At 42.2% G+C, this 72,089-nt stretch overlaps 1 protein-coding gene across 1 annotated transcript; it reads right to left on the bottom strand.

Annotated features, from left to right (window-relative positions):
- Positions 1-11,259: 11,259 nt before the first annotated feature.
- TC2N (tandem C2 domains, nuclear) lies at positions 11,260-58,521 on the bottom strand. The gene is made up of 12 exons (XM_074956125.1): positions 58,221-58,521; positions 37,634-37,760; positions 36,778-37,008; positions 31,812-31,979; positions 28,209-28,300; positions 26,899-26,974; positions 25,117-25,217; positions 23,740-23,856; positions 20,217-20,408; positions 18,072-18,186; positions 17,384-17,583; positions 11,260-14,298 (listed from the first exon to the last, which is right to left on the bottom strand). Exons 2-12 carry the CDS (start codon positions 37,698-37,700, stop codon positions 14,188-14,190), a joined length of 1,470 nt encoding a protein of 489 aa, XP_074812226.1. The 5' UTR covers positions 37,701-37,760; positions 58,221-58,521; the 3' UTR covers positions 11,260-14,187.
- Between the last annotated feature and the right edge of the window lie 13,568 nt (positions 58,522-72,089).

Raw genomic sequence — 72,089 nt, forward strand, 5'->3', positions numbered from 1 at the left:
CCTCAAAGGCAAAAGGTTAGCCATCACCTCAGCGAGGTGTCAACATAATCAAATGGATTATTATTGGGTTGAGCAGGAAGAAGGGTGTGAGCGAGAAATTTACATCTGGGCAGCCAGACTTGCTATCGCCTGAACCACAGTTGGAGATGATTCTTAAAGAAGAGAAATGCTATAACAAGGGAGAAAAGAGAACACAAGTCACCTCTGTCCCCTCATCTCTACTCACGGCATCCAAAATGTTTGAAAGACAAAAGAAGAATCACTGAACTGGGGGACTGTCCTGGCTGAAAGATCCAGCCAGACTGCTGTAAGCATATAGTGAGAGAAATATTTGCTTTGAGTTCACTTAGCTTGATAAATTAGGTATTAGTTTTACATTTTTTTCTTTGTAACCAATTCTTTTATGCCTCATTACTTGTAATCACTTAAAATCTATCTGTAGTTACTAAACTTGTTTTATCGAAGCAAATCTGTTTGGATTGAAGTGCTTGGGAACCTCCATTTGAGAAACAAGTTTTGTGAATACCATTTTCTACTAATGAAATGACGGACTTGCTATGAGCTTGTAGTGCATAGAAGGAAAGAGCTGGGCAGTACAAGATACACATTTCTGGGGACAAGTCTCAGACTGGGAATTTGCTGATGTCACTCTGTAATATGATTCAGGAATGGCTGGCTAGAAGCACTCCTATTCAGCTGAGAGTGATTTTGCATGCTAGAGGCTGTGTGAGAACAGAGCAGGAATGGTTGTTCTCACCGCCAACCAGTGTAAAAGGCACCTCAGATTGGAGAGTTGGAGGAGAGACAGCTGTTCAACAACCCAGATTGTACCCTGGGGAATGTCACACCCAGTAGCCCAAATACTGCAACATTTTGTTCATGAAGAAAAATGTAATTCACTCAAAAAAAGTAAACTAGACTAGTCTATTTGATTGAGCTCAGAGAAATGCAAGAGTTTAACAAACATTTAAAAATGCTTGAAGTTTTAATTATCTGAACTGTTTAAATAACAGGTTAGGACTTAAAAAAAACAGGTTTAAAATAGTACAAATGTCACAATATGTGTAGTATTTACTATAATTCCAAATGTATTTTATTGGTAGATTTTTCCATGGCATTTATCTGAGCACGTCTCAATGACTTTAGCCTCACAACATCCCTGTGAGCCCACAAAGATTCAGTGGTTTTCTCAAAGTCACAAAAAATAGAACGGAACCAAGAATAAAAGCCAGGTGTGTTCCAGTACCTTACCCACAAGTAGGGTGACCAGATATCCCGTTTTTATAGGGGCAGTCCCGTTTTTTGGGACTTTTTCTTTTATAGGCACCTATTGCCCCACACTCCCGTCCCGTTTTTTCACAATTGCTATCTGGTCACCCTACCAAGGCCATCCTTCAAATAACAAAGAACAAAGGGATCAGCCTGCAGCTCATTGACACCAGAGTTCTGTCTGTCAGAAGAAATCATCAAAGTATCCCACTAAACGGTTGACAAAGGTTACAATACACTGTCCCCCCCCCCAACAAAAAATTCAAGAAATCTTGTTCAGCAAGTTAAAAAAAAAGAATGAGGTTTATTAAGTGATCATAAAACCATATTTAAAATACTAGTGTTTTAAATATCCAGATCAGAAAGTTCATGGAGCTTCATGGGAAAGGGAAAAGAGAATAATAATCAGTGTCAATTTGAAACTTTTGCCATGCATCTCCTTCCTCATTTCTACTTATAGCTTTGAAGCTGAACTTTCATCCCATAATATCCATTTCTGAACTTCAAATGCAGCCTTGCTGGGTAAGGAATGGTGACTCTTGCATCCATTGCTGTAACCATGGTTATCACTTTGTAACTGAAGACTGTTGTTTCTATGATTTGAGAGCTCATTCATCTCTGTAGGTCCAGATTCTCAGCTAAATTGCCGTAGCCCCGTTGAAGTGAAGTCCAGTTTATATCAACTGATGATCTAGCTCAGAGTCAAATTTCTGACTTACATGTTCTGCCAGAAGCTGGTGTGTTGATGAAGGTGGCAAGGTTGGTACTCTGGCTTTGGCTCCTTTTGTGGACCACTTTGATCTGGTCATACAGCTGGCCATTTGCAAACCGTTTTCAAACTCTTCCCAGAGGATAGAAGAAAGTTATCACCCCAGTGACTTACTATTTGACAGGTTAGAGGTAGTAGTAATAATAACTGGACATATTTAACTACCCCAGCCTGTCAGATGACTAATGCAGAGGTGCAATCGTGGGGAAGGAGAAAGGGGGTGCTGAGGAAAAAGTAGCTGAGAATCAGAAGGTGCCATAGGTACTGTTCAGGCTGTTTTGAGCTCGATGAGAATGTCAGCATCTGCTATATCTCAGAAAGGTGTTTGGAGGTTTACTATTTGTGAATCATAAGCAAAACTAGTACATGGACAATACAGAATCTGTTACATTTCCTCTGTTATATGAGTTTTGGCTTTGAAAACCGAGTTAATACCATAAGTCCTTTAATTATAACCTGCTTTGAATCAATCATATAAAAAAAGGATATAGTTTGCTCAAGAAATCCCCCCCTAGAGAATAGATGCTGCAGGGCCCATAAATGCCTGGTGTGGATGGAGGCAGCAAAATCTAGTGGGTTAGAACACAGGGCTGGGCCTCAGAAGACCCATGTTTTATTCCCAGCTGCAGCCCGACTTAATGCGAGAGCTTGGGTAAGTCATTTAATGTCTCCTAGATTCGGTTTCTTCATCTGTACATTAAGGAGGAGAATATACTTATCCTTAATTTTGCATTTCCTCTGTAACAGTTCAACTATCCCATTTCACATACCGTACTTTCCTTTGTAGGAGCTTTGAGGCATTCCTCTGTTTACAAAGATGTATCAGCTTACTGTTGAAAACTGGCAGTATTTCATCATAATGTCAAGAACGTGTTGCACCGTCACCATCCATGATTCCCAGTATCTATATATGCTGCACTTAAAAACTTGATTTTCAAGTAGTTCCAGTTTCTTATTGCATTCTCACTTCAGTCCATCATCATCAGGTACTTTGAGAAGGGTCTTGTAGTAAAAGACATGTCCCATGCCTGCGTTTCTTTTCTCTCTCTTTTTTTTTTTTTTTTTTTTTTTTTTGCCAAATCCCAATGAGATGTGGTCAATAGGCTCTGAAAAACATCATTGCCTCAAGCTACACAGATTTGACAGGCAGAACTTCTGAGGTTCTGTCCTGATCCCAGGGCAAGTCTTGAAGCTGTGGTAAAAAGTTAACACTCCGGCTTGTATAACTTAGGTATAGTTCTGAATTTCCAAGTCAACTCATACTTGACTAGTCAAGGGATGGTTTCCACAGGCTAGGGAGGAAGGGAGCATAGCAGAAGATGAACTGTGAATTGGAGAGTGCCAAACAAAGACTATACTTCAGCAGAAGAGCTTGTACTTGAATTCTGTCTACGTAGCCATCTTTTAATATAGATACACACTAGACTGGAGAGGACTGGATTGCCCTGCACTTTTTGTCTTCAGTTCACTGGTTCACATGTGGCGTAGTTTGGTAGCAAAGAAAAGTTGTTACCATTGGCAAGCTGTGGTCCTTAAAAGGATTCTCCGATCAGATAAGAGTGCATGTGGGCATTGTGATGGTGCCATTCTTGTGAATGCTGCCACTGGCCATTATATTACCTAACAAACTTATCAAGCATTTCTTACAAGACAACATAAATTAACTCTCCACATCTAATAAGATTTGAGATGATCACGGAGGGGTTATTTTTATGAGAAAAGTTCAAATCCACTGTGAAATGCTTTAGGCACCTCCTCATCCATAATATAAGACTAGATAATGACAGTTATCCTCCTTGGTAAAATGCTTTGAGATAGATGGGCAAGTGTAATAAGAGTTACAGTATTATTCAATATTTCTGCCCACTGGCCATTATAAAATAGGTGGGACAATCAGCAAGACCTCTGGAAGGATGTATCCTAGTTTCTAACCACCACTGAACATTCACATTCAGTTAATTCAGTGCAGTCCAATGAAGAGTAGAGAGTGATGTCATCTGCCATTTTTTGTTTTATAGATGCCAAGAAAAGCACCAAACTGAAGCATCAGGAAGTACATGGGATTTAACAAAGCTGAAAAATTATTCAAAGTTCCTAAATAAACAGCTAAAATCACCAACACTAAATCATTGCAATAAAAAACTGTCAGTAGTTACCAGTATGTTGCACTGTTTTCAGAAACAAATCCTTGTTTTTGTTCCTGCACTATTTTCCCTCCAATCTGCACCTCTTTTTTGCAAGACAAGCAAGGCAAGAAAGCAACTGGGTTTGCCTTGTTCCCATGTCACTGATTCCACGTCTGATTTTGGAAATGTGAAGTATTCCTCTAGTGCTACAAACTAGCAGGACAAAGTCCATTCTTTTGCCATGGCTGGTGATAAACACTGGCTACAAATCAGGAAAAGTTGGATTCCTAGCATATTTATTTTAAAAGTAGTCCCCAAGTATTTCATGCTTTGGAGTTCTCACTGCACAGAAATCTGTGAGCAACATGCTACTCCTAGGTGGACTTCCTTATGTAGATGCCAGGAAACACCATTAGAACTTCTCCCTGATTTTCCCTTCTGGGTACAATAAGTAGTGTGATTGTTCCTTCCTCAGCACACCTGGCAGAGGTTCTACCTTCTGAGTTCGTAACTAGCCCAAGCAGCATATGGATTTGGGGACATTGATGTACATGGAACACAAAGAACTGCCTGGAGGCTCTGGGCCTCAGCACAATTCCTTTAATGCTCCCTTCTACTATGGCAACATGGGTCTTGGAAATCAAGCTACCATGCATTCCCATTATTAGTGGCAGGGAAAAAACATACCTGGTAGAGAGGGAGAGTTGCAGATACACAGGCTAAGTTATTGCAAGTCACTGCAGCTGTAACTTACAGGTGGGTTTGAGACTAACTCATTATGGACTCTAAAGTAGCATGCCATAGAAACCAGCTGCTCTTCAGCTCCCCAAACCTGTAAAGATATTGACCAAATGGTGGAAGTTAAGAGACGAGCAAGAGAAATGATCCAGGGACTGGAGCGTGATATATGAAGAAATGATTAAGAGAGAAATATGCATAGCTTGGTTACAAAATGATCAACAGAGAATGGGGGGCAGGAAGAAGAGGAACATGTACAAAAGAGTCTACAAATAATTTCAAGCAAGGAAAGTGATTACATAGCTCTAGCAGTAATGGACCTAATCCAAAGGCCACTGAAGTCAGTGGAAAGATCCCCATTGAATTCAATAGGCTTTAGAATCACCCTCTTAGGAAGACACTGGTGACAGTGAGATCTATTAGGACATGTAATATTCTCCCAATGAAAAAAAGATGGAAGCACTATGACTTGTGTGTTTTAAACAAAAAAAATAGACAAGGTACTTGTCCATGGACTGTAGGGATCTAAGTCTGCACTGAAATGGAGATTGACAGATTTAACATGCCCATTGTCTGTAAAATTATATATCTGATGTACATCTATAGAAATATGGTTGAAGACAGAAGCCCTTCTACAGACTTCTCTATGTAAAAAATTATGGGAGACATGTTATTTTAGGAGATACATTATATTATAGTGATGCTGTGATACCTAAAATAGCCTTCGGGACCAATCCCGCTTTCATTGAATGCAATGGAAGTTGTGTCAAGGATTTTGATGGGATATAGACTGGGATCTCACTGTAAGCTAGGTAAAAGAATGTAAGCCATCAAAAGCAATGTTTGTAGAACATGGTGCTGCTCTTAGCAATGGTTTTTTCCCATGCACCAAGCATTAGATCACGTACAGGGTTGTATTTACATTGTGATGTAATTTTACACAGAAGCTGGAAAAACAAGAAAGGTGATTCTCAGCATAAATCATACTGGACAGGCTTTCTGGCTGCAAAACAAACTCATATCTCAGAGCTAAAGCTATGTGTGTCAGACAAATGTCAAGTTAAGCAGCATGTGTATTTATTTTAATGTTTAGAAATTACCTCGTTACATATAAATGTCTTGCCAGCAAAGAAAGGAGCTGGTGTTATCAAATGGATTTTCCAGGACAGAACATTACAAGCTATTATATCCCTAAATATAAAACACAATCAATTACTTAAGGAGTTGAGGGTTTTTTAAAATATATTATGACTTATAAGCTCAGTACAACATTCACCCATCTTTAAAATAAGAATCTTGCATTGTTTTCTCAAAGGAACACCATCAAATTGAAATCTAGAGAGTTAAATGCATTTTTATGGGCCTGATCTAGATGCAACTCTACATCTAGATCAACTAAAAGTTTATTTTAAATTGATTTAGTTAAACGGGTGCTACTTTATGTATGTACATTCTTAAGAGTCTGTTTAAACCTGGTTTATAGCCAGTGTTAAACTGAAAAGTGTGCCCAGGCAGGTGTCTGTGCCTGTTCAATTAGGTCTGTTTTCAAACTGATTTAAGTTGTACTGGTGCAACCTCTGAGTTAAGACAAGGCCATGCACTTGTAACCCACTGGTCAATGCATGATACAGATCTCCCTCTATGCTGATCCTCATAGGGAATAAGCTCATGTCTGGGAACCAAGATACTGTGGGCCTCAGACCCTTTGGATGAACTTCCTTTGTCCAGAAGTAGTATGCGTGTGTAAACATGTCCCTGGGTGTGTAAACATGTCCCTATCTACCCAACCCACAGAAGATATGGGTCTGTTAGAGTGACAGCTACCAATCCCTGGCTCCTTATCTCTGTGAGTAAGGGCAATTTCCTGGACAAACCTTAGTGAAGTAAGTTAAACCATGTTGAATGAAATTTAAAGTATTTTGGGAGCTGGTTGTATTACAAATGCAAACGTTCACTTACTATTGTGGGATATATGGAACTACTTTTGGAGGAAGACAGGATTAATGCAATATTTGGGTTATTGTGAACTTCAAAACAAGACTATGTTGAACAACGTAGCAGACAACTGACCTTTTGGGACAATGTGTGAAGTGGAATTCTTAGGAAATTCTGGGTTTGGTGGGGGAGGGATTGTAAACCCCCACTTGAACAGCCTTTGAAGGGGGAGACCTTTTGTCTGCTGAATATCTGTTACATAAGGATAGTTGAAAGACTCAAACTGGATTCTCCAAGGACCAACAGACAAAGAAAGGACTTCTGAATAAGTAGCCTGAGTTTAAGCTGACTCAGGGCCTTCTTTCTGATACGGCAGATGAACAGGACCTCTGGTCCACAGAGGGTTCCAATCCTTAGGGAAGGTTTGGAAGGACTTTGGCCTTTGGAGGCCCTCATAAGACTGAGTTTTTCTTCTAAGCAAAAGGTGTGATTAACTTGAAATCACAGGAAAACCCTTGGGTGGGGTGTTGAAGAACTGCTCCTCCCAGAGCCCATGTTGGAGGGGGTTATCTCTGGTAAGCTTATTAGTATGCATGGAAGTTTTTACTGTTTTCAGTATGTTTCCTCTGTAGTGCTTTTACTTTAATAAAATAGGCTTGCACAGGAAATGATGTTTGGTACCTTATAACTGTAGCAACCACACTGTGTACCATCTCTGAGGAAAAAAGTGAAACAGGTCAGCTGAGGCAGACCCTCTTTAGCACAGTGAAGGCAGGGAACCGATCAGTCTGGAGATACTCCATTCAGGAGGGAGACACACAGGTCTCCACCCAAGAAAGGCAACAGCTGACACCTGAGAGCAGGTGTTCTTGCTTGGCTACAGAGAGGGACACTGTTGATAAGCTAAGCTGTGGAGGTCCCCAGGCCAAACCCTGGTGTGTCCTCGAAGATGCCCTGAAATTCTCTTCCCATTATTTGTGGCTTTACAACTACATTTTGAAAAGTTTTTCTCTACCCGTTGTTGCTGTGAGAGAATCAAACTAACATCTAGGAGAAATGGACTATTCAGGAGAAATGGTGAAAGTGATTATACACCACCTATTGCCAAATGCACAAAGTAAATTAACTGAAATAAAAGAGAAATATTTTCTCTAGCCTTTTCAGTGATTGCCAGCTTGGGTGTTACTTGTAACCAAAGTAGTTTTAAAATGCTCATACGCAAGAATGATTTCTTTAGGTTGCCCCTTTAAGGAAAGCTCTTTGCTACATTTTCCCTTCTCCATCTTTTTTGGATGGTCAGAAGTAGACATCAAGCGAACATGCGACTTCACTAACTGGTGTCAGAAGATTGCTCCTAAGGTGATGGCTATTTTTCCACTATTGCAGCTTTATGGGTGAAATCCTGGCCCTCATTGAAGTCTGTGGGTGATTTGCTATCAACTTCAATGGGGTCATTGTCTCACACAAGTCTTGATAGCATGGCAGCTACCAGCTCTTGAAGAAAAGAAGCAGAATTTCTTACCGTAGGTGCTGGAACTAGCGGTGTGAGGGGTGCTGCTGCACTCCCAGTCTTGAAGTGGTTTCCATTATATACAGGGTTTTCAGTTTGGTTCAATGGCTCTCCGTACCCCTATTATAAAAATTGTTCCAGCATTCCGAGCTCTCACACGACAGGTAGTCCCACTGCTCTCAGTAACTCACCTTAACTTCTTTACAATATACAAGACAAGCTGAGGAAGAGGATCTATTAAAAAAACAAAACAAAACAAAAAAACCCCACACATTAGGGATTAATTTCTTTTGCATATGATTTAGAGCATTCTCCTGCAAAGCAGTGCTTAATTTGTGCTGCAGCTTTCCAGGGCCGAGACTGGGCTTGGCAGTTCGTAACCCTGGTACCTCAGGGCTTGCTGCATCAGTTTTGAAAGTAAATTAAATTGCTTGAGCCCCAGCACCTCTTTCATTACAAATTGCTGCAAAGAGCCAAAGCTTTCAGGAGCTCAACATATACATATATGAGAAGTTACCTGGGGTGTCAACTGATCTCTTATTAACATTGCAATAACTTGTAAATGCTTTTGAGGCCCATGTGTGGATGAAGACAGAGGACAAACTCCTGCTTATGCTGAAATCAATAGTAGTTTTATTGCTGATTTCATTGGGAGGAAATTCAGGATCTAGGTCAGGCCCAGAGCCACCAAAATTTTGCTCAACTCCGCTAGTGTACATCAAGCCTTTCTACACAGATATTTCCTTGTGGTCCTGACTCCACACCCTCAGTCTCTGATGTCCCATCCCCATGCTGCCTCCCGAAGCAGACTTCCCATCTAGTCTACATTGCTGATGGAGTCCTTGATCAGCCACCTCCCAGTTGATTCACGGTTTATCATGGGTTAGCTGCTACTGCATCTGCTCCAAGGACCTTGAATGAATCCCCCCTGGCTGAGAACTGAGTTATTGGCATTTACAATACCACAATTTGTTGCCTTTTTTGTTTTAACAGGAAGCACTCAAAAAACGTTTCCACTTCAGGGCATTATGTCCCCTGGGTAAAATACTTCTTCCCTATCCAGTCAGCACCACACACTTCTCCCATTCCCAACAATAAAAATCTACTCCATACTTTCAAATGCATCAGTTCTTCCCTACCCCAATCCTCTGTCCCAGTACCTTCCAACCCACTGTATTCTTTCCCCTTCCCAGCACCTCATGGAAGCTCCTGTAGGTAACTCCCTTACCTGGTAGCTGTTCCTTGAGACCATCAGCAGTGTTGTCAGGTGGGTCATCCTGCAGTCTCTGGCTTGTGTTGGGCGAGCAGCTTTCTTACCTGGTTGCGTCTGGATCATCACTCAAGCGGGGGTGGGGGGTGGGGTGTGTGTGTGGGGGGGGAGATGAGAAGATTCTTGAGGTTACACTCCCAATTCAACTAATCTATTTTATACAAAAAAAGCAAGCACGGGAGAAAGAGAGAGAGAGAGAGAGAGAGAGAAAATATATTTCACCCCTTTCTCCTCCTCCTCCCCCATTTTCCTGCTGCAGAGGAATCCTATAGCTCTCGATTCCTTTCAAATCTCATCAGGTTGCATTGGTTATATATTCTAGGCTACCTTGGCAATGAAGAGAGATCCAGATCTAATTTTAAATGAGAGATCTTTCTTTTCAGAGCCCAAACAAGTAGTCCTTTAACATAGGACTCATGTGATGCCCCTCCAATTTGTCGGTGGAAAAAAATACTGAAGCTGGAAAATATTAATTGCTGTATGTGGTCAATGGTATTTTCTTTCTAGATGGTAGAAAACCTTGTCATCTAATTTCTCTCTCTCACACACACACTCCTACCCCCACCCACCTCCTTCTGAACATTATTGTTTCAAGAGACTTGCAGAGAGTCCTCTTTACCCTATAAAGTAGTATTATATTGTGCTACAAAAGGGAGTCCAATAATTGCTTTTACACCCTATCCTTTTGTGCTTGAAGGTTAGACTGGACAGTCCTACAACAGATCAAGAAAGCCGAAAAAGGCATGTGTAACATTGCTAAATTTTCCTACTTTCCATGTACGAAGAACAGAACAAAGCACCACTGAACGGAAATGTATAAAGAAGTTGACAGCATGGGGAAGCTTCATCTAGAAACAGGTTCATTCATAGAGGACTGATTGTCAATGTCAGGGCTTCTGAGTGCCTATAACTGCCATAGAGTTCAGTTAGGGCTGTGGGTGCTCAACTGCTCTTAAATATATATTTTTAAAAAAAAAATCAGACCCACAGTAACCTTTTGCACCCCCCCCCCCTTTTTTTAAAAGGTAGTCTTAGATCTTCATTCTGTAGTTAAGAAGCTCATCTATGCTAAGGGTCTGGAAGCAGTTGAGGACGTAGTCAAGAAATTGTGTTGGGAAGGGGTAGAGAGATGGTGTTTCCATGCATTTTAGTTAGTTTCTGAGTCTTACCAAATCAGTTCCACATAGATGATGCTGTAAAACCTCTACTCCATGATGGTTAAGTGACTTCACAGAAGTAATGTTCCTTAAGGTCAACAGTGGAGTTCACTGCTCTGTTCATCTTCCTAGCTGCTAAGAACGTTATGCAACTGTTACACAAAATAGTACGAAGAGCCTTAAGTACAGCTCTTGAAAGCTCTGGGTCATTTTGTGAGGGCCAAGGGGATCAGTACATTCTACATAGACACTTACACTACTGCTTTGATAGCTGAGCAGCTGCTCAAAAATGCAGAGACCACACACAACTGCAGTTGTAATATAAATACACCTTTTTTAATTAAAAAACAACCCCTCACAAATTACCAGGCTGAAAGGAGTTTTGTAGAGAAAAATGTAGGAATTGTACTGCAGTATGGAGGGCTAAGTAAGCATTAGAGAAACCAACAACAACAAAAAAAATCAGATGTAAACACACTTCTGTTTATTACTTATGTATATAGAATTAATGTTAACGTAAAGGTATATACTAAAATGTCAACATAGCAAGAAGGGAACATGACCAGTTATGTTTTAAACAAGGCTCAGTGTCTGAAGTAATTTTATTACAAAGTCTTCTCTAAAGAGGAGTGTTTAAATTGTGGCTTCCAAAATGTTGGAACATTCCTTGCCCTTCTCCTTCCCTCCCCCAGTAGTAGTGCTGACCAGGCCTGCGCAAAGCAACAGATACTCAGCACTGCTGCTTACAATACTTTTGTTATCATGAAAGGAGATACATCGGACATATTAAAAGAGAGAGATTTCAGAAAGAGCAGCGAAGGCTAGATTCTGTTCTCACTGAAGTCAGCATGTCAAATTGATCAGACATAAATCAGTACTATAACCTAGGATGAGTTTGGCCCCATGGGAATTTTGCAACTGACATCAGTGGGAGCAGGATTCAACCTTTGCCTCTAACTGAGGATCCAGGGCTAAAATATTAAAAGCTGGTTTTAGTTGTTTTCTGGAGCTGGTGAAAAAAGTGGAAATACACACACACACACACAAATCTTCGCATTCTCCCCACATTTGTTTTTTGTTCAAATGTCATTGAAAATTTGCTGAAATTTGAAAAGTTTCAGCCAACAATATAGCTGGTCAAAAAACTGGAAAGACATTCATGAAAATCCTCCCCTGCATCAAACTGTAAACAAATATTACAGGACTGTATCTACAAGGTGTGTGTTCTTCATTAAATTATTTTTTCTGGCCCTCAGCTGTTCCTTCTCACAGCCTCTCTCTCCTCTAAGAAGAGCATATTCCAAAAACATTCTCATTCAAATCCAAATATGCAAACCCATCGTGTGTGAGCGGATTTGAAGTTAACCAATAAGGTAAACTCATTTTGTCTATCTTTTTAGAGTACGCAGACAGTGTCTGTGCACTCTGTATAGGTAGCGAATAAGGAATTGGTAAGGGATGAGTGATCGTGTAAATACTTATTTACAGATTTATTTTTTAACAATCCAATAGTTGCAGGTGCGCAAAAAGGTTTGTGGGTTTTAGATGTCTGTATATTATACATGCAGCTTATTTATCAAATTAAAGCCCAGAGTGAAAATTCTTCTTCTTCTTCTTCATAAACAGCTATGTGAAGATATGGAATGAAAAGAAGCTAGATTTAACTATGGTGTGGCCCAGGTGGCACTACAAAAAAAAAAAAAAAATCATTGGTGCCATTTGTACCGAAGATGTACCTCAAATTGTTACTCTTCAGATTCTTAGAGCTGTATTAAAATTTACTCTCACTTTCGGCCTACCTCTTAAATAAAACTTGAGTCCTACGGTGTGCTGTGTTCTAATGAACATTTTATAAGCACTTCTGGATCAGTAAATATTTGCCTGTTCCACAGTACAGGTTAGTCTGGCTTTCAAAAAATGTAAGTAAACACTACAACATCATTGATTAGATAGGAAGTGGTTTATGTTATAAAACATACAAATGGAGACATTTATCCACAAATACTGGCCCCAATCCCAGGCCTTGCTCTGGCCACTTTTCACCATTTCACTTGAACAAAAGCAGCCCTAAAGCAAACAGATCCAGCCCCTGCAGTACCTCACCTGCATAGGGAGATCTTTGGGTGGCACAGAGTAGCCATAGTAACTCTTACAGCACTATTCCACTCCCTGTGTCAGAATAGCAGCGGCAGCTGGGAGAAAAGAGGGTCCATGCCCCACCACTATCCCTGGTTGTTGTAATGGCCCTTTGTGGCTGCTGCCAGCTGGCACAGGGTAGAGTAGTCTTTGAGCTCTGACTACTGCGTGGGGTGACCCCAGGATCCCCGTGTGTTCCCCACTCCTTAGCTGTGCTAAGTGCTCCAAGGACGCAGCTGAGGCTCTACGCCATGAAGTTTGCTCATTTGTAGAGATGTTCATTTCATTCTGTTCAAATGGAGTCAACACTCATGTGACCCCTTGATCTTAATGAAGGGGCCCCACTAATGTCAACGTGAGCCTGCCCAACTAAAGGTGTCACATGTAGACCCATAACAGAGAACAATGGGGAAAAATCAGAATCAAGTTTCTGCTTTCAGAGACTGGATACCAACATTGTTACAGACTGCAAGGAAAAAAAAATGTTTGTTGCCTCTTTTACTTAAAAAAGTAGAAAAATGTGGCCTAAAAGGGGTTTGTTCATTTTTTAAATTCTGCTGCTTTTGTGTTGTCTTTGAAATATCAGTAATATCAGGTCTTCGTTTCCCTGATTTTGTGAAAGTCTCAGGAGGATGGGAACATTCTCAACCCTTAATGGAAGTGTTGTGATGTTGCATCTTTTCTACAGTTTAATCAGGAGTTACTGACAAAAAATTTCACTTGCTTGATATCAAAGATATAATCCTGCCTGTTCTCCAGTCATCTATCGACACTTCCAGGGAAGATGAGAACTGGGTTTCTATTGTTACTAAAAAGTTCAGAGGAATCCTTTTGGGAAAAGCCCAAAGCAAAACCAAAAATACACACAAACCCCCTTTCCAGCCTTCTATAAAGAAGTTTAAAATGCACGAGGGCATGAGCTCAATTCCATACACTCCCTTTTAAAATATGCTTTAAATGTACATAAACACTATATTATAGAATCCGTCTTGGAAAAACTACAGCAACAACTGTTCACTTCTCAAGGTGGTGTTTTACTTCAGCGTACAGTTTCACTAATTCCCACTTGTTATCATACCAGTATTTTGCCAGCAGTACTCTGTGAAAGCTCTGATCCCTTTTCCTTTTGGCTTTTTCCAGTTAACAATATGTGATGCAAGTCCAGACTCCATTCAAGTAGGCAGTATTTTCCCTTTTCTTATCTGTATTAGTTCATTTTAAGAGTGCAGGAGTTTCTTGTAGTAAGTCCATATCAGTACTGAATTCATCTGACATCTTCAGGATGGATTTATGTTATGCCATTTAATGACAACCTTTTCAGGGTTTGTGATTGTATCTCTCCACTGATCTGCAGCTTCACTATTACTGCTATTAGAGCTTAGCCAGACCTGTGGTAAGAAAAAGAAAAGAAAAGAAAAGAAAAGAAACAAACACACCACAGCTGAGTTGTCATACAAATCACATTACTGGCAGCCTCAGCCAACCCCCTCAACATTGCTTCTGACGAGTTATTGTGCATGCATATAATGAAAGCTAGCATATATCAGCAGAGTATAATAAAAATCTGTCATAGTTAGTATGGTCTGGCCCTGGGAGCACAGGGTGTTAAAATACTGAGTTCAATTTCTGCCTCGGACAGTGACTAGGAGTTTGGTGGACTCATCATAGGCAACAACATACATATCTCCACTTTGCATCATACAGCCAGTTGAGCATCATTTGTCATCTCCGAGTTCCATGGGTGCTGCAAGTCAACACTCAGGGGGAGTCTCAGAACCCATTAGGACTGGGAATGGCTCTACAGAACTTGCACAATATATTTACATTCACAATTAAAAAACAGATACGGCCTAACTGTGCACTCCATTGAACTTAATGGATTTTTTGCCCAAATGACCAGGTGGATGAGGTAATCTCTTTTATGGGACCAACTTCTGGTGGTGAAAGACTAAGAGACAAGCTTTCAAGCTACACAGAGCTCTTCTTCAGGTCTTGGAAAGAAACTCAACGAGTCTCAACTAAAGGCAAGGTGGAAAAGATTGTTTAGCATAAGTGGTTAACACACAGTCTAAAAGACCATCCCAGGTGAAGTGGCCAAAACAACACGTGAAGGAATGTGCTCATACCATGTATAATCACGTGAGAAAAATCAGTTTCTCAGCAGTGTTCAAGTAATAGACAGCAGATACAAAATGAAGTGCAGAGCAAAGGAGGAAGTTTCTGTCTAATCATCTCTCTCCCACATCCCCCCCTTCCATTAACAAAAGTTATTGGGATAAACAGAACTCTATCAATATTTATGAAGGCTTTTCATTCTTTTCTCTGTGCTTCAGAGGACTATCTTTCTAATACAAATCCCAATGATTAAAATGTGATTTTTTGGTCAAAATACACTATGCATGCACAATGTTGGCTCTCAGGGTAGTCAGTGGGAATTTTGCCAGCCAGAGGACTGAAGGATTGGATCCCTTGTATACATAAGATCACTAAATAAACTCCTTTATGCATTAAAATGGTCATGCTTATGATCAAAGACATACCTACAAACAGCACAGTCTAAGCTTTAAGTTGTCTTCTAAGAATGTCATCCAATTAAATATCACAGTCTCTTAAACAATGAAATTCCTGGACGTGGCTATATTCTTCTTTTTCCAGCTCTGCAGCCAAGTGCTCGCAGTACATTTTTCCTATGGCCATGTTTTGAATCTGCCTGTTTCAGCCTAAACAAGCCTTTCCAAATCAGCTCTAAAGAGCAGAGGTAGTGCACTTCCCCCCCTCCCCTCAAAAACAAGATTTATTATTAAAAGCACAAATCAAGATGAAGTGACAAAGCTTGATAACTGCAGCATCATGCACATGTTATTATTTAACCCAAATTAAAATAGCTAGAAAGCACATGCCTATTTTTTTCCTTTTGTAATATAGTTTTACTAACAGGATCACAATGAGATCCAGTACACATGTGGAATGTTGCTCTGTCCAGCATGGGGAAGCTCACCTTATAGTCACTCATGCTAGAATATGACTTCCATAGCACTTACAGCTCTCCAGTAACTGTGCACGTTTAAAATGTCATTAGCCCAAGGTATACTGATACAATGGTAAGTTACATGTTTACTGTGATTAAGAGCATAGGACCTCAGTGGGATGTGAACATTATAAAGGTGGTGATGCTCTCAAAAAAACCCCAGACATTTTGGGGTTCTAAAATGTAGGTGCATGTGTTATTTTATGGTTCTCAGAGAGACAACTACCACTACCTAGCATTGAGAGCTCTGGAACAGATCAGACAGCACTGATAGTGGGTTATCAAGACTGACCTGTGGTCCACTAGAGAAAGAAAGGAGGACAGAAGAGACAGGAAGTTGGGAGGGGAGATTTTAAAAAGCCAAACTAAAAACTCTTAGTTACTAAAATAATTGTGGCCACACGGTACCTTCAGGAAGGTGCAATGGAAACCACCAACTTTACCATAAAGAAAATATTGCATTCCCCTCAAGCATTTTATTTAACAGAAAAACAAATATCATTACGAGGTTCAAGATAACAACAGAACTGTGATTAGGTCTTGTGTACTCAGAACTGTGCTAGTTTCAACGTCCATTGCAATAGATTCCTGAGCTTCCTGCTTCCCTTTCAGGGACTTGAAAGGGAAGCAAAAGGTAACATTTAATGTTTAATAGTAGGGGATGAGAGGGGAGGCAGTCATTTAAGCTCTTGACATTTCCTTCTCTGCATACTTGCGTAAGCACTGCAAGCTGATACACCCTCTTTTTCTAGAGGCTATTCAGAGCCGCAGTGCTCCTGTGAATGCCGGATTTGCTTTACTTTAGAAAGTCTAAGCTATTGTCTACTCTACCAACCTTACAGTGGCACAGCTACGGTGCTGTAAGGTCTCCCATGTAGATGCTCTATGCCAGTGGGAGAGAGCTCTCCCATGAGCATAATTAAACCACCCTTAACGAGCGACGGTAGCTATGTTGGTAGGAGAGCGTCTCCAGCCGACATAGCGCTAACCACACCAGCCCCTTTGTCAGTGAAACTTTTGTGGGTTAGGAGGGCCCCCACACCGACAAAAGAGGTAGTGTAGACAAAGCCTTAGTCGGTTAGGTATTCAGCAAGGAGGAGTTTATCTGTATGTATGTGAGTGAGAGAGAAAGAGGTATTTCACATGATGGGACTCTGGGGGAAGAAAAAATCGATGAGCCCAATCCTGTGAGATACAAAGTGTCTTCTGAGGGGCAATGAGCACCCTCAACTACAACTGCATGGGCACTGTAGGAGCACAGCACCACTCAGAAAATGTAGGACAGGGCCCAAAGCTGCTACTGGCTGTTTAATCTCTGAATGTCGACCATTTCGTTCAATACATAATTTAGCTAAGCAGTGATCCTGTCAAGTAAATTTTTAACCTCTAGATTTCATGCTAGTTACCAGGGGTGGGGAAGGGGGGGGCAGAGAATAAAAACCAACCTGTCCCAGGAAGTGTTTTCTTCTCACTGAGGTCCTGCTGTAGAGTTTGATGAGAAAATTAATTCCTTGTTCATTCGGGCTAACTGGAAAAGTCATCGTTTCTCCCCACTTCACTCGTCCATTGGTGGGTTTCAATAGACGAGTCTTTTTCTTATAAATCAACCCTTCTGTACTAAACATTGAAACCTTCACAATGAAATCTAGGATAAAGGAAAAATGTGAGACACACAAAGGGGTTAGTCCACTAAAACCTGACAAGATCCATGTGTGTAGTTTATAGTCTAATAATTACCTAAAAGCTGGGCCAAATGTGTTCATATTTACTTAACCACTGCAAGAACCATACAATAGCTTTCATTAAAATCACACATGCCTAATATATTCAACAACATTGAATTGATTAACACAGCATCCAAATGGCAAGGGCAGGCTAATGCTCTTGCATGTCCGAAATAATATTAGGACAAAAGAAAAACCCCAAACACACAAACACAGCATCAAACCAAACAACAAATTTAATCTAGTTTGACACCTATGGAAACGAATCTTGGCAATGGAAATCTACTGTGCTATGTAGTATTAGCTCGAGGTTTGTGTGGAATGCTATGAATTGCCAAGTCATTCAAGCAGTACTCTACCTGTTACAAATGCTTCTAAACAGGAGGTATGAGACAGCTGATGTACTTACTTAAAGAGAGCGGTGTGGATGAGCTTGGGAGGCTTTGGGCTTCAAGAATCTGTAACTGAATCCTGTTGTTTATTGCTTGAAAACAGGTTCCTATTTGAAGTTCTGCATTGCATACCTATAAAAAGAAGAATGTTGCTTTAATAGCTGGATTAAGTTGCATATAAACTCATAAGCAAATGCATGTGTTTTATGTGGATATTGAAATAGAATCCAGATTTATTCCACAAGCACCCAAAACGTTCTTTGGTGACCCTTTCCTCATGCATTTCTGTATACTGAGGTATAGACAGAAAAATATCACTTTATTCCATAAATACCCTGACACTTACCCAATGTGTTTATGGATGACCAGAGGCTTTGGGGTTTTACTATGTAGAATTTATTTCTTCCATGAACAAACAGTGTAAATGTAATAAGATCTCTGAGTTTAACGAACACTACACAAATGAAATGCTCAGGACAAACTTTAAGACTTGTTGGAGTATCTTAGGAAGCTCTATAAAAATAATGCCTGTGATTATACATTATTTGCAGTATCTCTCTCCCTATTTTGAATTATTAGGCTGGAACTTCATGAACACAATCTGGAAGCTGCCACAGAATTCCTCCTGAAATACAAACCTCAGGAGTTGGCTCTTTGTGGGGCTGCTTGTGTTTAAGAGTTCATCTGACTCCTACCACTAATTTTTTAATGCTCTCTGATGTCACTCACACACAGAGGATTATCGATTCATGTGAAGAATGAGGAGCATTTATGGTTATTCAATAATGATATCTACACAGGGCAAGTACCATTTACATTGGAACATTACAGATTTATTCAGATGCAGTTTGCTTCCAAATTCATTAATTCAAATTTGATTTATAGAAAACATTAGCATCTGGGCACATTTTCATGTCAAACATATTTAGGGGGGAAAATCCCACAATGAAAATTAAGATGATCCTGCTGTTATGACACAGAGTTCTGTAAGAACTGCCATACTGTGGGTTTCAGAGTAGCAGCCGTGTTAGTCTGTATCCGCAAAAAGAACAGGAGTACTTGTGGCACCTTAGAGACTAACAAATTTATTTGAGCATAAGCTTTCGTGGGCTACAGCCCACCTCATCAGATGCATAGAATGGAACATATAGTAAGAATACATATATTTTACACACACAGAACATGAAAAGGTTTGAATAGAGACTGGGAGTAGCTGGGTCATTACACATTGAATCTATTTCCCCATGTTAAGTATCCTCACACCTTCTTGTCAACTGTCTAACTGGGCCATCTTGACCATCACTACAAAAGTTTTTTTCTCCTGCTGATAATAGCTCATCTTAATTAGCCTCTTACTCCACTTTTTCATGTTGTGTATGTGTGTGTGTGTGTGTGTGTTCACATATATTCTTACTATACGTTCCATTCTATGCATCCAATGAAATGGGCTCTAGCCCACAAAAGCTTATAATAAATAAATGTGTTAGTCTCGAAGGTGCCACAAGTACTCCCATACTGTGGGTGTGACACTGCACTGGGCTTGGGAATAGCAAGTAAACAAACCCTTTATTGCATTTCTCAAAAGATAGCTTTACTGTAGTTTCTGATTTAGTTGGTCCTATAAATTAACCCAGGTTTTATTATTCTTTCCTGTAACACTTAACAACCACCTGCTGTTTATTGCAAAGTTAACTGCCTGAATTATTGTATTCAAGCTGCATGCTCTGGAGCAAACACATTTACATGGTAAAAATATCAATAAAGAGCAAGTAATGCTACTTAGTACTTTTAATCCATAAGAATTCAGGCCCTGTCTACTTTGTGTGAACAATAAAGATCCAAGGGATGAGAATTTGTCATTGGTCAAAAATTTCCCCAGTTGCCACAGTGTGTGTTGTTCTGTGTAACACCTGGTTGCAGCCCTTCACCTCAGAAGCAGCTGAGTTTCAGGAGCTTAGTTATAAAAAGTGTACAGTTGTAAAGTCTTTTGGAATGAAATACAAAGTGAAGGAAGATATTCATTATAACACTCATATTTCTAGAATTAGCCTTATACTTGTGATTTTACTTTTCTTCCCATTAATTTTCAGCTCTCTTTCTAGTGTATGTGATAACACTAGCTACCATGGTATATGGTGTGTAACTGGTGATCAGTCACTTACTGAAACTTTGGAAGCAGGCATTATATCCAGCCAATGATCTGATTCCTGTGAATTGAGCTCTCGTAGTGGCAGGGCACACTCTCCAATTGTTTTCTTCCGGGGAGTCTGAGTTTGGATTTTAAACACTAGTCTTACAGTCTGCAGAATTTGCAATTTGATAGTAAACACAAAGGTTTCCATGAATTCAATGTCCTAGAAGAAAGGACACATATGTAATAGAACAGTACAATCAAAACAATAAAGAGCCCTATACAGCATGAAACCCAGGAAAAAAAAAATTCTGAGTCCTACAAAAGGTGTAATTGGAGATATTCTTAGGCTGTGTCTTTATTACCTAAAGAGGTGTTCTTTTATAGCTAGATAACTAACATGGACTACCTATCTCGTGTAAAATCCTAATGGAGACAACGCTCTGGATTTTTAACTGCAGTGTAACTAGGCAAGGTCAACTGCACGTGAGAGACCAATCGTGTGATCACTGCAGTAAAAACTACATGCACCAAGTCTCACTGTAAAATTCTAGGAGAAAATTAAAACTCCTTGGTTATCTCATCATAAAAAACACACCTTTTTTGGCAGTGAAGACAGAGCCTTACAAAGTTCTCAGTGAGGACATTCTCTGCCTGGTGCCGATTGGCTGTTTGCGCTAATGCCTCCCACCCCATCTCTCTCATTCTTTTCACCTCAGCCTCACTCCACCTGCCCTCCACACTCCCCTCTCTGCCCCACCTGTCTTTACCATCTCTGATGACTTTCTGTATAGTTAATCCCCTCCTTACCAACCCCCCAAAAGGAATTCAACAACAAAAGCAAACAAAGACATTGTGGCACCAACATGGATGTTTACAAACCATTCCTCTGCTTGTATGTTACACCTCTGACTCCTTCCAGGTGTCTGACCTCTCTTTTACACTATGAATCCTTCAGGACAGGGACTACCTACTACTCTGCCTATCCAGTGCCCAGCACAGTGGGGTCCTATTCTCAGTTGGCCTCTAGATGGTACCACAACATATCATTATGCTCTCACAGAAGTCAGTAGGAGTTTGGGGATTGGCTTCCACAAAGTAGGCCCCTAACTTTAGGATTTCTAACCCCTTTGCACAAGCAAGGTGAGAGAAAGACAGGCCTAAATTCGTGTAGCTCTTAAAGAGAAAAGGAACCCTCCTGACAGGTTGAAGTGGACGCTCGGTCATTAATCAGCCAGTAGGACCCCCACACTTGAGAAATGCAGAGTAAAATTTAAGGCACCAAATGATACAGTCCCCAATTCATATTTGTACAAAGAAGCAGGGAGAAGGGAACTCAGAAAAAGGGTTAAATTGCACATTTCTCCAGAAGGGTTGGGATGATCTAGATGTATCGGGTAACATTTCAAACTATGCCACTTTCTCCCTTCATGCCCAATTTTAATAATCAAATGTCACCAAAGATAGTCATGGTGAGAGAGGCAAGCTTTTGAGCTTACACAGAGCTCTTCTTCAGGACTGGGGAAAGTTCTCAGAGTGTCACAGCTACATATAAGGTGGACCAGATTGTTTAACATAAGTAGTTAACACAGATTTCAAGGGACCATTCCAGGTGAAGTAGCCCATTTAAGGCACCAAATGATAGTCCCCAATTCAAGGCACCAAATGATAACACCTCCAATCATAAGGGAAAAAGGAAGGGGGTGGGAAAGAACCTGGCGTAGGGGGAGTTGCTAGTGGATTATAGGTTGTTGTAATAAGCCCTAAATCCAGTGTCTCTGTTCAGTTCATGATTTTTAGTGTCTAGCAGAGTTATGAATTTAAGTTCCATGGCTTGTCTTTTGAAAGTGGCATGCAGGTTTCCTTTGAGCTTGTCTCTCTCACCAACAGAAGTTGGTCCAATAAAATACTCCTGGGAGAATTCTGTGCCAAACAATTAAAAATTCTGCTCACAATATTTTAAAATTCTGCACATTTCATTTCTCAAACTAATGCAAAATAATCACGCCGGTTTCAATCATTTTGGTAATTTATTTAAACTACAATACAATGGATGGAGAATGGGAGGAAATCTCCAACCCCCCTTTGCCTACTAGTAATGTAGCTAGGTTTGACCCTTTACTTCTAAGCATTAGTCAACAAATATATGCAGCCACATGCTCAGTGTTACTTCACAGGCAACCGAAGAGCAAGTGAGGGCTAGGAAATGAAACTCAATTTATATTGGCTACTGACGATCTCCAGAAAGGTCAGCAGCAAACAGTTCATGGAGCACATTTTGATAGGAAATTTTTTCAGGACAAAAATTTAGACCAATTCTAATCACTAAAGCACCATAAGCATTTATAAGGCCACACTATCCTTTACAATAAGGCTCCTTTACACTACTCTGGCAATGTAAAGGAGCCTTAAAACTTTTACATCTGTTTTATACTCTGGGGGGAATTCACTAAGACAGGCTGCTACATTCTGCTCTGCCTGAGGGGATAGAGCCTGCCCCATGCCTACGTCCCCCACGCCTACCCCTCCCCTCAGAGTGTGCTGCAATAGCAAGCGAGAGGGACAGAATGTCTGTCTGTCTCTCTCACACACACACACACACCCCTGCCCGCCCCCGCTTCCCCCGCTTGTGGTTTACGTCTCTACTGGCTGCTCTGGGCGCCTGAACCGATGTGCCTGCACTGCCGGGGAAGGGTGCATGACTACTGTTGTGGCTGCCCTTTCCTTTCCTGTCAGGGGTCGTTTTTCTGCGTGGAAACAAAGAAATCTGCAGATAACATGAATTCTGCCTGTGTGCAGTGGCACAGAATTCTCCCAGGAGTAAATAAAAGCTATTACCTCACCCACCTTCTCTCTCTAATATCCTAGGACTGATACAACTATGACAACACTGCCTACAAAGATAATCATGTCTTGCCTCTTCACTTCCCCCCAATACTAGTTCATATTTTCCGAAGTGTACTGTTAATTGTCACACTTCGAGCCAAATTCTTGTTCTTTGTACAGAGGCAGAGTTAACAGGTTTGCAAGGGGACCTGTGCAGAGATAGGGGTGAACTGAAACCTCCACTTTGCTCCCCAAGCCAGAGCCAACATGAGGAGAACCACGAGAGCCGTGTACACACTCCAAGGTAGTGTCTTAGCTAGTGGATATATGTAACAACCGCACCCATTGGCCACGTGCCTACACTTCTCCTGACCTCTCTTCTGAACTGCTGCAGAGAAAGGCACTGCAGATCAGTGCTCTATGGTTTAGTCCCCTGTCACTCGAACTCCATCTCCACATTCGGAGCAGGAACAGGACCACAACAATTCTGCTGTTTTTCAGCATTTTCTACACCTGCAAAAAGCGGGTGGATGAAGAAGAGGAATGGCGAGAGAAACAAGATTTTCCCCTTTTTAACCTCTTAGAAGCCTATAATGATAATGTCCTGACACTAAACAATTCTTATGGAAAACATGGTGCAAAGAAAATGAATGAAGTAGAAACAGGATCAAAATAATTTACATTTGCTGGGAAAAAATATATATTGATGTTTTTCTGCCACCACTTACATTGGAACCTTCTTTGGCTGAAGATTTGAACTGCACTGGCTTAGGCAGCATCAGAATTCCTTTGACAGAAATATAAGGATTTTCTCCACAACTAGAAGGCCAGCTCAGATCTTTGCACTACAGCATTGAAAACAAAGTCACTTTAGACAGCAAAATCCCCTTGCTTTAGGCTAACATAGAAGCACACATTCTTGTTTACTGTATGGCATAAGGAAAAAGCTTCAGGATATATTTTTAAGGTAAATCAGAGCAAGTGTGATGTCCATGTTGCTTTAGAGTTTAATTTTTGAAGTATTTGACAATCAATTTCTGCAGCAAGGTAGAATAGCTATCCAGGAAACTTTAGTGAATTAATGATATGACATTACAATAGTAGTCAGTGAGGAAAATGCCCTTAAGGCAGCGTGTATTGTTCCATGCAAAGTTGCAGGGTCCGTGGCTATTCAAAATTCCACTACTGCAACATCATTCACAGTTCATGGAATTATATAAACACTTGCTGCACATGCAAATAGAAAAGCCACAAGAAGTTACATCCCAAAATATACCGGTGTTGTAGTTTTGCCACTGAAGTATTGGCAGAATTAAACATTGCTTCACTGCATCTTATTTCAAGAGCAAAGCAATCACACAGGGCCTGATTCTGCCACTCTTGCACACTACCTTACTCCACAAGCAGTCATACTATCCAGAAGGACAAACCATGGCTAAGGCTACGTTTTAGATACAGGTATTTTTAGTAAAAGTCATGGGACAGGTCATGGGCAGTAAACAAAAATTCATGGCCCATGATCTGTCCATGACTTGTTATATACCTCTGACTAAATCTTGGGGGGTGGGGGCAGGGATGCCGTGAGTGCTCGGGATGGGGGCAGCCCATAGCCCGGGACCCCCTGCTGTGGTGGGGTAGACAGGCTCTCTACCCGGCTCCTTGCAGCTCCTCAGAAGCGGCGACATGTCCCTCCCTCAGCTCCTAGCTCTGTACCCTGCCCCCACCCCAAGCGCTGGCTCTGCAGCTCCCATTGGCTGGGAACTGGAGTCACACCGGCCACTGCAGAAGTCACGGATGTCTGGGAAAGTCATGGAATCTGACTTCCATGACCTCTGTGACAAACTCACGGCCTTAACCATGGCAGAAAGAAGTCCATTAGTGATTAAAACAGTAAGAATCCAGGAGGAGATGACATCTTGAAAGAAGCAAGGAAAGGTGTATCACATTTAGGCCAAACTGAGGGTATATTTTGATACTTCAGTTCTGAGATACTTTTACAGAAGAAAAAGAGTCCAGTCTAGCTGGGAGAACTGATGCCACAGATTACTAAGTACAATAAAGTCTCCATTTGAGTCAGTTATACAAGCCCAGCAATATTCTCTTACATGCAAGATTGTGATCCAGATCTGTTCTGCAGAAGGAACATAACACAGTTTCACATTCATTCTTCCAAAGTCTCGTTCATCACCTGATAATGTAATGGTATCTGGGGAAAAAGCCAACAAGTCTTTTTAAAAGCCTTGCAGTATCTTCCAGCCCATTCTGAAAAGCTGGGATGCTGTTCAGTTTTGTGACCTGCACATTTTAAAACTCTCAAAATGAGTTTGAAATATCTCAGCTCAGATTTTAAGGCCAGGAGGGACCAATAGATCTTCAATTTGACTCCCTGTATATTACAGGGCATTAAATGTCACCCATTTGCCCTGTATTCAGCCTAATAATGTATATTTGATTAAAACATATCCTCCAGAAATGCAACTAGTATTGATTTGAAGCCATCAAGAGACAGAGGCTCCACCACTTATCTTGGTAGTCTGTTCCAGTGGTTAATCACCTTCACTGTTAATTCTGTGCCTTATTTCTAATTTGAATTGGTCTGGCTTCTGCTTTCAGCCATTTGTTCTTGTTATGCCTTTTTCTGCTCGACTAAAGAGACATTTACTAGCTGGTATTTTCTCCCCATGAATGTACTTTATACATAAAGGCTAAGATTTTGTCTCACATATTTTTAGTGAAAAAGTCATGGACAGGTCACGGGTAATAAAGACAAATTCATGGGAGCCCATGACCTGTTGGTGACTTTTACTGAAAATATCTGCAAAAAAATGGGGAGGGAGAAGGTTCCCGCACCCATCGCTACTGGGGCTCCCCACTGCCTGCGGTGGCCAGGGAGCTGCAGGGGGGGCACCCCAGCTGACAGCTCCAGCCCTACCACCCCAAGACTGCAGTCATGGAGGTCTCTGGAAGTAACGGATTCTGTGACTTCCGCAACCTCTGTGACAAAATTGCAGCCTTACTTATACACTGTAATTAAGTCACCTCTCAATCTTTTACATAAACTAAACAAATTGGGCTCTAAGTATCTTACTACAAAGGCATTTTCTCCAATCCTCAAATCATTTCTGTGGCTCTTTTCTGCACCCTCTCCAGGTTTTCACCATCCTTTTTAAAAATGTTTACACCAGAACTGTATAGAGTATTCCACTATCAGTTTCAACAATAATAGTGGTATTGGATTGCAAGTTTCTCCATTACAAGAGGAGGAGAAAGGACCAGAGCTATTACCATGATACTTCCCTTTCCCCCTGCCCTCAACAGAGTTGACTAATATCCTAATTAACCAGCGAGTTAACTCAGGGTGGGATTTTCCAGAGCACTAAAACTTGTGCTCCTATCGGTAGATCTATACTGTAGATCACAGGTTGCAACTACAGCTTGAGCTGACATACCCGAGTTAGCTTTAATCTAGCTAGCTCAGATCCTGGAGCAGTGAAGCTGTGGCAACACATGCTTCAGCAGGGGCTGTACAAGCACGCCTGGACCTCTGGGTAATTACTCACAGGGCTAGCCCATGCTGAAGCTTGTGCTGCCACAGCTTTGCCAATTTAGCTAGCTTTAATCACACACGGTGCAATTACAGCATCTCCATACCTTGGATCACTAAGGTGCTCTTAAAAATCCCATGTTCAATCTCTTTCAATAGGAAAGCTGCAGATGGAGGACTGAGTAAAGTAGGCATCTTACACTTCAAGTTACAAACTACCCACCAATTGTTTTGCTCCTCGATACCACTCCATAAAAATCACTGTCTGCAGTCATGCAGTAATATTTTAGATATCACTGTGTAAAGGAAACTATTCCATTGCTGATTACAAAACAATTATTACCCAGGCTCCTGTTACTGCCTTGCGAATCCTTCTTCGAGGAGGTACTACTGGGTACACTGGAGACTGAATCATATCTCTGCAAAGAAAATGCCTCTTTAGTGGTGAGTGTGACAAAGAGCCCAGCAAGTTCTGATCATAAAAGATGGGACACACTGATAATTGGGAGGATGTAAATTGAAGTTCTCTCATTCCTTACTAACTCCTTGAAGCTGGTAGTGCGGAATTCCTTGGAGGTGGGATTTAAACATAAAATGCATTCACAGTTGGCATTGATTTTTTTCCCCTACTGATGCATGAAGGTTTTTTCCCATTTGCATAAATGGGAATTAGTAAGATCTTTATTTCCTGCTGCACCAATGGAAAACTAACTCCTTACATCACCCCACTGTCCAGTTTTATACTTTGCAAGGGAAGTGCAAGACAGGGAACCCCAGCTGCTTATACTTAGAATCATAGAATATCAGGGTTGGAAGGGACCTCAGGAGGTGATCTAGTCCAACCCCCTGCTCAAAGCAGGACCAATCCCCAACTAAATCATCCCAGCCTGACCTTAAAAACCTCTAATGAAGGAGAATCCACCACCTCCCTAGGTAACGCATTCCAGTGCTTCACCACCCTCCTAGCAAAAAAGTTTTTCGTAATATCCAACCTAAATCTCCCCCACTGCAACTTGAGACCATTGCTTCTTGTTCTGTCATCTGCCACCACTGAGAACAGCCTAGATTTATCTCTTTGGAACCCCCTTTAAGGTAGTTGAAAGCCGCTATCAAATCCCCCCTCATTCTTCTCTTCTGCAGAAGAAATAATCCCAGTTCCCTCAGCCTCTCCTCAAATCATGTGCTCCAGCCCCCTAATCATTTTTGTTGCCCTCCGCTGGACTCTTTCCAATTTTTCCACATTCTTCTGGTAGTGTGGGGCCCAAAACTGGACACAGTACTCCAGATGAGGCCTCACCAATGCCAAATAGAGGGGAATGATCATATCCCTCGATCTGCTGGCAATGCTCCTACTTATACAGCACAAAATGCTGTTTGCCTTCTTGGCAACAAGGGCACGCCGTTGACTCATATCCAGCTTCTCGTCTGATAACCAACTGACTCAAGTTTCCCAACTATACTGTGGGGGAGAAGGGAGGGATTAGGAAAAAACCTAGTGAAATTATTTACTATTTTGAACTTTTTCCTCAAGCTCTTCCACTGCACATCAGAATGGCCCTTAAAATGTTTACTCTTGAACTGTGATGGTATCAGGCACAGGTACACAAAAGAAAATGAGTGCTGGGTATAGCCTAAGTTATTAAAAGAACTCACCTGGATGACACGATGGGGTGGATTTGTGAGATCAAACAGGGAATGGCTTAAACCAGGTGATCCAGGAAGTGTGCTACTCCTTAAATCACAAACTGAAACAGAAAGGGACAAACATATTCACTTTGAACAGCAGGAATAACATTAACATTTTTATTGGCAGGAAAAGAAAAGAGGAGAAAGTAGTTCTTAGTAAATGCCAGATTCAAAGCCAAATTAATCAGATGTTTGTCCATCCCTAAACTTGCTTCTTTCACCCAGTCTTGAGCCAAACAATTACGGGTTTGAAAACACTCGTAACAATTTAGGTGCATGTGGATGTTCTGCATAGTAGAGCGCGCACACTCCAGAGCCAATCCCAAATCACTGCAATTTTTAATATATTAACTACAGGGTTACACATTGTAACTGCAAAGGGCATGAAAAATAACTTTCATAGTGATATTAATTACAGCATAAAATACACTTTGCTACAAAACAAAGTCTAGGTTAGTGACAGCTCACACCTGGAGCAGGAAAAAAAAAAAAAACGTGTCTGTGGCTTTTGCTGAGCAAGTTAATATAACCCTTAAGAGATAGTTCATTAAAAGTGCCTAGGGGGTGGGAGGAATCATGAAAAATTGCAATGATGTTTCCATTTTGAAAAGTTAAGACCCAGCTCCCTTTCATTTTTAAAAATCATTTTCTGTACCCCTTTTTGGTAAAAATGCTGGAGTTTTGACTGAAAGAGTCAGTGATTTATGAATTTTGTTTTGGGGAGGAAAAAAGAGCCCATTGCTGGATGAGAAAGCTTTTCATTTGAAAAAACAATGCCCAGCTCTATTTATAACTTAAGAATAAATCACTAAGAAAGAGACATAAGGAAATGAGAATTTCCAGAAGTTTTTTCAGCTTTTATTTTACTATTAAATTCAAGAAGCCTTTAGGTGCTCTGCAAATCCAGTCAGGCTACATGCACAAGTGTGCATAGTTCACACTGTAAGCAATAAGGAAGTGCAAGAGCTAAGGTTTCAGCAGCAAAGTTGACTCTACTGCATTGCACACATCCTGCAAATTTTAAAAGATCAAACAGCAATATACAGAACTACATATATAACCAGAAAAAGGGAAATGATAGATGCCTTAGAAATACCTATGTGCCAAATACCAAAAACTGACTTCCCCTTCTGCCTCCTTATTTCTTCATGCACTTCTCTCTTCTCCTTAATGGCAGGAAGTAGCATTGCTTATGGAATGCCTTAGCAAAGAAATGGGTCTTATCTTTAGATCTGGTCAGGGTTGGGGTTCAGGCTGACCTCCTTAGTTAAGGTTTTCCACAACAAGGGTCTCATCACCACGAATGCTTTGTCTTCTACACCCAGGAGTCTTATCCTTGGCTGTGCTTGCTGCAGTGTCCCTGTAGGTCATAATTGTGTTGCTGGGTCACAGATGGGAAACTGATCTCAACTGTCCAGTTCCTAGTGCGTTTTGTAGATTAGAACTAGGACTATAAAGTCAGCCTGGAGGCCATACTGGCACAGAGAACCAGTGAGGTAATTTATCATCAACCTTTCTTGCTAAATGGGCAGACTGCTTCACAGTGCAGTTTTCATATTGCATCTACATTTAACTTCAGGTAGATCAAGTTGCAATAGTTTAACTGGGAGGTGACAAAAAAAAAAAGTGTATTATATCACAATAGCAAGGTCCTCATTTGAGAGGAAGAGCAGAGTCTCCTGGCTAGCTGGAGATGGTTGAAGACAGTACTCATCACCGTTGGCATCCTTTTTTGCCCAGAAGCCATGCAGAGAGGCTGTGCACCAGCCAAATACCCCAACATTGATAACAGAAAATACACCTCAACATGGGTGAGTTACTGTCACTGTTTTTCAGAAGCTTTTCAACTCCATCCCAACATCAGTGTTCAAGAGGCCTGCAAATACCTCTAACTCCACCATGTTGACTAATCTCCGATTTTAAACCTACTAGAAGGCCACTTGTCACGCTGCACTGGTTTCCTTACTGCTTGGTCTGTATTTTCCAATATTTCAAGAGATTTCCATTATTCACAGTTCAAAAGGAGGACGCAATGAAAATTTGGATGTTGTCGATTTCAGTTGCCTCCTCACTACCTCCAAATGGAAATAATCAGTTTTGCTTAGTATGAGCTGTCATGACAGAGTAATGCTCTTCCTGAGAGGGAGAAAGAGAAGCAAAAAGGAAAAAAATAGTTCTGACTTGGCTTGAAGGAGGGAGGGGAAAGCAATAACAGTAATCAGATACATTTTAGTGAAGATCTGTCAGTCTGGGATCACTTCCAAATTATCTTTCTTTGTTTCAAAGAGAGACACAGGACTTCTGGTCTGTTTATAAAATCTTATACAGAAATACTGTGTTACAGAAACAAGCAAGCCCTTGAAACACAGTTTTGATGTAATGGAAGCAAATGAGCTGAGGCAAGCCCATAACTTGATTCAATAAAAAGTGAAAATATAATTTACTGAAATATAATCCATATGCAAAACAGAGGGAAACTATTGGGAAACTGTTATCCAGCTGTTTACTCTTCTAGCCAAAGAAAAGGATTACAAATCAGTTGGACGTTTTGAAGATGGCATATTTACAGTATATTTCTAGTACAGATGGTTGACATCTTTCAGATGAATAGACTGACAAAAGAGTGGCTTTTTCCAAAACCAAAAACGTTCACAAACAATTGGTAACCACAATTTAAAATTTCGTGAAATTTCATTTTATAAAAAACCAAATTTTGATTAACCCATTTTTAAAGCTCTTTATTTTGAACCCTATGAAGTGAAAAATTTCAAAAATAATTTTTCCCTTCTACATTTTTTAAACAAGCTCTAGTTTTAAGTTCACAAGCATGCAACACAGTGGCACTTCTAGGTGCTGCAGCTCAGCAGGCTTAGGAGAGTACCAGCTAGATTTTGAAAGAGGTGGCAGAAACCTTGCAAGGGAAAAATGTATATAAAGTCATTAATAATGCAGTTCTCCTGTTACATCTACATATAACTTCAGGTAGATTGTGTTGAAATAGTTTAATTGGGAGGCAACAAAGTGTGATATCACAATAGCAAGGTCCTCATTTGAGAAGAGCAGAGTCTCCTGGTTAGCTGGAAATGGTTAAAGACAGTACTCATCACTGTTGGCATCTTTTATTGGGACAACTTCTGTTAGTGAAAAAAGATAAGTTTTCAGGCTTACATAGAGCTCTTCTTCAGCTCTGTGTAAGCTTGAAAGCTTGTCTCTTTCACCAACAGAAGTTGCTCCAATAATAAATAGTCTCAACTCTTTCACTTAAGTGTCTAGTGAACAATAGTACTTGCTCTCAGGTTTATTAATATTAAAGATCAAGTGTCAAATATTTTCTTAGTGTGTACCAAAGATTGTATATGAGGTGTTTTAGGCCATGAAGAGGCACGAAGCAAGCAGAGTAGTTGGGAACAAGAAGGAGGAACCAGTACTGGATGACCAGCTAGTTCTGTGACCAACAGATCACCGTTTGAGAATTGCTGTATTCAGACATACCCCATATTCCCAGTGTGCGCGTTCTCCTGCATTTAAACCTTCTGGTCAGAAAGGAGAGAGAACAGGATGAGTTCTTACCTGATCCATATAATCTCACATCTGATTTTTCTGGGAAGCGCCTAGTCAGATCCGGTGAAATATGCTGCTGCCTATAGAATGGATTATACACCACATCACCATGGGGTCCTTGCTGGTATATATTGGAAAGTTCTGTTTTCCTGTCACCAACAAAGGCTCTGGCAGATCCTGTGAAACACAACATAAACCACATGTAAGAGTCTTAGCAGTTAATGAACGTATTGCCATGGTTCATGAAGCAAGCAACATGTCTTTCAGGCAAAGGATACTTTGCTACCTGCTTAGGAAAAACTAACAGGTTATGTCAGATTTCAGCACTCTTAGGAATTACTGGCACAAATTTGAAACTGTACATTGAGAAGTCATGCACACACACCCCTTGGAGTTCCTTAATATAAACCTAACCTGATTTATACATAGATAGTTCCAAAGACTGAGAGCAAGTCAAATATTCAAAGGAAACTGGGCCATGTGTGCAGAGAACCTGTGCTTCCACATTGGTTCTATCCCAGTGGGATGTCCCACTTTGCTATAGTAGCCCCAGAACCTTCAGGAGGGTCTAGGAAGGAGAGAGAATATAGCCTGTGGCTTTGTATACTCTTTGCTTAATTTCCACAGGATACCTATCAGTACAGAGAAGTAAAACGGACTTGCCCAAGATCACTCGCTTGTTGGCTGAATCAGGAATAGACCATAGAACGCCTGTCTCCCAGCTGCAAGCTCAGTCCATTAGACCTACTTTTCTTTCCTCTCCTTCTAATGAGTTCAGGCAACATATTAAGGTCTTGGTAAACAGAACAGTAAAAAAAGGATTGACATCATTTCATTTTATTTATCAAAGCCCCCCATCCATTCCTCTAGGTGGTGGTGTCAGAATGAATAAAAAACAGAGAATAAACTAAAAGAATCATATGTAACAAAGAGATGATCATTCAGGAATTCAAGTGTGATGGAAGCACTAACACAAGAAAGTTAAGTTAGTTCAGAGCATTCAGCCATTTAGATGAATATTAACATTAACATATGCGGTCAGAAACTGATATTTCCTTTCGCTAGCTTAGCTTCTCATGTAAGACCATGAGAAACAAACTGTTGCAAGCCTTGCAAAGAAAATTTGCCAAAGCATAATAGAAAATGGTGTTGCATTAAAAGCAGAGTTTGGACTGTTATGGCTGTTTACCAAGAGTCTGAAAATCAGGTAGAATCAGAGAATATCAGGGTTGGAAGGGTCCTCAGGAGGTCACTTAGTCCAACCCCCTGCTCAAAGCAGGGCTAATCCTCAACTAAATCAAATGGTACTCTAATGGTTCTCTTTAACATGCTAGTGCTTTAGTTAGTATTACATTATAGTGAAGAAGGAATTGTAGCACATTTCTCTAAATTCAATAAATCTTCCAAAAAAAGTAGTTTGCCTTTAACACAAATAGCTTTCACAACTCTTAAAAGCTATTTGTCCTTTCCAAATATAAATAGACAGTTTTACTGCTAAAAATTAACATAATCATTTCAGAAAGACATAGCTTCTAATTTGCTGTAAGAATTATACTTAAGCTTAAATTAAATGCTTACTCATGAGGCATATTTGTGAAGAGACACTTTTCTTATCATGAGCTCTCCAGAAAACAATGATCCAAGACTCCAATGAACAAAAGTACCGCTTAATAAACCACTTTTTAAAACTGGGCAGAACAGCAAGAGGGTGGCAAGCAGGAAGTCACATGATAGTAGCATGATGTATAGTAAAAAAAAAAAAGTCTAAAGGTCTATACTTTTGCAAAAGCATTATGCTTACAAAATAAGGAATTTAGGACAACCCCATGCAGTATCTTTGGGGACCACTGTATTAAATTTATGAATGGTTTATGTAGGATTGTGTTCTACTCCAATGGCGAGCAAACTTTCCCTTATCGTTAACGGAATCTGTCCATGGCACCCCTCCATTACCACACAGCCAAGGCTTCCTCAGCAGCCAGGCTGCACTCCTAGGGCAGGACCAATATCTGCCCCTTCTCCCTCGGGTTTCCAGAGTGGGGGCGGGGGGGAAGGTGCATGTGACAGTCTCTGGGGGTGGAGCCAGCGCTGGGCACGGAGGCTGACAGGAGCAGAAATCAGTGCAGCCCATGGACCCACAGGCTAGGTGGCCCCCTGCAGTGAGTCAGGGTGGAGATGGCACTCCCTCCCTGTCCCTGGTGGGGGATGGTTCAGGCCCTGCCACATGGGGCTGGCACGAGCTGCTTGGTGCTGCCACTCGCCCCCCGGATGTTCCTTCATGCCCCACAGTTTGCACACCACTGTTCTACTTCATGGGGGAGGGTTAGCACAGCTCCTCCAAGTTCCCGGGGCGAGGGCGTGATTAAGGTAAGTTGCCAAGACTGAACAGTACCAGAGAGGTACTCCCTGACATGTGATTTACATATATTCACTCAAACGGGGTTCTCCAGCAACTAGGAGATAAGAATTGTGCTTTTGGTATAAAAAGCTGAATTTAAACAGACTTTCTGATCCAGCAAATGGATGTGAGCTTTCATAGAATATCAGGGTTGGAAGGGACCTCAGGAGGTCATCTAGTCCAACCCCCTGCTCAAAGCAGGACCAATCCCCAATTAAATCATCCCAGCCAGGGCTTTGTCAAGCCTGACCTTAAAAACTTCTAAGGAAGGAGATTCTACCACCTCCCTAGGTAATGCATTCCAGTGTTTCACCACCCTCCTAGTGAAAATTTTTTTCCTAATATCCAACCTAAACCTCCCCCACTGCAACTTGAGACCATTACTCCTTGTCCTGTCCTCTTCTACCACTGAGAATAGTCTAGACCATCCTCTCTGGAACCACCTCTCAGGTAGTTGAAAGCAGCTATCAAATCCCCCCTCATTCTTCTCTTCTGCAGACTAAACAATCCCAGTTCCCTCAGCCTCTCCTCATAAGCCATGTGTTCCAGACCCCTAATCATTTTTGTTGCCCTTCGCTGGACTCTCTCCAATTTATCCACATCCTTCTTGTAGTGTGGGGCCCAAAACTGGACACAGTACTCCAGATGAGGCCTCACCAATGTCGAATAGAGGGGGACGATCACGTCCCTCGATCTGCTCGCTATGCCCCTACTTATACATCCCAAAATGCCACTGGCCTTCTTGGCAACAAGGGCACACTGCTGACTCATATCCAGCTTCTCGTCCACTCTCACCCCTAGGTCCTTTTCCGCAGAACTGCTGCCTAGCCATTCGGTCCCTAGTCTGTAGCAGTGCATTGGGTTCTTCCGTCCTAAGTGAAGGACCCTGCACTTATCCTTATTGAACCTCATCAGATTTCTTTTGGCCCAATCCTCCAATTTGTCTATGTCCCTCTGTATCCTATCCCTGCCCTCCAGCGTATCTACCACTCCTCTTTTCTTCCAATTCTGCTGAAAGGTTGGAAGGCCATTCACCTACTGAACTCTCCACATGGAAGATGCGTGATTCCTGACAAGTTTAGTAGGTATATAGGACATTTTATGGTTTTCTCTGTGCGCTTGTGTCATTAAAATAAATGTGCTTGCTTTGGAGAGCTGTGTGGTAACTTGTAAATGCTGGCACACACTGATCATTGCTTGGAGAGAAAGCCACTGAGTCACTACTGCTGCTGGTGAGTCTCAGCACCCCATTCCTTACATGGGAAGTTTGGCTGGTGTGGATGTCTTCGGCCTTTTCTGGTCTCCAAGACCTTACAGAACTGCCTTTTCACACTGCTGGAGGAAAACAAGTTACCTGCAAAAAAGGTGTCCTTCTCTACTCTGCGTGAAACTTGAGACTTGGGGGGCTTTGTTGATTGATATCGACTTTGAACATTTCTCATCTTGCAGAATGAGTGGGTTCCATACTGTGAAAGTCTTCCTCAAAGCAGCTCTTGTGGAGAGCAAGAGAGCAGTGACTGAGGAAAAAGGTAGGAGACTGGGCTTCTGGAGAAATTCTTAATCTCAGAATCTGCCATGAATATTTACAGAAGGGGCATGCAGCATCTTTGATTTCCCCAAGATGTAACAATGGCTGAACAGCAGTTTCTGGGATCTATATATTAACTATTACCTAATTTCTAGATGCATGGATTTTTACTAAGAATGTGAAAAAAGCCAAAATAAAACACCAAACCCTCATTTTGCTATAGTGCCAGGATAAAATTAGTTTAAACATTAGAAACAGAGTGTCTAAAACCAAAATTCCTGGACCTACCTTCAAATTTTGGTTAGGCAGGGAGGTTGGGAAGCATTGGAATCCAAACCAGCATCTGGAGCAGAGGTGGACAAACTATGGCCCGTGGGCAACATCCAGCCCACGGGACTGTCCTGCCCAGCCCTTGAGCTCCCAGTCCTGGAGGCTAGCCCCCGGCCCCTCCCCAGCTGTCCCCCCTTCCCCACAGCCTCAGCTTGCCGTGACGCCAGCACTCTGGCCCGCCGCTCCTCCCGGGTGGCGTGGCTGGCTCTGGCATGGTAAGGAGGTGGGGAGTGGGGGGTAGATAAGGAGCAGGGGGTCCCGGGGGGCAGTCAGGGGACAGGATAGGTTGGATAGGTGTGGGAGTCCCAGGGGGTGGGGGTGTGGATAGGGGTTGGGGCAGGCAGGAGACTGGGAGCAGAGGGGGTTGGATAGGGGGTGCAATCCCGGGGGGCAGTTAGGGGTGAGGGATCCCAGGAGGGAGTGATCAGGGGACAAGGAGCAGGTGGGGTTGGATGGGTCGGGGGCTCAGAGGGGGGGCAGGAAGGGGGCAGATAGGGGCCAGGCTATTCAGGGAGGCACAGCCTTCCCTACCTGGCCCTCCATACAGTTTCACAACCCCGATGTGGCCCTCGGGTCAAAAAGTTTGCCCACCCCGATCTAGAGACTGGTCCGATTTACATCGCTTGGGCAAAGACCTAATTAAAATATCTAATGAAATGCTGTCATTTTTCTGCTGGGTTTTTTTGGCGCTATTTCACTATTATGATTTTTAAATTTACCTTGAATTCCCCCAACGTGCGACGAACTGCCAAGGTTCTTGGGTTGTATGTAAGCTAGTTTAAGCTGAGGGAGCACAAATGGGACCTCCCTGCCATCCGATGGCAGTTTCGCAAGGAGATAATCCTCAGAACAGCCAACTTGACGCTTCACTGACACAGAAGACAATGGAGGTTTCTCCACAATGCTTTGCCTGTTTTTGGCTGCAGCTTCAGATTCCTTCTCCATGGAAACTGTTAAAAAAAATAAAGTGCATTCAGTCTGAAGAGATCTTTTGTGTTTAACAGGATCAAGGATTCACAGGGTTTCCTTACGGTCACTGCATATAGGAGCAGCACTGGAAAGTTTACTGATTCTGGAAGCATTTGTACTGGCCCAAAATGTGTTGCCACCCAGACTTTATTGTAATAAGCACCTTGCTTTCACTTGAGTTCTCACAAGACTTCACCACACAGTGTATCATGATCCAGTAGGAAAAGTGATTAATACACTATACCAATTGAAAGCTGTGATTACAAGCTTGCAGAAAGTAAAGCACTGCATTCTAGCCTGTTATTTGAGAGGTAAGACCTTTACATGACCCTTGGTGTAACAATGGTTTTGGTTTTTGCTAGTATTTCAGGGCCAAATACAACAAGCTGCAGACTTTGTACAATTGTCTTTTTTCCGTCCCTGATTAATAATGTTAATCAGCATATACTAATATTCAAATCGAGGCTATAGTTTGGATGCTGTAAAATAATTCGAGTTAATCCAAAAGAAGTGGATGATTTAGCATTTTATCCCCAGGAAGTATTAATGAAGCTTCAATTTCAAAACTATTAACAGGCATGTTTATTATTATGGTGTGGAACTCACAGTCACTCTTTTCCTTCTCCACGTAGAAACACCCTTTGCAGCAGTTCTTTAGGCATTCTTTTGCCATAGCTTCTAATATTTCAAACTTAAGTGAAACACAAACGAGGCTCCAGTGCAGAAGTCAACCCTGAAAACATACACAACATGAGAGTAGCAGAAATTAAAATGCAACACCATTATTTTAAAAATACTGTCACATCACATCCCGAGGCCAACACCATTGACTTAAATGGGAGCAAGAGCAGCACCATTAGGTTTATCTTATTTTAACTAGTTTTTCTTATACATAAAGCATGGAGGTGGAGAAAAATATAAGATTTGGTGTTTCTAAGGCTGGGACACTGAAGATAAATAAAATGGTTCTTTTCAAGAGTGCTAATTCTCTCCTCACATTCATATCAGCCACTAAGCTCCACAGAGTTTATTAGCATTAGTCAAGTCAGTTACAAGATGTTTCTTTTTATCCAACTTCCTTTGTTCACATAGTCCTTTTATTGTTTAATATTTTCACACATGACTTTACATTACTCAGTGTAAATTCCATGTTTTACATATTAACATGCGATATTTATGCATGATACCAAAATTAGTTTTTCCATGGAACTACTGCTTTCTCAGGTTGTTTATGTATTGAATGGAAGACCCATTGCATATACAACTGTGTCCTCTACACATACAGAAGAGTGGAAATTGCTGACAGCTTCTAGGAAACTAAGTGGAGAGGAATAAAAGCAAACCTATAACAGTAGGTTAAAATTAAAAGTACTTTATGACAGTAATAAATCGCCTCTTATTTAAATGTCCTTTTACTTATAATCTCTTTTCAGAGAGACAAACAGCTGCACTGCCTCCTGTCGAACAGTCTAGCTGCCTTATTATTTACACACATCTCAAATGTGAGGTACTTTACAGAACATAGTGAAGAGACAATCCCCTCCCTTTGGAGCTACAAGATGAGGCCAAACAGAACGTGGAGACAAGCAGAAGGGGTGGGAAAGACAACAAAGAGAAAAGATGGGCGTTAACCAACCATAAGTCTGTTTTTTGTACATCTTAGTCACAGGAAATTATGCTGAACGTTTTCATGCTCCAGTATAGAGACTACTCCCATGTGTGCTTTGAACAGTTTGGTCTTTTTTTGTATGCAAAGAGAGACAGCTAGGGAGCGCCACACACTTTGATCAAATGATTTTATTGCTAAATGTTAATTCTATTAACAAATACGGTTTCTATTGGATACCGCCAAATATTCCAATAAATTCCTTTTGGAGCCATTGTAAATTTGTACACATTTCATCTAAGTAAAAAACACAAGCGTTTTGCCATATGTGAGTTTTCTTTCAACTGTACCTATCACTGGGAAATAAGCAATCGGTAGGTACCTAATTATACTAATGGCAAGTATAGAATATATTCCGCAGACACAAGGCCCCTCTTTGGTATGGAATAGTTATAATGCACTGTACCTTGTGTTTTAATTTGTTAGCCATGATCATGCATAACCCACATGTGGCTTCACTAAGAAGGCTGTGAATTACATGAGTTCAAGATGGCAATATAAGTGAAAAGTAAATGGAAATGTCTTCTCTCTAGATAAAGGTTTGTCATTATTACAATTGCTGCATAAAGTTCCAGAATAGCCTACTGCAAATGGATATTGCTTCACCAACTCTCTCTCTCTCAACTGGGAGCTGTGGTGGTGAACTGACTAAAGGGAAATATGTGTCACACATAGCCCTCTTGCTTTTAGTTTCAGGTGTTTGAAACCCTAGTAAGTCACAAAAGCGAATGTTCCACCAGCATGGCAAGAGCCTATGGTAATTTTAATTTACTTTAACTTCTCTGAAGGGTTGTGGTTATTTTCAGGAAAGAAGCTGGGGACCACAACTTCATCTAATATGGTTTCTTATCTATTTCCCTTCATGCGCAAGATCTCACTGTGGGCCAAGGAGATAAAACACCAGTAGTCCAGTGATTATATAGTCAAATATGGTAACTATTATTGGCTCAGAAGCAGCCTGAATATGGGACATGTTTTGCTGAAAGAATGCTACCCAGGAACCTGGAGAACATTCTGCTCTTTTGGAAAAGTTGTTATGGGATCTCTAACTTTCAGCAATAGGCAGGACCTTGGTTTAATATTCCATTCTAAAGAGGACACTTCTCATTGAGGAAGTGATATATACTGTAGGAAGTGGCTTCAGAATCATTAATGAGCTCATTTTATCATGTGGGATTTGAATCTACAATCTCCAGAGGTGAGAACACTACCAATGGATTACACCAATAGATTTTCTGCACATCAGTTAAAAAGATGTACAATATAAGAATTTAACTGCTTATCTAGTTGATGAAGGGAAGCAAGATGCTATATAATGTCAAATCTACTGGACTGCCCCTACCCCTCAGGCCCATATTACCTCTTGGCTAAGCATTGTGGAATTAGAGGTTTACTTTACTGATTTTCCTTCCCAGTTTTTATTAGTACAGAACTGGAGCCTATATGCTTTTCTCTTTTTCACAGTGTTTACACTGGGCTTGTAACAGCTGCTAAGTTTGCTCGAACCTCTGTAACAGTGGTACCTAAGAGTTGATGACAGTTTGCTTGGGCATAACATTCTCTATCTCAGAATGACCAGGTTGAATTTATCACCACCACTAGCACAGAGACCACAAATCTTTTGGAACTTCCCAGGCTTCCAAGGGCAGGAAAACTAATTTTCCACATATGTACCAGAAATGGTTCAGTACATGGGCCATCTTGATTATCACTACAAAAGTTTTTTCCCCCTCCTGCTGACAATAGCTCATGTTAATTAATTAGCCTCTTAGAGTTGGTATGGCAACTTGCACCTTTTCATGTTCTCTATGTATGGGTGTGTGTGTATATATCTTCTTACTATATGTTCCATTCTATGCATCTGATGAAGCAGGCTGTAGCCCACAAAAGCTTATGCTCAAATTTGTTAGTCTCTAAGGTGCCACAAGTCCTCCTGTTCTTTTAGTTCAGTACATGACAGCTAGAACAGATCTAGTAACTCATACTCCTAACATACTGAACAGGACTCACTGTGATACAGAAATAGTTACGCCCCATTTTCTACCCCAATGACAAATTACCTCCTTTTCATCACTGTGCTGAGTCCTTTGCTTGGGAAGAAGGACATAAGCATTGTTTTAATGGACTTTATAATAAACAGTAGTAGTATCTTATTTCTGCATCCTAGGTAGATTTTTGTTTTTAAATAATAAAAGCAGGCCACATTCTGTTAAAATTAAAACAAACTGTGACTATTATTTGATTAATGAAAACAAGAGGTCAAGTCCAGTGTGGGACCAGCCATACATTTCTATACTGTAAGTATGTACAAGAGTAATTCATCATCTACTGTACAGAAACAAACATGCTCAGATAATGCTATTTACACATTAATGTTTTACTGGCATAGAAATATCAATGGCAAGCTGCAGAGTATATAGACACGTACGTAGCAATGTCTACATCACAGCATTAGTTTAAATAAGACTTTTTTAAAAAGAAAGTTCACAGAGCAAATGGGTAACTAAAAGCCATGTTTGTGCTAGCATTTTTTGTGTTAAAGAACATAATGGTTTCAAAGCAGGTGGCATGTTTTGGATGCAGTTTTGAAGCCTCTGCTTATGCCACAAGCACATTACAGAAGCATGTTGAAGGCTTGCTGAGGGACTGATCATCTAAAACATGGGTTTGACTTACGTTGCTTAGCATGTCTGATATGGTTCCTGCATGATAAAGTGGATGCTCTAAAAACTACTTTTTAAAGCTAACTATGAACAAAATACCCTGAATATAGTGAAAGGCTTTACTCTCAAATTCAGATGTTACAGCCCCTTGTTTCCACTTTAGAAACTGAGTAGCAGTTAAATTATTCAGAATAATTTATCTACCAGTCCCCAGTGCACTTAGCTCCTCACTCCTACATTTTCAAGGAGCCGTATAGGATTAGCCACACAACTGCCACTGATTTTATGCATCTAGTAATAGTGAAGTTATGTAGGATAGAGATTTGTTTAACAGGTTCCGGCATTGCCAACTCCCACAATTTTATCAGGACTCTAGCAATGCTGGCATGTTTTTAACTTATCTCATGAAAACCTGATCAAAAGCTGCCAACTCATGGATCTTCTCTTATTCAAAATTGCAAGTATCTTATGTTACTGCCCATGGGGCTGAGGACAGCAAGATGGCCGACACTTCCCTACAGTCTGTGTGCACATGGAAGCGAGGCTGCCCAAGGAAGTTGGTTGAGACCTCCCACTGTTTCCAGTGAGATTGAAGCTCTGTCCACAGGCAAAATGGCTGCCACTGCAGGGTTCACAGGGCTAGACAGGACACTGGGGCTGTGAGCAGTGGAGACTCTGAAAGGAAAATGGGGAGAATGGAGGGAGCTGATCATGGAATTGCAGGGGAATGGTGGGAGCAGAGAATAGTGAAGGTGATCTGATGGGAGCTCTCCCAGCCTGGTGGTAGACAATGTTGCTAACTCATGAATTGATTGCAAGTCACAGTATTTTGGCACCTGCAGGAAGAGTTATTGTTATGGTGTGAGTAGCTCCTTCTATCTCACAATTTTCAGGGCTGGGCATGCGGGCAGAGCTATGTGTGTGAATCCCAGGGCTGAGGGCACAGACCTGTCCTGCCACTGAGCCCTACCTTCACATATGGTCCTAGAGCAGAGAGAGGGGCCTGGGGCAGTAGAACGGGGGAAGGGTGATGCTGGTGGATCCTGGATGGAGAAGTCCCAGACAGTAATAAGAAATGGATGTCTGTTCCCCTCTCACAGGGATGAGGGCAGGAGTCACCACCTGAGCAGCTAGGGAGAGGTGTATATTTGTGTTTGTACTAAAGGTTAACTTTTCAACCTGAAATTCTCTCACACGCAGGGGCAGAGGAATAGAGAGAAGTCAAAAGACTAAAAAACACACATGGATTTGTTTGTTTCAATTTTAGAGGGTTCCGATTCATGATTTGGTTCTCTTAAAATTGGCAATACTGAAGCTCTGTTGTATACATGGATTATTTAAAAAAATCCTGCTGGGGAGTATAGGACTGTCCTTATAGGTTCCAATAGTTATCAAGTACTGCATGATTTTGGTGCTGGCTCTAAGGAAGGAAGGATGGATTCTGTAAACGAGAACCCTTTGCTCAGACATCTAGTTACAAATTTTCAGTTCAATGCCTCACTACTGTACTCACATATGAATGAGGGCCAATCTATATTTAGCCTCAATTAAAACAAATACTTATAAAATAGCAAAACTATATGTTAAGCACACATGAGAGATTGATGTCCCACTGCACCGAAGAAAATCTGTGTCAGCTTCAGGAAACCTGCGCTTCTTTATCTTCCAATCTCAGAGGTTCGGGCCCCATTTTGATCTATACATACATACATACATACATACATACATACATACATACAGAGTCCATGCTGTGAAGAGCTTACAGTGTAAAAATAGACAAGACAGACAATGAGTTATTATCCCCAATTTACAGATGAAGAACAGAGAAATTAAGTGACTTGCCCAAGGTCACACAGGAAGACTGTAGAAGAGCAGAAACTGAACCCAGCTCTGAGTGCCAGTCCAATGCTTTATCCACAAAGTCCAATCTTTCCTCACACCACATCTCAATATGAATTTGGCTCTAGTAAGCCCCGATCATCCAACGGTTGGATAATCAAATATAGCTCAGTGATAGTCCTCTAACAAAAACATAAGTGAAAGGGAAAGTCCAATTATTCCCCTAATAACATGGAAGACAAGATGAAAGAATATAGTTTAAAAAAAAAAAACCCACACACAATCCAGAGAATTAAATCACTGCTATTTTAATGTATTTAGACCAGAGAAGATTACCTTAATGATTTCCAAGTTTCTCAGACAGAAATTTTAAATGGGTTAAATCAGATAAACTGGATATCAAAGACTTTACTGCCAGATGCTTTCAGAATAATTGCAAGACATGAGACAAATGTTTGGACAGAGATGCAAATCTTTTCAAAAACTCATTAAATAAACTAAACAGGATCGGAAATAGCTGAACATAGTATAAATACTCAAGGCTGGAAGTGATCTCAAAAGAAATGTCAGATGTGTTATTGTCCCATAATGCAAATATATGGTTTAAAAAAAGTTAGAGCTAGAATAACTTGTTTATTTAATACCGCCACTGCTTCTTTGGAGGTGGACAGGTGTTTTTAAATGAAGATAAAAAGTGAAGCATTCCGATCCTTGACAGATCTGCCATACTGCAGTTTCCCAAAGGATTACATTTAGAAGACATGCCAAAATAGTTATGAGATTTATTTCTAGCCTGAAATACATACAACTCATTCCCAGACCTCCGTTCCACAAGTACATTACAGCACCACTGCAAATAGCAACGTGTCCTGACAAAATAGGAAGTATTCAGCAAAATAACTAGGAAGAGGAATGGCCAGTACCGATTAGCCTTTGGGGGCTAATCCTCAGCTGACATAGGTAGTCATAGCTCCACTGACTTCATCGGCGCTGGGAGCATTTACACCAGCTGACCATCAGCCCCTTGAACAGTGCCACTTTGGACTTCACCACTCCCTCACCAGGTACTGATCACTCAAGCCTGTTTTTTCCTGTTGGCTGGATCTCAATCCTAGGAGACCCTGTCCACTTTAAGCCTTGTAAATCCTGCAGAGAGCATAGCTTTAACACCACACATCACTGGAGGTCTAACAAAACACACTACAGCAAAAGCTGCTTCCGCTGCAGGCTGGAAAGGCTCCCTCAGACACTCAGTGCGTGTCTTAGCAGGACCAACTGGTTGCAGCCAAATGTCGGGTGGGTTATTGGGAATAGCTGCGTAAGTGGCGCTGGGCTGGGGAGACTGTGTGATTTGAAAGGGGAGGCTCCTAGATTAAAATATCGAGAAACTGGAGGAACAGGGCAAATGGTTTTGAGAAATTTGCCTTCAGACAAAGGTGTTTTGTGACAGTAGCAGCAAGGTAAGCACACATATTCATTGTTCACCACATCTAAGCACCAAAGTGAGTGTGTGGTTAAAAAACAAAGTCTTGCTTTTTCAGTTATGTAGCTAGGTCTGGCTGGTTCAGACCATACGGGTAGAATATGCGGTCACTTAGGGAAGCTCTAAACTTGACTTTTAATTGTGTACAAACAATTGTTAATAGGCCCGACAAATATTTGTTCCTAGCTGAGTTTAACCCTAGGCAGCAGCAGGTTGTTTGAGTAGGAATAGACACTTGTGTCCTGTCTAAGTTACCATTACTCAATTCTAGTGAATGCAAGTTAAACAACTAAAAATTCAAGTGTATAGACTACTGAATTCTGCTGGTAGAAGTTACTGGGTATGTAACTACAGCCTGGTAGGGAGGGATGCTGGCAGGTTTGCCTGGAGTAGCAGAACCCCTACAGCCAGTAATGCTTATAGCAAGCTAGTGGTTAAGTATCTACTCACCAAGGACCCTATTCTTCCCTACATAGATATAACTTAAGAGCGTGGAAATCTTGGGAGTTTGCATACAGAGTCTCTTTCCAATTCTTATGTCTTTTGGGAAAATGCAGGGAGGGCATTTGTACCCATCCCCAGAAGGAGAAAGGAGATGTAGCCCCTCAAACCAATGGATCTTGGAAGAGACGCCAAAAGGGTTACAGTAGAAACAGAAAAGTTCCAGAGAAGGGCAATGAAAATTATTACGGGCAGAAAAACTTCCATCTGAGGAAGAGGCAATGTGACAAAGTATTATATAATGAACAGAGAGTAAGTCTGGCTTTGCTATTAAGCCTCTCATAATACAAGAAACAAGATGACACCCCATAAAAGAAAAAATTTCCAATATTATACACACACACACACACACGAAGCTATGATGGATTCTCACAAAACAGTACTGAGGCAAAGAGCATCGCAGGGCTTAAAAAAATTCCCATTTAAATATGAGTAATAAAAATATAATTACACAGGGTAAGATAAAATGGCATGCTGCAAACAAACCACTAACTGCCTGGGGCTAGGAAGAAATGTCCCACTTGCTTAGGTTATTGCGTAATGGTCCAGTGTGGGGGCTTTATACCTTCATGTAAAGCATCTGGTACTGGCAATGGTCAGAGACAGGATACAGAACTAGATGGAATATTGGTCTGCAGCAGCATGGCAATTTCCATGTTCCTCAATGCCTCTCTTGTATTGAGGAGACCCAGACATTGGAAATGAATGCCCTTGACTGTGAGATGTAGATCTGATGTACTAGATCAGATTCACTGCTGGGGCTCTACTCTCCCACTGCAGGATATGAGTAACATTGCCTGAAGTCAGCAGGAGTTACTTACATCCTGCAATGAGGAAAACTGGGGCCCCTGGCTACCTCAGCCTTTGATCTTCTGGAAGTGCTGCTTTGGTGCTTGCTGAGCAGCTGCCATAGGGGGACCAGACAGTAAATATGAAAAAAATCGGGACAGGGGTGGTGGGGGTAATAGGAGCCTATATAAGAAAAAGATGCAAAAATCGGGACTGTCCCTATAAAAATCGGGACATCTGGTCACCCGAAGCTGCCAGGACATAGACAGTTACATATTTGTATCAGAAACTTAAGTGCCAGCCACTGTGATGAGTCATCCAGAGCCATCTCACAACCTTAAGGTCAGAGGAGGAAGGAGGCTGAACCATAGAAACAGAGGGAACATTCTGATTTGATTTAGTTTTCAAGACTGGCAGGGGCAAGAAGAAATTGATGCAGCGTTGGAGGGTCCATATTACTCCCAGTGCTTTTTCTTTTGAGCCTGACAAGTGTCTGGCTCCTTCTGGGGCCTGACCGCAAAGAAGATATTTTCTCCTTCTGTGCATGCAAGCAGTTGGACTTCCCAGGTTGTGCAGCAGGACATAGCTTTGATAGTCTTCAGCATTCCCACCATTCTGTTTCTCTTCTTAATCAGTGTGCATCCCACCCGTCATGTTTCCACTGGCGAGTCCTCTGCTTGAAACTTGCAAAAGAAAATAGAAAAAAACAAAACCCAACACTTTCCTCCAAGCACTAGACTTTCCTCTCCAGAATGCTTCCCAATCATAATAGAATCATGGATTTTAATGCCAAAGGGACCATTCCAATCATCTAGTCTGACCCTCTATATAATACAAGTCAGAGAATTTCATCCAGTTATTCCTGCATCAAGTGCAGTATATGACTGAACTCGGGCAAATCTTTCAGCAAGATGGAGTTTTTATATCAAGACTGGACAACAGAATCAACCATTGGAACATAGAATCAAAGGATGTGGTAAATTATCTTCACTGTTGAACATTTTCAGTTTCAAATTTTTCCATCTTTAAACTTCTAGCCATTGGATCTTTTATGTCTTTGCCCACTAGATTAACAGAAATCTTAAATATCAGATATCTTCTCCCCACATAGGCACTTATAGACCAAATAACCTCCTAGCCCTCTCTCTGATAAATAGATTGAGCTCCTTAGGTCTCCCACGTAAGTTTAAACCTACAATTGGGTGAATAACTGATTTTTTTGGTTTGCTAGCAGTGCCCTATTTAAAAATATATATATTTGGTTCAACCCAAACCAAATCCAAAAATTGCAATAAAAAAGGTGAATTGAACACTCACCTGGGCTGTGGAAGACCTGTGTTCAACCTTCTGCCTGATGTGGAGAAGGGATTTAAACTTGGGTCTCCCACTTTGTAGGAGAGTACGCTAGCCATAGGGCTAGGGGATATTCTGGCAGAGAGCTCCCTCCAACTCTCCCATTGAAGCTGTTCCACGGTGTGTAAATAAAGAGTCATTGGAGCATTTACTTGAACGTGGGTTTCCCCACATCCTAGGTGACTGTCCTAACCACCAGGCTAGAGAGTCATTTTCACACTCATTCCCTGGCCCAGTGACCCCATTGCCATTATGAATGATCTCTAATCTCCCCCATCCCTCCATTACCAGCCTCATACAGAGCCTTCAGATTGGGCTGACTGCTATGCTCACCAGGGGAGGACAGCCACAGCTAAAATTAAACTTTAAAAAGTATTCGTGACCAACAGGTTTGTCCTGCATTTTGTTGCTAGCATTCAGGATGTGTCTAGGAAGTACTGCTATTACTATCAACTTTAGCAGGTTGCCAGCCAAGGTGGAGGAAGAGCATCAGCTCAGGAAGCAGTCTTTAGCTGGGGTATAATACATAAGTAAGCTCTGTGTTGCTATTGTGCCACAGAGCTAGTAATAGGCAACTAAAAATCACAGGCCAGATACAGATACTACAGTTCCCTGTACTGCAGAAACGGATTTCAGGTTTTCTAGCATCCCATTTCTTAACAGTCAAATCCAGAGGCCTCATTTAAAATGTCCACATCATTCCAGATGGATAATGTCACACAACAGTTCGTTCAGCAATGCAACAAAAGCAGAAATGTTCTTAAAGAAAGTCTTCTGTGCAATCCTTGAATGGGAGACTCTTGATGACCCTACTCTGAGCAAATCTGTAGTGCAGTGGTTCACAACCTTTCCAGACACCTGTTACCCCTTCTAGGAGTCAGATTTATCTTGCATACCTCCAAGTTTCACCTCACTTAAAAACTACTTCCTTACAAAATCAGACATAAAAATACAAAAGCTTCTCAGACCACTTACTCAAAAATTGCTTGCTTTCTCCTTTTTACCATATTATAAAATAAATCAATTAGAATATAAATATTGTACTTACATTTCAGTGTATAGTACATAGAGCAGTATAAACAAGTAATTGTATGAAATTTTAGTTTGTACTGACTTCGCTAATGCTTTTTATGTAGCCTGTTGTAAAAGTAGGCAAATATCTAGATGAGTTGATGTACCCCCTGGAAGACCTTTGCATACTCCTGTGGGTACATGCACCCCTGTTTGAGAACCACTGGTCTAAGGCACTACATACAAGATGTTACATTGGATTAATTCACTGTTCCTACAGTGAACAAATTAACTATACTGAACTGAACTTCCACTGCTTTCTTATGCTGGTTTAAAGTACTTCCCTTATGAATCACTGTGTATGTAATGCCGACAGACCCCAGTTGTCAGTGGGCAGGATTGAACCGGGGACTGCTGGAGCTTAGTGCATGAGCCTCTACCGCATGAGCTAAAAGCCCACTGCCTTTTAGCTAAGGTTAAAGAGAGATAAAATGAGTCTGTTCTATACGTGATCTCACTGCCACTAGATGGGACAGAACCCCACACCCAGAAGGTGTGTCAGTTACGTGTACACAGCTATATGCTTGTTCAAACTAACTATGAAGTATTCTGGGCAGATATCCCATGGTACAACGTTCTGCCACTCAGCTGTGTACAGTGGTAGTCTCGCAGTGCATTGTGGGATGCCTACTAGAACTTACAGGAATTCTGGGACATAGTGTCAAACAAACTCCCATCAGTCCTCTCCTGGTATCTGTATTTTGCCAGTGCCATTTTTGCATTGCTGTCAGGCAGCATGGAAGACGTGCACTGTGATCAGGATGATGCATGTGTATTGTCAGACAGCCATGTGTGACTGATGTAGGGAGCTGTTACTCAAACTTTTTCAGCAGAGTTATTAAAAAAACAAACAAAAAAAAACACATTTACAAGTTTCATAGGTAATAGATAACATTGCTTGAGTTTAAAAAAAATAACCAAGAACATAGCGCAAACACAAAACCAATGGAGCTGTGGCATGCTCAGAGTGTAGCGTGCTCACATGCTCCTGTGAACTATTTTCTCTGGGGGCGGGGGGGGGGGGGGGTGGATTGCAGTGGGAAAAGCCTGAAATTTAGTTGCTTGAAAGGGTGATCCCAGTGTGGTATGTTCCCCATAGTTTGCAGGACAGTGCTAGGATCAGGCGCTGTGCTTGATCTTTGTAACAGAAGGTGCTGCATTGCAGCTACTGCCTCTGCACTGGCTGCATCACATCGTTTTCCAGGGCCACACACTCCCTTTTGAGCTTCTGAGTGTACTCCAAGAAGCGATTCCCTCCACATTTCTGGCCTTCCCAGCCCTCTGTTGGGCTGCAGTCATTCATCCTTTGAACACTGCCTCTTGCCTTCTTCTCCTGCTGAGGTTTGTCCTGCTCTCAGTAGGTGATAAGTCCCCTGTACGTGCAAGCTGGGGCATTACAGGTGCTGAGGGAAGTCAGAAAAAGCCCAAGTGTTTATCTTCCCAATCCTAGTTGCTGTGCCAGCACTGATAAAGGGCTGCTTTCCCCACCATTTTGGGAAGCCATTCCCATCTCCTCTTCCCATGCTGGGGTTTGCTTTGGGACGATATGATGTTTTCCAAGTTTCCCCTGCTTTGTACAGCACTGTAAAAAAAACATTGGGTGGGTGGAGGCAGACTAGTAGTTATATGTGCACCTCTGCAGGCTGTCATATGTCCCTCTGAGACAAACTCCCCAGGAGACACAGAAGGGTCTTATTCAAAAAGGCAATGGGCAAACCAGGAAGCTACACAGCCCTGCTATTGGATAGGAGGGTGATGCTCCAGTTGCAGCAGGAGTGGAAGGAGGGAAAAAACACTAGCTATATACAGGTGTCCCAGAAGAGGTACATTGCTTTCGGTCTTAGGAATGTATATAGCCCCTATCACAATAGTATCAAATGCCTCAACACCCCTGTGGAGATAGAGGATTACTCTTATTCCCATTTCGCAGATGGGGAACTGAGACACAGAGAAGCTAAGTGACTAGGCCAAGGTCGCATGGGAAGTCTGTGGTGGGGCAGGGAACTCAAATTAGTGTGTCTCAAATCCTTAGGGCCCTAACTATTGGACCATCCAATCTCTCTATCCTTCCATGTAATTTGTGTGCACCAAGAGAGAGCACTGTCCATGTCTTAAATTCTCTTTATGACACTCTCCCCTCAGCATAAGGTGCACTGCAAAATAAATAAAACTGCAGTAATTCTTCTGAACCCAAGAGTTCCAGATAGCCAGGAATGAATGCCTTGTGGCTTAAAAATGTATTCTGAAATATCTTTGAAGGCTGGTTGGGGGAATTTCTCAAAATCTCAAGTTAACTAAAAGCTGAGGGCATTTATACAACTTTGAGTCAAGCTACTTTTTCTACTGCCATTTCTCTGACTGTATCTGCCATGCAAAGCATTTGATTTTTTATCACCATAGTGCTGACATCTTGAGTAGTGAGAGGGGGTCCACAACAGCAAGCAGCTCAGGAAGGGGGCTTGCAGGTGGCAAAAGCGTGGCCAGCGGTTGTGGGATTTGATAGCGTTGATTCTCTGGTGTAGATGCCATTTTGAGCATAGTTGGGGTGGGGGTTAAAATGCAAAGCGGCTGGAGAGAGCCTCCTAGCTCCATCGAACATGGTGGAGGACAGCTGGTACCCAGAAAAGATTGTTTTGTAATACAGCCCATAATATTGACTGCTACAGCTCCTCTTTTCAGCATTTTCAGGCTGGCTGCTGGTAGAGCTATGTTCCACTGCATGGGGTTCCTGTGTAACCTCTGAATCTGCTGGGTCATACAGTTCTTGCCTGCCCAGAAAACAAAAAACAAAACCCCTCCTACTTGGATCCCCTGATTTTAGGGCAGTCAAAAGCACCTTCTGTGGATTTTGGTTGCTTTCTGGAAAGTGTTCCATCACATCATTTTTGTGTGGTGGCAGTGGCATTGCCATCCCTTCAAAAAATGCAGTCCAGGTACGAACGTTATGGGCAGGCAGTGGGAGCATTACTAGAGGTCCTGTTCTGGTCCTTTGCCTTGAGCCAGTGCTCCTGGGCTTTGAGTCAGCACTGGCCCCACCTCCAGAAACATCCCCTCATCTTCATTTGCTCAGAAAGCAGCTGGCAGATGTCTGCATTCTGGTGACTTCTCCAGATGGGACGGAGCATGCAGCTCTCCAAAGTTGGCAGTTAATTCCAAGAGCTTTGCAAAGGTCTACATGGAAGCAGAGGCGGGGGAGCACAGCTGCTATATGAGTGGATGTGTGAATTCACCACTATCTGGTATCCATAAGGGGCACACCTAGCTAAGTGCTAAGGTAACCCATACACCTCCTGGGTGTGGTGTTCTGTCCCATCTTGTGGCACTGAGATGAGAGAGAGAAAAAGGAGAGAGATAAAATGAGTCTGCTCTACAGCCTTAGCTAACAGCCAGGTGGCTCTCAGCTTATGCAGTAGAGGTTCATGCACTAAGCTCCAGAGGTCCCCCATTCGATCCTGCCTGCCAATGACTGGGGTCTGGCGGCATTACACTAACATTTAAACAGAGAGCTGACACCCAATTAAGAAGACCCTGGAGCAGTGGAAGGTACATGGGCAGACTGATTCAGGTGTGATGTAGGGCAGTGTGGGATAGCATTGGGAAGACTGACAGCAGTGGAATAGTTAGGAAAGGGACCACATGTACCTTAAAGTGAACAAACTCAATGTGAACGTAGTTACTCCCATTCCAAGAGCGATTACTTGCTGCAGCCTAAGACGCCAAAGAATTTTTTTTTTTTTTAAATATAAGAAGAGTTGTGTTGGACACAAGGCACTGTGAAGCAAACAAACTACAGTTACTCTGATGTAACATCCATGTGCAGACAAGCCCCAAAGGAAGCTGGTTTGTTGATAACAGAAATATGGCTCACTGTGGTTCCAATACTCATTTCACTGGCTCCTGTGCTGAGGGAGGGATAGAGGTATGGCTGAACTACCACAGAGGCCTGCGAATGGGGCTTTGCCTCCAGCAGAATAGCCAACACCTCCTGACTGCCGTGCTTGGCCAACAGTAACTTGTTCAGATGTCTCCACCCTTCCGAAGATGATCTACATACACGTCTCCCTCCAGGCACTCTGCAGGATGAACACTTGTGTAATCTAGCTTCAGCAACTGCATCATCAGGCAGAGAGCTCAGATACTGAGGAAGGCAGACAAAACACCTCACCCGCCCACCCCAGAAGTGAAAGTAAGCCAATACGGCATACCGATAAGAGCCGGTGCGCTGTACCAGGACCAGCTTTCCCAGACGGCAATTTAAAGCCCTGGGGTAGCAGCAGCGGGGCTGCGGTGGGGATTTAAAGGGCTCAGGCAGCCGCTACCACAGCGGAGCCCCAGGCCCTTTAAAGCTCTGCCAGAGCTCAGAGCCCCGGGGTAGCGGTGGCAGCCGGGAGCCCCCAGGGCTCCTCAGTGATTTAAAGGGCCCAGGGCTCCACTACAGTAGCAGCAGCTGGAGCCCTGGGCCCTTTAAATCACCCCCGAGCCCCGGGGTTCCCAGCCGCCTCTGCAGCTGGTAGCTCGGGGATGATTTAAAGGGCCCCAGGCTCCCAGCCGCCACTACCGCAGCTGGAGCCCTGGCTCTTTAAAAATCAAGATTTAAAGGGCCCAGGGATTTAAGGCCCTGCCTCTTCCGGTTAAGGCCACGCCCCCTGCTCAGGACTCTGGCGTACCGGTAAGTCCTCTAACTTACTTTCACCCCTGGTCCACCCCAAACCAATACATCTGTGCACAGAGCCCAGGAACAGACCACCAACATAGAAGTAAGGCACAAAGTAAAATTGCAATTGCTGCTGGCTACTTCCCTGAAGAAAAATAAAGTTGAGCAGGTGTGCGTTTGAACCTTTGCAGCTGTAGGAACAATTGCCTCTGCTCTAAAGACACCCCTTGGAGAAAGGGGAAGTAAACTTTGGCAGGAGAACACAATGGGCAGTTGTTTCTGTGACATGGCCCCAAATGACAACTCTGCTTTGACCCACACACCCCTTCCGTGCACCTCAATAATCACAAGAAAGGAGGCAACCTTCCCCTGATGCTGGGCCAGTGTGCTTTGGAAAGACAAAAATTAATTGAAAAAAAGTGAAAGAGCATCTTAAACTAAGACATTTTTAAAAAGCTCCTTGGAGAAAAACATTGCAGCAACAGGAGTCTCCAATGAGTTGAGCAGCTGTTTGCTGATGTCCAAATCACTTTCTTTTTTTAGTTAGCATTCTAGTCTTGCACCTGCAGTTCTTAAATGCAGTCATCATCCAAGTCCTACTAAGCAGATGATTAATATAGCTTAAAAAGGGCCAAAAGCATAATATCCATAAATCTCAGCCAATTCTTCACATGCAAGATTAGCTCAAATATAAAGGAAAGGACATTATAAAGTGGTCCCATGATAAAGCTTAAAACCTATTTTTTTAAATGTACTGAAATGCACACACCCCGGCCATGGCCTGTAATAGCTGTTAGAGGTACTATAGCTGTTAGAGGTACTATATCCATGTGCCTAACACAGCATTAGGTAAGTACCACTGCAATTATTGTATTGATAACATTGTTCCTGAGAGCTGGAGATATGTTCACTGATTTGGACAAGAAAGGATAGTAAAATAAGTTGTGGAGGTGGTTAATGCAAATGAGTGAAGCCATTATGTTGGATTGCATGATCATTTGGATTCAGATGGGGGCTGGCAATGAAAGAATACTCTGAGAATGAAACTTCTGCAAGAAGAACGTGACTTTTAGTGAAAATGTGGCAGTAGTTCCAACATGAAAGACTTCATCCATTCTAACCCAGAAGAATATTGAATTTATCCTAGTCATCAACAGTTACTTTATAATCTAGTTTAAGTATAAAAGGTTTACTTTATCTAACATGTTCTAAAATTTATTGTGATTCCAAGATGTTTTTGCACCCAGAAGTCTCTCTCCTCTTTCTTACGTGAGATGAAGAGTAGCGAGAGAACAGAACTATCAGGTATTCTGCTACGCCTTTGATATTTGAAGAACTGGAGTCATTGGTAAGTATTCACAAACACTATAACTGGGAGAGAATACCATAGGCAGAAGAGATCTTATCACTTCGGTGTCTTAGGCTAGATTGAGGGCTCAACTTCGAAAATGTGTCCCTTAGTGACTTGCTCAAACAAACACACTAAGCAGAGCATTGAATAGAATCCAGATCTCTTGAGTGCCAAGACCATGTAAGACACACTTAAGATATTTTTGGTGTATAAACAGACAGCTCATGAAAATGAACTCCTCGCTAGAGCTGGTCAAATATTTTCAATTTTCACTAGAGTACAGAATTTCAGAACAAAAGCAAGGGTGCAATCCAGAGAGAAGATAAGCATCAGCATTTATAGTGAGGGTGGTTTTAGGGTTTTAAATAATAATAATAAAGCACTGACAAGGTAACACCTAGCTAAGATGACTGTCAGACAAACACACATACTAAGCAGAAGAGATGTGACCTAGCTAATTCTGTATGTTCTGATGTGCTAACATAGCTAGGAGACATTATGCAATACTGATAGGTTCAAACCAAACCCAGGATCTAACTCTCTTCCTAGTTTAGGCTCCAATCCTACATATATTTATGCTCACGTTTAACTATATTCACATGACGACAAAGTGGGTATTCACCCACGAAAGCTTATGCTCCAGTATGTCTGTTAGTCTATAAGGTGCCACAGGACTCTTTGCCGCTATATTCACATGAGTAAGTCTTGGGAGTTCAATGGAACTACTCCTATGAGTAAAGTTAAGAATGTGCTTAACTACTTGCAGGATCAGGACCTCTGGGAAATCCATAAGCAGATTCTTATTCAGAATCCACACACACACACACACTTACTTTGAAGCCACTGCCTCTCATATTTACATAAAATGTATTCAGAGTTCATTATGTATCCCCAATCGCTGATTGTTCTCTCTAAGGGTCCCAATGAAAATCTTAGATGTGTATTTGCTATCCAAGTAAAATATATCTAGAACATTTTAACTGTAACACCTCCCCATTATCATTAACAATTCTCTCACCATCTAGATGGCTGGAGGAAGAGGGGGATCATCCATTGACGCAACCATCAGGCTACCAGGGAAACCGAGTAGTTTTATTCACTGGGAGGATAACAGGATTTAACACAAAGCTCTCTTTGAAGTCAGTGAGTTTGACCCTTGACTTCAAAAGGAACAGGTCCCAAATTCTGTGTTTGGGGAGTTAGGGATTTGTCTGAGGAAGATTAGAGCGAGGATATTTACCAGATTTAAGGCATCTGAAGAAATATACTAGCTTGCTCTAAATACAGTTAGCTAGGTTGCAAAATTAAATAAAAGCCTAAAGAAAGAAGGGAATGAGTAGTTTTGCTAATAGTCAGACAAGACCCACTGATTAATTGAAATAAACAGTGCCATCTCAATTAAGCAAAGTCCAAGTTAAAAGAGTATTATTGTCAGTTTAACCCAGAGTGCAGGAATGAACATCTTTGAACACAAACTACTTCTACTATTGGTTGCTAGATTTGCTAGTGAGGAAAGGCCAGGGCCTAGTTCTCCTCCTCTCATTGTTACAACTCCATTGACTTCAGTGGAGTTACTGCCAATTTACACCAGTGTAAATTAAAGGAGATTCAGTGCCACAATATTTGCCCTTTCATTCTTAACTAGTGAAATGTGTTGCCTTCAGTATGGCAGCATGCCTAATGCTTAAAGAAAGTTATAAGATGAGCTTAATTACAACCAATCTTTATTCTTACAGTGCTACTTTAATGACGAGAGTATCTGAACACACCCAGTAACCCAAGCACACAGAATGCATTAACAAAAGTACAGCCTGGCTTTAGAACAGGATGTTTTGAAGCCACTTCTAATTCACAAATGATACTTGGAGTTTAATAGACCAGAGTTAATAGACAAAGCATATTATAACTTAGAATATGTTGATCTGAGGTGTGTTCTGTTGCTAATAAGAGAGAGATGCCTCAGTTGACAATACTCTACTTTTGTTTGTGGTTTCACTAAATGACTAGTTCTGTAAAGAGCTCCTCTGCAAGTTATTAGATTAGTTACAATGCTCCTTGTCTGAGTTTAAGAATGAACAGTGCCCAGTTGGATTTTGGTCATAATCAGTCTTGGTTTACAGTCTTGAAATATTTTCATTTTAAGTCAAACAGCTTCATGCAGTACTGATGGTTTAGTAACCGGTTCAATGTGAGAATTCTGAATATATGGGATTACAACTGGACCATGGCATAATTTATGCAAAGGTAATAATTCTATGGTTGAATGTAGTAACTACTTCCACCATCAAGCTCCATTCTTGGCTGTTTGCAACTTGAAGGAAAGACCTGTTGTGAGCAGATTTTTAATAGGACACTGTCAATTTAAAACTACCATGATCATAATAAAAACAAAAGCCCCAATCTTGCAAGCTGTTGCACACAGATGGATCCCTTCAGAGTCCCACTGACTCAATTTGACTTCCCACTCAAGTCAATGGAAATTGTGGGTGCTCAGCCCCTCTCATGAACAGATCATTAGCCATTACTAATGTCTACAACTGACACTTTGCCAGCTGAAATTACACAGAACTCTCTTTATCCCATTAGCAAAAGTGACAAAGATTCAGTGAAGTTATAAAAACTAATGCCCTTATCTAGCAAACACTTATGCATGTCTTTAACTTTACACACATGAACAGTCTCATACATAAAGTTAAGCATACACAACAGTTTGCAGGATCAGTGAATTAGTTTGTTTTGCTTGCACAGGAGCCTTGTATATATCAGCATAGAATGATAATCTGCACTCTAATATTTTACATTTTGTATGTGCATCAGGTTTATATACATATATGTCAATTCACACCCCAATCAGCTCTTAATATTTACGTTTTTAAATACCAACAAACCAAATGGTTACAGTTAAAGGCCCTAATCAGAATTTCTTCAACGCCTTCTCCTAACTCTGTTCCTAGTCACTCTTAGGTAACACTTGTTGCAATAGCCAGGCACAGCATGAATTACAGAGCACATTGCTATGGCAGTGTGGGTTTACAATAATGTAGTTCTTGTGAAACCTGTAGAGCTAAACTTTAGTCTTCAGATTAGTGATTACCTAAGGAGGACATCAACTCAATTGTTTCTAGAGCCCACCACTTACTTGTGGGGATTGTCTGACACTCCTTCAAAATAAGTGCTTTATCGGTTATGTAGCTACATTGCCAACTCACTCCTGCAATTTGCCAAAGAGAGCAGGCTGGCTGCATCTGGCAAAGAGAAGGCACTGTCACAATATAAGGCCCTGGATACTTTCCCTAATGTTAGAGTGCAACAATGCAAGACATGGGGTTGAGGTTGGCAGGGGCCTGTGGTTTTCTTTATTAGGTCTTTGAAGGACAGAGCAACTTCATTCACTAACACCGAGTAGTTTGTTTGAAAGGGAGCACATGTTCAGAAGACCTCTGCCCGGGTTTCCAGATTGGGTAAGTAACCAAGCACATGCTGCTGCTGCTAGCCCCTTACAGAGGGGTCATGTTTCAGTTAGGGGTTTCCGCTGCGCTTTTTAGTTACGTTTAGAGCAACAGGAAAACCCTTTAACCCGTTGTCGCATCCCCTTGAGAGTTAAAAGGGCTGGCGAGGCTGGGACAGGCGGAGCGCGGGAGAACCCAGAACTTTGGCGCCTCCTCAAACGGACCAGCAAGATCCCCCGCCTCAGGCGAGTCTGCACCGAAGATCCCAAAGAGAGGAGCTGCCCCGCAGGGAAACCCCCGGGCGCCAGCTGCTGGGGTTCCCGTTCTGACCCCCCGCCGATACCGCTGACAGTCCCGGGGACTGGTCTGCTTACCTCGGCAGTCTCCCCCTGGGCAGGGCGGCTCCTCATCCTCCTCCCGGCGGGCGGCGGGGCTAGGCAGAGGCTGGGGGCTGACTACTGAGAGAGACTCGCCGCCAACTTCTCCCCTCCTCACAGGGGCCGGGGCTTGGCAAAACCGCTGCGGAGCTTCCTCTGGGCGGGCAGGGCACTTGGCAGCTGGGTGCCGGGCTCCCTCGCCATGCTGCAGAGCGGACGGCGCTTGCACCTGCTCTCCCCAGTGCCGCTCCCCCCCAGCCTCCCCGGCACGCTGCTGGCTCGAGCCCTCGCCGCCTAGTGTCTCTCCCTCACTGCCCCTGCGCACAGCTGGCTCGAGCCCTCAACGCCCAGCATTTCTCCCCCAGCCTCCTCTGCACAGCTGGCTCCTACCCCGGCACCCCGCTCCTGGACCTTGCCCCGGCTACCTGCAGGCTCAGTGCGGTTCCCTCCCAGCTTCAGCCTCTCCCCGACCCTCCTGTACACAGCTGGCTCTAAGCTTTTATTGCCAGGGCTTCCCCCGCCTGCTCCCGTATCACGGCTCGGGCTGGGCTCAGCCGCTCCCCGCCTGTCTGCCCCTGAAAGCGATTCTGGTGCCGCAGCTCTCTGCCTTCTTCGCTTGTCTCCCCGAGGCACTGACTTCCTTACCTGCCCAGGGCTTTCCATTACACCGGCGGCAGCAGCCTTTCCCCTGGGTCCTAACGCTTCGCAAGTCCAGGCTGCCAACAAGGGAGTTTCCAAGCTTGCAGTCCCGGCCTGCTGTAAAGCTCAGGTGTCCTCCCTCAGTGGAGCGGTTCCCCTTGGCGAGTGATTGATCGCTCTTGTTAGGAGAGGCGGGAGCTGGTTCTCCTGGTAAATTCCCGTCTGCGAGGCGGACCCCGCAGCTCCTCACGGGTGTGGCTGCTCATGGGATTTCTCACAAGGCCAAAACTCGGGACCCATTTCATTAAATTGGCTTCCCCGTTACTGTGGCACATAGGTGCCCATCCTGTTTCTCATTGAAGTCAATGGCAACATTCCCGATGAACGAACTGGGACTGGGATTAGGCCCTTATTATCAGGATTGGGCCCACATACTATGGTGAGGAGTGCAATAAAACCTCTATAGAAGAGAATATTTAGGGCGGAGTGAATTATTATTTATATTGTTATAATGCCCAGAGGCCCCAGTCAGGAAACAGCTCCCCATTGTGCTATGCCCTGTACTGTAAAGCTCCCCCTAGTCTATAAAATACTTCACAATCTATACAGTGAAGCAGTAACTCAGAATTTTCCCCAGGAACATTTGCTCATTTCTAGACTCAGTCCCTTGCTGAATGTTTTGTGAGATTCCAAAATATTTACGTAGGTTCAGTGTTTATGTCTCAGTCTTTCCCCCACTTCCCCTTCCTCCCTTCTAGTTCTGGCAAGATTCAAAACAGAAATGACAAAATCCCTTGAGAGAGGCTCTACTTGTGGAATTTTCAGCTGTAGAAATGGAAAATAGAGACACCCGGCACTCAGGATTTCCAGTGCAATTCTGCAGAATCTAGGAGCTTGGAAAGTTCAAAAAAATCTCCAAATTTTGAGTGATCATACTAAATGCACCTGACCTATAGCGCTTTTGAGGTTCCCCCCAGTCCTAGAATATTTAAAATTCATATTGTTACAGATCTGATGCCAACTATGAATATCATCTCTGTCACCATGCTATGTGCATGGCCATGTGAAATTTCAGAGCCTCAGCTCTTCCTACTCCAAAAGCCTAGGCTCTTAATCTCTGTCACCAGTATAGAGCCTGCTGCCAGATGGCTGAGCAACCCTTGTTCTCTCCAGCAGAGGGCATGCTAGCTAATATGCTACAATATTTTAAAGGCATAAAAGTAATTTGCTACTGTTTCTAAAACATCTGTTTGTCTGAAGCTTACTTTAAATAAATCTTTCAAGGCATCACTTTAAATTAATTGAGTTGAACAATATATTTTTACTGTTCATGACAACTAACAGTTGATTTCATAGATTCCAAGGCCTGAAGGGCCCACTGTAATCATCTAGTCTGACCTCCTGTGTAACACAGGCCAGAGAACTTCCCAAAATAATTTCGAGAGCAGATCTTTTAGAAAAACATCCAGTCTAGATTTTAAAATAGTCAGTGATGAAGACTCCACCATGACCCTTAATAAGTGGTTATAATGGTTGTTTACTCTGATTGTTAACATTTTTTTTCCCTTTTTTCCAGTCAGAATTTCTGTAGCTTCAACTTCAACTTCCAGCCATTGGCTCACATTATACCTTTGTGTGCTAGATTGAAGAGCCTATTATTAGATAGTTGTTCCTCATGTAGGTACTTATTGTCATCGACAATCCCTCGGGGTCAGGGATGATCTCTTTCACAGGTTTTATTTTTCATGGGTCCTTTGGTGACTGAAGAGTCTGATTCTTGAGCCACGGGCTCGTTGGCAGACATTGAAGGTGGTGTTGAAAGATAGGGTTGGGCCACAATTGCTGCATGACAGTTGCCTTTCTTTTCTAGCATATTCCTGCCACCAGGGCAAGGCAATTTTCCTCAAAAGTGGACATTCCCTCTCTGACAAGTCTTCACCAGTTATCCCTATCTTGGGCTGCTGTCTCCCAGGGTGCGGTGTTGATGCCACATCTCTTGATTTGCATTACAGTGCAAATAAGTGATGGTCAAATAAACACTACCCTATACCGGAAACCTACTGACGGCTATACTTACCTACATATCACCAGCTTCCATTCAGGACACATCACATGATCCATTGTCTACAGCCAAGCCCTAAGCTACAACCGAATTTGTTCCAATCCCTCAGACAGAGACAAACACCTACAAGATCTTTATCAAGCATTCTTAAAACTACAATACCAACCTGGGGAAGTAAGGAAATAGATTGACAGAGCGAGACAGGTACCCAGAAATCACTTACGACAGGACAGGCCCAACAAGGAAAATAACAGACCACCACTGGCCATCACGTACAGCCCCCAGCTAAAACCTCTCCAGCACATTATCAACAATCTACAACCTATCCTGGAAAACAATCCCGCACTCTCACAGACCTTGGGAGACAGGCCAGTCCTCGCTTACAGACAACCCCTCAACCTGAAGCAAATACTCCCCAGCAACTACACACCACACCACAGAAACACTAACCCAGGAACCAATCCCTGTAGCAAACCTTGTTGCCTACTCTGTCCCCATATCTACTCTAGCAACATCATCAGAGGACCCAACCACATCAGCCATACCATCAGAGGCTCATTCACCAGCACATCTACTAATGTTATATATGCCATCATGTGCCAGCAGTGCCCCTCTGCCATGTACATTGGCCAAACCGGACAGTCCCTACGTAAAAGAATAAATGGACACAAATCGGACATCAGAAATGGTAACATACAAAAGCCAGTAGGAGAACACTTCAATCTTCCTGGACATTCTATAACAGATTTAAAAGTAGCTATACTTGAACAAAACAAACTTCAGAAACAGACTTCAAAGAGAAACAGCAGAACTAAAATTCATTTGCAAATTTAACATCATTAATTTGGGTCTGAATAGGGACTGGGAGTGGCTGGCTCATTACAAAAGCAGCTTTGCCTCTCCTGGAATTGACACCTCCTCATCTATTATTAGGAGTGGACTACATCCACCCTGATCGAATTGGCCCCATCAGCACTGGTTCTCCACTTGTGACGTAACTCCCTTCTCTTCATGTGTCAGTATAATAATGCCTGGATCTATAATTTTCACTCCATGCATCCGATGAAGTGGGTTCTAGCCCACGAAAGCTTATGCCCAAATAAATCTGTCAGTCTTTAAGGTGCCACCGGACTCCTTGTTGTTTTTCTGGATACAGACTAACATAGCTACCCCCTAATACTTGACATCTCTTGATGTTTACCTTGAAGGTGTCTTTAAAGCGTTTCTTTTGGCCTCCTCGTTTCCTTTCTCCTTTGGTGAGTTGGGCATACAGCAGTTGTTTTGGTAAGCGTACATCAGGCATGTGCACACAGTGCCCGCTCCACCTCAGCTGGTGCTGGATAATCAGGGTCTCAACACTGAAGATGTTGGCATCTGTGAGGTCTCTGACATTAGTGTGATGATCCTCCCACTTAATGTTGCGGATCTTCAGAAAAAAATGCTGGTGCTGGCATTCCAGGTTTTTTGGGTGTTTTCTGTAGGTCGCCCAAGTTTCACAGCTGTAGAGGAAAGTTGGGATTACCACCGCTTTATAAACTAAAAGTTTAGTACAAATTCTGACGATGTGATTGTTGAACACCCTGTGAGACAGTCTGCCAAAGGCAAGGCTGGCACAGCGAATTCTGTGCTGAATCTCGATGTTTATATCTGCCCTCTGTGAGAGATAGCTGCCAAGATAGGCAAAGTATTCTACATTTTTCAGATCTTCTTTGTCAATATAGATCTTCCCTGCTGGGTCTGATGTTTGACCGGGGACTGGCTTGTGGAGAATTTTTGTTTTGCTGATGTTCAGAGTTAGCCCTAGGCATTTGTAAGCTCCAGAGAAGCCATTAAGGGCTGTTTGAAGATCCTCCTTTGAGTGTGCAACTACAACACAATCATCTGCGTACTGGGGTACTTATCACCTGCATACTTATACACTGTGGTCAAGTCACCTCTGAACTTTCTTTGTTACGATAATGGATTGAGGTCCTTGAATCTATCACTGTAAGGCATGTTTTCTAATCCTTTAATAATTCTCAAGTGTCTTCTCTGAGCCATCTCCAATTTATCAACATCCTTATTGAACTGACGACACCAGAACTGGACACTGTATTCCAGCAGTGGTCACAGCAATGCCAAATACTGAGGTAAAATAACTTCTCTACTTACTCAAGATTTCCTCTGTTTATGCAGGTTGGCATTAGCCCTTTTGGCTACATCATCTCACTGGAATCTCATGTTCATGTCTGCAATGAGTCCCAAATCTCTGAGACACTGCTTCCTAGGATAGCATCCCCCATTCTGTAAGTATGGCCTACGTTCTTTGTATACATTTATATTTAGCCATATTAAAACACAGTGTCTGAAGGGCTAATGTGTCTGAAATATTTCAGCTCCAGGAGATAATTAAGTTCTTGTACTGATGATCAGTGTTAAACCAACTACACTCCTGTATATTCTGGCATAGTCAGCTGACAACCATCAGCATCTGTTCCTTGTCCAGCTTTCAGGATTTAAAACTAGGGCTCTGCAGGGACACACAGCAAAGGGTGCCTTTTCCACCCCAGTGCAACCTTTGCAGTTGAACAGACACCTGGCTTGCCTTCTCTGCTCATTGAGAGTTTAAACCTTTTCTCCCCCAGACACAGGTTGTGGGTCATACCCTTCATTATATAGAGCTGTCATAATTCAACCAATGGCTATTACATTTGAGTTTCCTTTTTTCAAGTATATATTTAATTTAATACTTTCCTGACATTTCTCATTGAGAATTCTAGTTACTGTTTGTAATGGCAGCCAGATATTCAATACTGCAATGCTTCTGGAACACAAATCTAATACACTATTCAGTTGTACTGATGTGTTGTGAATGGCAGGGTTGTCTCTGAGGTAGCTGGGCCTTCTTCAAGCCCTCAGATTGGCATTGGCCAGGAACTGGATGGGATGTGGAGGGCGGGGTATGTGGAACAGTAATGTGATTTGTTCTCAAGGCTGGACACTGGAGTTTCCATCTTGGCTCCATCTTCAGCCCTAGAGAATGACAAACGTATGGGTCACTGGGGGGAGATAATCATCTGAGAGGAACAGGTGCAGTTTCTTGGCAAGAAGGAGGTGGAAGAAGGCATTTCTTGCCATTGTTTCTGCCTGGGCATCCAGGATTAGTGATGAAACCAGGAAGATCATGAGATGTCATACCATCTTGATTAATAGAGGATAGGCTGATGGAGAGGTCAGTGCCATAGTTCTGGCACTGCTTAACAGTATCATTTAAGTCTTCTTTGGATTCTGTACAACCCAGCTGCTCTTCATCTGGGCACTGACCTTGTGCAGGCTTTGTGATGCCATTGTCATATCTACTGACAAGGAGATAGAACTAGATACCATCAGCATATTGTGGACAACAGAGCCCATGACATAGCAGGACCTTTTCAAGGCATCTTAAGTCTATGAGAATGTGCCAGGCAGTGAGTCTCTGACTTTAAGACCTAGTACACTACGTCTAAGAATCACAGTGGGGTCCTGGTCCACCTCTAGGGCTCCTAGGCACTATAGTAATACAAACAGTCAATAATAGTGGGCATACCACCTTTATCATTTTAATCAGTATAGTTAAAATAGTTTCTCATTCTGATATTATATTATAAACCAACCTATGCACCACATGACTGTGCGACCTGTTCTACAATTTGGAACCACTATGCAAGGGGAAAGGAGAACCAAGTAGGAGGTTGTCGTCTACAGCTCACAGGAGGAAAGTTTTGAAACCTGAGATATCTTTGGCGTTGTCTTTATTTCGGTGCAGATCATAGTACAGTTGGACTTTGTTCAATAGTAAGGTTACAATTGTTCCCCATATTTCAATGCTTAGGAAAAAAACAGGAAAGACCTGTTCCAGGAAAGATTTAATCATTGAAAACTGCCCATAAGAACACCTGACCCTGCTATACTTTTATTTTTTTTAAATAATTTCCATGGCATTACATTAACAAACATAAAAGCTCATGAACTCTGGTATCTGAAGCAAATGTTGCTTAACATTTGGCATCTGCCACATATTCCTCCTGTGGGATGGATTGTTTGTGCAGAGCTTTATTGAATAATATTAAGAATGAATTACAAAATATTAGTGTAACCTAGTAAAAAGTTATTTTATTTTTCAAGCCAGGGACATGACATAGCTCTCACAGAGCTACTTTACTTAACCTGAATCAAAGTTATGTTAAGGAACAATAGCTATAAACAAACAAGTCTTTGTGTTTTTAAGTAGTGCAGTCATAATTAGCTTGGTAATAGCAGCCCCGATTCAGGAGAGCACTTAAGTACATTCATAATCAAGGCTTAAAAAGAACTATACTCTCGCTAACATATGAACCTTTCAAGGAATACAAATGCTGGAGGTTGCTACTGAAGGAGGAAAAGAAAAGGAGAAGCTAAAGAAATAAATGCACAATATTCTCAAAGAGGGAGCAGCCTCTATTCAAGGTGGAAGCCTACCAAGAGTTTTACTACAGCCATGCCATGTTGCAGTATGGGTCCAGATCCTCAGCTGGTGTAAATCAGGATCAGCGGTGGATTACTGTATGGGCCCGTGCCCAGGGGCTCTGGACAATTGGAGGGTCCCCTCTGCAAGCCAGAACTCTGCCCCCCCCCCATGGTCCTCCTCTCCCTCCTTCTGGGGCCCCACCGGCTGCTCCTCCTTTCCCCCCTTGAGGCCCCGACCAAGCCGGACCAGGTGAGCACTGAGCATATTCCTCCTGTGCGAATCTGCCCCGCCCCCCCCAAGTCCCTCCCTCCCATGTGGAGCTGCCCTCCTGAGCCAATCTCCTTCCCCCTCCCTCCTGCACAGAGCTGTCTCCCCTTTCCCCATTTTACACATGGGTACAGTGAAACACACAGAGGTTAAGTAAATTGCCTACAGTCAAGCACAAAGTGAATCAAGTATCACTGCTAGTTAGAGAACTCAAGTGTCCTGACTCCCAGTCTTCAACACTTACCAATAGGTATTGTTTTAATACAAAACCTCATGTCTCAGCTATTACAATGTTTGGCACTTTGGCAGAGTTCTCTGGCATAATGCTATACAGTGTGTACAGACACCTGCAGCTGTCCACACTCACCTGAAAGTACAGGCTCCAGAACTATTGCCACAAGTATCAGCAGGGTTATTAATTCAAAACCAAACCGTTTATTGACAAGATGACATCTTTAAGATAGCCACATTTTAATGCATTGAACTATTTATTTTCATTCATATTTATTTCTATGCAGCCCGGGCAGCTGTCAGGAGCCCCAGATCCTCCATTTGTCTGGGGTGAGGAGCTGGGGTGCCTGAAAGCAGCCCCCAGCCCGTGTCCCTGCCCTCCAGGACCCACTGTCCAGGACAGGTGAGGTTCTGGGGCTCCCCACAGCAGCCCAGGCTCCCTGGGCAGCTCTTACCATGCCCTGACTTCTGGCCAGGCCAGGAGGCAGGACCATGGGGGAAAGGGGAGGAGCAGGAGGTGGGGCCCCATGAGATGTGTGCGTGGGGACCCCCAATGTTCTTTGTGCCCAATAAATCTTAATCTGCGTCTGATCAGGATAGCTCCATTTTAAGTCCATTTCCAATTTCAATAGAGCTGTGCTGATTTTTATCAGCTGAGGATCCAGTCCATGACTGTGTCATCTCTTACAGGTTATGCAGGACTGGAGCTGGGCAATATTTAGCTGAGAGCCCTATCCAAACCCTCAAGGAAAATCCAGAGTGGTGTAAGAAGTGGTGGTACTGATTCGGTAGGCAGTCCTCTTACCATTGAGTCAATACTAAACCAATAATCCATTCTTCTTCATCAACAAATTAACATTTACAGTACAACAGCACCTAGAATTCTCAGTCAAGTGAGGGATCCATTGTACTAGGTGCTGTATGTGACAGGTATGGCAAAATCCTGGACAAACTATATGTAATTAAATTCAACTTAATTCAAAAGAGTTTAAGTATTTTAGGAGTTCACTATATTAAAAATGCAAATATTTATGTATTATTGTGGAATTAAATGTAGCATCTCTATGCCTTGCTGGGGAATAACACAGTGTGTATAGGAACGGAACTGTGTAGCCTGGTAATACCCTGGTTAGGAGGGAGAGAGACAGGTATCTCCACCCAAGATACCTGACAGAAGACTGAGGGTGGGTGTCCTTGCTGGACCATAAAAGACAGATACAGCTGTAGTTGCCCTGAATTATGACACCGTACTGACATATAACAAAACAGTCCCTGCCCCAAAAAGCTTACAATCAAGTATACAAGAAATAACATGTAGATGAGCCAAAACAGGGGGGCATGTGGGGTGAGAAGACAGGGTAAGAAACATCACTGAGTATTGTAGCACAGATTACCTGTGTGTGCAATTCTTAGGCAATAGGAAACAGCAATCAGTAGATATTCTACTCTCTGTACAAAACTGCTGTTGATATCACCAGGACTTCCATGCCAGGAATGAGGATAAACTATAGCCCATAGTAGAATTTATCCTCACCTTGATGGACAGGGTTTTACAACTCCCATTAAGCTGAATGCATAAATCCATGCTCCATGAGATGAGTGTGTATAGATCTACCCAGATCACATCAGAGACTAAACAGAGCAGGATGTGTTCCATTCATGTGTAACTTGATCTCATAACTTGAGCTGCATTATCGATTATATTCCAAACCAGTGTTAGCATAAACACTAAAAGCTGCAAATTGCAAAGCATTTATTCTTGAAAGTATTTGATTGACAGAGTAATTCCAAACAACTGGAGGCATCAGTAATAATTATATGTGTAATATGTATTGCAAGGAAAGGTAGCTATATTTGGTATTTATTGATGCTCTGACAGGAAACTTTCATATTTACCACGAAGGCTGGTCCTTTACTAACTTTGAAACACCCATCCATTTGAACGTATTCCTATATTTTCAGCAGTCACTATTGCTTTAATTCCTTAACACCATAAGAGCCACATACGTGGTAGCAAGGCATTCTGCGGTGAAGGGTTAATCATTTTGTTGCAGCTCAAGGATTAACATCACATTAAAAACACATGTATATGTATCCAGGTGATGGGATGAAAAATGACCAGTGAGGGTGAAAGGTACTCAAACAGACAAGGATGTGTTCACTGCCTATTCAAGGACTAAGTAAACTTTACTGCACACTTCTCAGTCAATGCACTGATTGCTCCCCAAGTGCTGTCGGTTAAAACAACACAGTGGCTTTGTAATCTTCAAATCTATCATTAACATGCAAAGGTCAAGCAGACTTTGCTTTGAACCCTGTTTCAGTGCTCTAGAACTTGGCGATCATCTTGAAATGATATGGTGACTGAATTATGGAAGAACCGTGGCAGGGAGAGATATTTAAAGGTAGAATGGGAAATGAGACACCGGGAAGATCCTTACTACTCATCTTATTCTTGAATAGCACCTTTCATCCAAGAGGACCTCAAAATGCTTTATAAATTATGGGATAGATTGGGAACTTCTTACTCATGATGATGAGTAATTACTCATGAGTCATCCAAATGAAGGCAATAGGATTAACGGTGTGAGAAACTGCTCCCTAGTACAAATACTGGATTCACAATCTGGCTTTATAGAATTCACTTCCCCTCCCAGTGATGTAGGCCCCTGGGTACTGAAATGGAGGAAGGGGTTAACAGCATTCAGTAGCACCAGACATACAGGAGGGGAGGAATGCATACTGCCAGTGAGAGTGCAGGGGGAAATTTAGGTAGGTAGAATGCAATTCCCCAACTGGGATTAGGCAGGAAAGTTGGGTTAATACCCCTATCCTTAGGAAAAATGCAACAGGAAATGTAGTGACTACAGATTGTCAGGACCTCAGTTTTACACCTAAGCCAAAAGACGACATGTCCAGCTGTGCAGTGGCTCAGTACAGACAGAGAGAAGAGTGCAACCTCTTCATGCATTATCCAGATTTCCACAGCCCTTGTGGGTTTTCCCTGAAGAAAGACAACGCCATCTGCTTTGCCTGTGAGATCATGTAAAAAGGCCAGTGGAACAGTCCCTAGCAGAGGACAGCCCTTGGCCATGGAAATAAATTATCCTTGTGCTGTAAATAGGGCCAAAGGAGGGGACAGTAGTGCTATATACAAACCCAGAAGACAGTGACACTCCTATGATTATAACAGCACTGACCTTAAAAGCACACAGGGAAACAGCTTGAGAGAGGCCACCGTGTTCAAAGCTGCGAGCCTGAAGTCAGGCTTTTACAGCCATATTCAGACACCTGAATGGAAGTGACTTGCTTTCCGCACAAGCCCCTTTTCTATGGCAGTGCTTGTGAGCTGCAGATGCTCAGCAGATTTAATAATCAGGCTATTTCTATTTAGATGCCCCCATAGGGCTGCCAGAGCCTGATTTTAGGCTCCCATTTGGAAAATTTTGGCCATGGACCATAGAACAGTGCTAACAACATTTAGCATGGGTAGATTTATTGGGACATTTGGTTCTGCTCACATGTTTCTAACCAATATTCTTGCCCTGGGGCTCCTTTCCCCTTCCCATCAACTACTGTATCATGCTCTGTCAACATCACTTGATTCAGAGTTTGCAGTGCCGTGACTTCAGTGCCCTGGTGACATTGTTAAAGAGCAACATAGCTGTCAATTTGTATTTGAAACTGCTAAAGATCCTTATCAGCGCCGTGAATAGCTTGTAAGTCAACATATTCCCAGTGAATGTCAAATTGACATGGCACGCATTACTGCAGTCAGCCGTAGGAGTTATTTGGTGAGAGGAAGGAAAAGCAACACTATGACCCAGCGTCATTTAGCCCCTAGACAAAGGAAATACAGTCAATGACTCAACTGCCTTTGGAATTTACTGTAATAAACAATGGGAGAACATTCCACTTGAAAGAAAACAAATTAGAGATAATTAAACCTGTCATGCAGAAAAACTGGAAATACTTTCTTGTATTAGAGCCATAAGCCATGTATCACATGTGAGGATGAAAACTAACAACTGGTTATTGATTTAGTGATCAGGAAGTCCCCCTGGAACTTATGGCCACCAGACTGAGTTGTCTGATTTAGATCATATTAAGTTATTCGTTACAAAGGCTAGTTCACCCTGCAAAGCTAAAGGTGAAATTCTGACCTCAGCAGCTACATGTGCACTCTATACCTTCCCTCAAAGGCAAAGAGCCAGATTGTTGGGACAGCATGGAGTGAAACTACCCCAGGGCCCAGGAAAGTACATCACCTCCCCACCAGGCAGCAGCAGCATACCACATGTGAGAAGGTGCAGCATGCACTCCCCCTTACAGCTGGCTAGCTATGCTTGCCATGTGTTGGGATAGGGCCTGGCTAAGGCCCCATGGGAGCTAGCTGGAAGTGGTGCCTGCATTCAGAAGAGTGGAGGGGAGTATAAGTGATCCTGTACTTCGATGGGCAGTTTGAGGAAGAGGAAGGCCCCTTGTGCCCATCTCTCTCCCTGTACACCTGCTGAAGCGTTAATCTGTCTTAACATGAGCCTTAACAGACACAAAAATCAGTGGGAGAATAAGCGGAGACACATGCACACAAAAGCTAGTTGCAGTCTAGATGGATGTTCAAACTGTGAATCCGTGCAACAACATTAATGTCTTCTAGTTTCTTAAGGATGAAATTTTAATTATCCATGACATTCACTAATCATGGCTTATTATCTAGTACCACATGGCATATTTAAAGGAACACTGATATATAGCTATAATACTATATATTTTGTAACAGCACTTATGCCTGATAGATGTAATGATATCAAACTCACTCAATTTCCTTTGTAAAGAGGTTCCCTCAGAATGAATGCGTTAAATGGAATCAAAACCACCACTTAGAAAACGTATCACATTCAGATAGTCACAACATAGTTTAATTCAATTATAGTTTTATTGGAAATGTATTTTTATTTAAAAAAGCTTTAAGAACAGTCCCACAAGTGGCAAAACAGTACACAAATTACTCTTTTTCAGATACAAATGAAGTAAGGGTTTGTACGTTAAAGTGTCACGAGCAACAGTGAAGCCATCTATTTTAAATTACAGTTATCTCTTTTGTCACAACCTAGGGTTACAAAACATAGCATGTGTTTAGAAATCTGGAAAGCCTGCATGTAAGGTTTAGGGAAATGACTGTTTAAACAGAAACAGAAGTTTAATGGAACAGCTGCTGAGTTAGGCAGTGAATCTGTCCCTCCAGCTCTCACTAATTACATGAGAAACGGTTATACCTTTGCTATTTTGGAAGCCCTGGCTGCCTTTTAGTATTAATTATTAGATGATAGGTTGAAGCAGCAGTAGGATAAGCAAGAGACTTGGAACACCTTAAACAAAAGTAATTGAACATTTTCCTGCCTTTTTAAGGCCTGAACAGAGCTTCCTTCTGCCAAAGTTCCTAAAGGGACAGGGAAAAGGTGTTCAGGCTGAGGTGGCAAGAAGCCAATCCCCACTATTCTTTCAGGATTTTGCCTTCTTCCTTCTCATCTAGCTTCTCCTGAAAGCTTATATACCCACCAGTCAGGCAATCGGCTCCTTTGTGTTCTTGTGGTGAGCACATGCTCTTAATCCCTTTTAGAATAAGACAAGGATGTTTGGATGTTTGGGGTGGTGATCCCCTTCTTTCCAGAATCAGTGTGGGATCCCTTCCTCCTAGAGCTATATACAGCACCCACACATTATTCTAAAGAGATTGTCTGTCTTTCTTTGGGTGTTTATCTATGGCAACTGCAGTGATGCTATAGACGCGGATTTGAAGGTGACGACCCCTTATTTTCATAACTCCCTGATTTAATTACAGTTTTGGCCCATCATAGTCTTCTAATCTTAGCCGATGGGTCTGATTCTTCATTGTTCTGCACCTTGTGTAGTCACTTAAACTGGTACAAAGTGCTACCAAATTAGAGTGGTAAAGATTGATACCCACTGTGTGCCAGAGTAACTGATTGCACAAGGTGCAGGGCAATGGAGACTCAGGCCTGATCAGTCCTTCTGACAATGACGAAGGGGGAGATTTTTGGAAAATGCGCACCCTTCTCTTTGATGTTGCCAATCCCGCCCCCACCCCTTCAAGGTTGGAATAATACCAGATTGTCAGGTCTAAAAGAGGTGGTTTTAGAAAATCAGTTACAGCAGGGTGAAAACCCTGAATCCCCTTTTC

This window comes from Natator depressus, chromosome 6 (genome assembly GCF_965152275.1).
Source record: "Natator depressus isolate rNatDep1 chromosome 6, rNatDep2.hap1, whole genome shotgun sequence".
Taxonomy (NCBI): Eukaryota; Metazoa; Chordata; order Testudines; family Cheloniidae; genus Natator; species Natator depressus.

What these genes read in the sequence shown, in the direction of transcription:
- TC2N (XM_074956125.1), bottom strand. Translation starts at nt 37,700, where the DNA reads ATGGCAAAAGAATGCCTAAAGAACTGCTGCAAAGGGTGTTTCTACGTG. An exon ending in GCACGTTGGGGGAATTCAAG is followed by an intron (nt 31,980 to 36,777) that starts GTAAATTTAAAA and finishes TGTGTTTCACAG; the next exon opens with GATCTGCCAGAGCCTTTGTT. An exon ending in TCTGGATCACAATCTTGCAT is followed by an intron (nt 23,857 to 25,116) that starts GTAAGAGAATAT and finishes TCAATGCTGTAG; the next exon opens with TGCAAAGATCTGAGCTGGCC.